At 42.9% G+C, this 72089-nt stretch overlaps 1 protein-coding gene across 2 annotated transcripts; it reads right to left on the bottom strand.

Annotated features, from left to right (window-relative positions):
* Positions 1–19026: 19026 nt before the first annotated feature.
* LOC112256081 (glutamine--fructose-6-phosphate aminotransferase [isomerizing] 2) lies at positions 19027–54928 on the bottom strand. 2 transcript variants are annotated; one of them, XM_042325852.1, is made up of 19 exons: positions 54772–54928; positions 48328–48435; positions 46882–46986; positions 46065–46190; positions 44180–44238; positions 41943–42077; positions 36274–36335; positions 31661–31740; positions 30994–31071; positions 28043–28169; positions 27790–27953; positions 25852–25947; positions 24000–24097; positions 23764–23884; positions 22476–22748; positions 22118–22245; positions 21720–21887; positions 21335–21496; positions 19027–19666 (listed from the first exon to the last, which is right to left on the bottom strand). In XM_042325852.1, the coding sequence occupies exons 1-19, from the start codon at positions 54776–54778 to the stop codon at positions 19622–19624; spliced, it is 2142 nt and encodes a 713-aa protein (XP_042181786.1). In that variant the 5' UTR covers positions 54779–54928; the 3' UTR covers positions 19027–19621. The 2 variants fall into 2 exon arrangements, with proteins under 2 accessions (XP_042181786.1, XP_042181787.1); XM_042325853.1 differs by lacking the exon at positions 30994–31071.
* Between the last annotated feature and the right edge of the window lie 17161 nt (positions 54929–72089).

Below are 72089 nucleotides of genomic sequence, written 5' to 3'. Positions count from 1 at the left end.
AGATGACCTGGAGCTAGTGGGTTTGGCGAAGAATATGAAGCGAGGGCCAGCCAGCGAGAGCATACAGGTCGCAGTGGTGGGTAGTGTCGTGTCTTTGGCTATGCTGGATCAAGTGATATGACATGCTATTCTATAAAATAATTTCTCCGTAATTAATATTATCTGATTGAGCTAATCATGTAAATGCATTTAACTAGAGAGTCTGGCACCATGAAATAATATTTATAGAGCTGTTATCTTCCAAATAAACTCTTAAAGACCTAGTAATATTTTACATCAATAGCAGTCAATATTAATCGTCAACTTAATTCAGTCTCATCTGAAAGTTGTAAATTCTTGGTTATCTGCACGAACCCTGGCTAACAACTTTAACCAGCAATACAAAATTCGGTTTAATTATTTATTTCCTAAATAATCACACGGAATTACACATACACATAATTAAATCATAACTTGATTACGAATTACGTCATAAAGGAAAACGTCCCTAGCAGGCGGAACAGATATGACAGCTTGTTACACAAAAGAAAAGGGGCTGGGTTTGAGTGAAAGAGCGGAAAGACTGCGGAACAAAGGGCGAAGCTGTGCTATCGTAAATACAGTATTTTATGCATTCTAAACTACCGCCCATTTGGAAAATGAAAATGCGGTAGGTTGGTGGTAGATGGAAGGCCGTGTTGCCCAATCGAGTCCTTCGTCCTTTGAAGAATGTCTCTGCTGGTAAATTGAATACATTGTAGTAAAGTCGTTGTGTGGTAGACGGGATACTCTGTCTGTTCCTTCCCAACCCTCGTTTGCAGCGGCTGTTGCTAACTCAATGGCTAGGAGGTATCACTTCTGTAGTGAATAAGAGTTCAAAGTTCATACCATTCGCAACCAAAGCTCACGCTGATGTTGGCTTCGTTCTGTAGTTATTATCTGAACCATTCTGACATCGGAACGTCGTCCTCACGTCCTCGGAACAGGAGGTTATATTGTCGTCAAGGGCTTATATAGGAAGGGAGAGGAGGGCGTGTTTGAAAAGTTTTATAGCCCATGTCCCTTCACAGGGGCGGGCCACTGATTTAACAGAGCCCGATCTTATGAAAACCCAAATCTCACATTTTAGAAGCTAAAATCACATTTCATCCCATCACGAATAATTTCATATTCAAACATTTAATTGAACAACAATTCCATGTGAATCCGATAACTCTGATGTGTAGGCTTTCCACTGTAGAGTTTATGTCATCTTATCATTGATGAGAATGTCTCAGATGACAACCGAACTGACATCATATTCATTAAGTACCACCGCATATGTTCAAGTGGTCGGATTAGCAGAATATAGTTTATTTCCCCCATCTTCTGATGTTCCCAGAATCTCTATGCTAACCAAAGGGTTTGCAAATGTAACATCAGTAGGGTAGAGAGAGGAAAAAGGGGGAAGAGGTATTTATGACTGTCATAAACCTACCCCAGGCCAACCTCATGACAGAAGTATATGGTGCTTTGGTGACAAAACGGATGGCACTGTGATAGATTGCATCCAATGTTTCTATTCAATACTCAGGTACTCTAATATGTAAATAAATGATAATATTTCAGACGGAAAGAACAGTGTTCAATAGGAAAGGAAAATAATGAAGAGCGCGCCCTCGTTCAAGCGAGCCAAAAGCCTACCTTTCCTGATGAGAACACTTTGGATAAACTACAACTACTCATTCATTTTTCAAGAAACACGACTGGAACCCTAGACTTTTGACATCTAGTGGAAGCCATATACAGATTGTGGTTGTTGTGGATGGCTGTTCACAAGTCTAAATGTGTATTTGAACCCAATAATGGTTGAATTTAAGAAGTTTAACCTGTCTATCAATCATTGTTTTTGAAACCAGTGGACAGCCAGTGAAAAATGCGCTCTTGCAACAACTGCAAACTGGGGATCCAAACCTATGGAATAAAAGTGGGGCTTTTTTTTCTTCAGTAGTACTCAATGCATGACATTCTATGAGTGCAGCATTTATTTTTCAACTTGAATCAATGAGCCCAATCAGTCCTCCATGACAGCAAAATCATAAACAACAGAGTAGGGCCGGACTAATAAGTGCTTAGTGTTCATGTTCAGGTAGAACAATAAAACAACAATCAAGTCCCCTTGAAGATCAAGGGCTATAACATTTATTGGAATTTACTGGAATTCTGATGGACTTTGGGTTTTAATGTAAATTTAATCATATTATTATGTGTAGTAGAAAGCAATGGGTTAGAAGAAGCCTACATAACCAACCCATAAAGGAAAATGTAACATCCATTGATGGCCAGCTATGTGAACTCTAACATTGATTTATCCTGCAATAGATGTTCAATTGGTAACATACATTTTTGTCTTATTCTAATGCCTCTTAAGGGGAAAGTCATCTAAAAGTAACCGAATGTAATCAGATTACGTTACCAAGTTTGGGTAATCCAAAGGTTACATTACTGATTACAATTTTGGATAGGTAACAAGTAACTGTAACAGATTACATTTAGAAAGTAGCCTACCCAATCATGGTAATCGATCATTCCATTCTCCCCAAAATCTTCTTGTAAGATCCCTCTCAAATGCCAGTTGGATTAGTTGAGCTTTCCTTGGGTGTAGCATGCTTCTTGACTGAAGACGTCTGTCAAAGTGGAAAATTAATTATTGCATGTAGCTGTGGACGCCCCAAAAGACAGTCCATGTTTCAGTGCAGTAAACACGGTCGGCATAGAGGAGAGAGGCCCAGAGAATTGTTGCAGGATATCAAGTGTGGTCCATTTGTCCTCATTGGGGCACGAGCTGACTATTTCAGTCTGCAAAAACTGGAGAGCGACACTAAACTCTGTTTCCACCAAAGCTTTTTTGCTTTAGATCCAGCAGTGATTTTCACATCTAGAAAGTAATGGTTCTCTGGGTCAAGAGCACACAAGGCCTCCACCATTTGGCTGTTTCACCAATGACAGCATCCAACGTGCTGAAGAACAGTCTTTTACACTCAGTCTCTTATCCACTGTCCTGCTGGCCCACTGTACTGTCCACCAGGTATTGTTGGAGATTTGTACCTACATAACGTTGCAGTTTGCTTGGAGCTGACGATGCCTCAGTGCCACTGCCACTGCGCCCAAATGGCTTCAAACTCGCTGTTGCCACTCAGCTTCTTGATGCACTCCAATGCACTGCAGACCACTTTGACTCCAGCGTAAAGATCTGTTGCTTTTGCCTGGAGTGATTTGTTTGGAGGATGGAGAAGACTGAGGATTCTGTGCACCATGGTGACTGTAAACTTAAAGCTGGGGTCCATCACCGCCCTCAGCAGCCCTGTAGCCTCCAGTCTTACTTCTGTGTTGTAGGAACGTGTGAGTTTTCCCCTGCTTTTTATGGGAACCTCAAAGGAGGCATACCTAACCACCCAATGGCTTTCCATAGCCCCCTACACACATCACGGTGCACCCTGTCCATTGTGCTGACACAGTGCAGCGGAGAGACAGATTTGTTTTGCGTCAACCTGTTACTCAATCATTTTCACCTTTTTGCTATTTTTATATAGGGACATACACATTTAACAGAGGGGGCTAAAGTTTGAACTGAGGGAGCCAAGCCATCTACCTCGTGGAGCCGAACATGAATACAGCACACAGGGACAATGATATCCGACTGTCTAATTCAGCGACCTTAACCCTAACCTAAATCCTTCATGGATACTCTCAAAGAGGTCTCAGTGGAGGTGTTGCCTCAGCACCTTTCCCCTTTCCATACCCTTTCACTTGTTGTGTTGTTATGTCTACAGATTCCCAATTTCTATATGCTTTGTGTCAAAGGAATGACCTTACTGATGGAATGGTTTTGAGTAGGAGCCCATGCATTTTGTCATCAATGAGCCATTTGACAAGGGCCTTTACTTGCATGAGCTAAACATGATCAGTGGTGTGCAAAAAAACATATACATACACAAATACATTTTTGTTGTACTCTCAAATGTAGAGGATAAAGATATGTGGATATACAGTGCCTTGCGAAAGTATTCGGCCCCCTTGAACTTTGCGACATTTTGCCACATTTCAGGCTTCAAACAAAGATATAAAACTGTATTTTTTTGTGAAGAATCAACAACAAGTGGGACACAATCATGAAGTGGAACGACATTTATTGGATATTTCAAACTTTTTTAACAACTCAAAAACTGAAAAATTGGGCGTGCAAAATTATTCAGCCCCTTAAGTTAATACTTTGTACCGCCACCTTTTGCTGCGATTACAGCTGTAAGTCGCTTGGGGTATGTCTCTATCAGTTTTGCACATCGAGAGACTGAATTTTTTTCCCATTCCTCCTTGCAAAACAGCTCGAGCTCAGTGAGGTTGGATGGAGAGCATTTGTGAACAGCAGTTTTCAGTTCTTTCCACCGATTCTCAATTGGATTCAGGTCTGGACTTTGACTTGGCCATTCTAACACCTGGATATGTTTATTTTTGAACCATTCCATTGTAGATTTTGCTTTATGTTTTGGATCATTGTCTTGTTGGAAGACAAATCTCCGTCCCAGTCTCAGGTCTTTTGCAGACTCCATCAGGTTTTCTTCCAGAATGGTCCTGTATTTGGCTCCATCCATCTTCCCATCAATTTTAACCATCTTCCCTGTCCCTGCTGAAGTAAAGCAGGCCCAAACCATGATGCTGCCACCACCATGTTTGACAGTGGGGATAGGGTGTTCAGGGTGATGAGCTGTGTTGCTTTTACGCCAAACATAACGTTTTGCATTGTTGCCAAAAAGTTCAATTTTGGTTTCATCTGACCAGAGCACCTTCTTCCACATGTTTGGTGTGTCTCCCAGGTGGCTTGTGGCAAACTTTAAACAACACTTTTTATGGATATCTTTAAGAAATGGCTTTCTTCTTGCCACTCTTCCATAAAGGCCAGATTTGTGCAATATACGACTGATTGTTGTCCTATGTACAGAGTCTCCCACCTCAGCTGTAGATCTCTGCAGGTCATCCAGAGTGATCATGGGCCTCTTGGCTGCATCTCTGATCAGTCTTCTCCTTGTATGAGCTGAAAGTTTAGAGGGACGGCCAGGTCTTGGTAGATTTGCAGTGGTCTGATACTCCTTCCATTTCAATATTATCGCTTGCACAGTGCTCCTTTGGACGTTTAAAGCTTGGGAAATATTTTTGTATCCAAATCCGGCTTTAAACTTCTTCACAACAGTATCTCGGACATGCCTGGTGTGTTCCTTGTTCTTCATGATGCTCTCTGCGCTTTTAACGGACCTCTGAGACTATCACAGTGCAAGTGCATTTATACGGAGACTTGATTACACACAGGTGGATTGTATTTATCATCATTAGTCATTTAGGTCAACATTGATTCATTCAGAGATCCTCACTGAACTTCTGGAGAGAGTTTGCTGCACTGAAAGTAAAGGGGCTGAATAATTTTGCACGCCCAATTTTTCAGTTTTTGATTTGTTAAAAAAGTTTGAAATATCCAATAAATGTCGTTCCACTTCATGATTGTGTCCCACTTGTTGTTGATTCTTCACAAAAAATACAGTTTTATATCTTTATGTTTGAAGCCTGAAATGTGGCAAAAGGTCGCAAAGTTCAAGGGGGGCGAATACTTTCGCAAGGCACTGTACATATTGCTAGTCAGTACCTTATGCCATAAGGTTTGTACTATAGGAAGATGCTTCTATTGATACATTGAATGTCTTACATTAACACATATGCTAGTTATGTACAGTTGAAGTCAGCATTTTACATACACCTTAGCCAAATACATTTAAACTCAGTTAGGTCAGTTAGGATCATCACTTAATTTTAAGAATGTGAAATGTCAGAATATTAGTAGAGAGAATTATTTATTTCAGCATTTCTTTCTTTCATCACATTCCCATTGGGTCAGAAGTTTACATACACTCAATTGGTATTTGGTAGCATTGCCGTTTAATTGTTTAACTTGGGTCAAACGTTTTGAATAGCCTTCCACAAGCTACCCACAATAAGTTGGGTGAATTTTGGCCCATTTCTCCTGACAGAGCTGGTGTAACTGAGTCAGGTTTGTAGGCCTCCTTAATTTCACATGCTTTTTCAGTTCTGCCCACAAATTATCTATGGTATTGAGGTCAGGGCTTTGTGATGGCCACTCCAATACTTTGACTTTGTTGTCCTTAAGCCATTTTGCCACAACTTTGGAAGTATGCTTGGGGTCATTGTCCATTTGAAAGACCCATTTGTGACGACAAAGTTTTAACTACCTGACTGATGTCTTGAGATGTTGCTTCAATATATCCACATAATTTTCCATCATAATGATGCCATCTATTTTGTGAAGTGCACCAGTCCCTGCTGCAGACAAAGCACCCCCACAACATGATGCTGCCACCCCTGTGCTTCACGGTCGGGATGGTATTCTTCAGCTTGCAAGCCTCCCCCTTTTTCCTCCAAACATAACAATTTTCTATTTTTGTTTCATCAGAGCAGAGAACATTTCTCCAAAAGGTACGATCTTTGTCCCCATGTGCAGTTGCAAACCATAGTCTGGCTTTTTTTATGGCGGCTTTGGAGCAGCGGCTTCTTCCTTGCTGAGCGGCCTTTCAGGTTATGTCGATATAGGACTCGTTTTACTGTGGATATAGATACTTTTGTACCCGTTTCCTCCAGCATCTTCACAAGGGCTTTTGCTGTTGTTCTGGGATTGATTTGCATTTTTTCGCACCAAAGTACGTTCACCTCTAGGAGACTCCTTCCTGAGCGGTGTGACAGCTGCGTGGTCCCATCGTGTTTATACTTGCATACTATTGTTTGTACAGATGAACTTGGTACCTTCAGGCATTTGGAAATTGCTCCCAATGATGAACCAGACTTGTGGAGGTCTTGGCTGATTTCTTTTGATTTTCCCATGATGTCAAGCAAAGAGGCACTGAGTTTGAAGGTAGGCCTTGAAATACATCCACAGTTACCCCTCCAGTTGACTCAAATGATGTCAATTAGCCAGAAGCTTCTAAACCATGACATAATTTTCTGGAATTTTCCAAGCTGTTTAAAGGCACAGTCAACTTAGAGTATATAAGCTTCTGTCCCACTGGAATTGTGATATAGTGAATTAGAAGTGAAATAGTCTGTCTGTAAACAATTGTTGGAAAAATGACTTGTGTCATGCACAAAGTAGATGTCCTAACCGAACTGCCAAAACTATAGCTTTTTATCAAGAAATTTGAGGAGTGGTAAAAAAATATGTTTTAATGACTCCAACTGTATGTTCATTAAAATAAAATAAAATCCAATTCTATTGGTCACATACACATATTTAGCAGATGTCATTGTGGGTGTAGGGAAATGCTTGTGTTCCTAGCTCCTACAGTGCAGTTGTACCTAACAATTCACAACAATACACACAAATCTAAAAGTAAAAGAATGTAATTAAGAAATATATAAATATTAGGACAAGCAATGTCAGAGTGGCATTGACTAAAATACAGTAGAATACAGTATATATATGAGATGAGTAAAGCAGTATGTAAACATTATTAAAGTGACTAGTGTTCCATTATTAAAGTGACCAGTGATTCCATGTCTATGTATATAGGGCAGCAGCCTCTAAGGTGCAGGGTTGAGTAACCGGGTGGTAGCCGGCTAGTGAGGGCTATTGAACAGTCTGATGGCCTTGAGATAGAAGCTGTTTTTCAGTCTCTCTGCCCCAGCTTTGATGCACCTGTACTGACCTGTACTGGATGATACCGGGGTGAACAGGCCGTGGCTCGGGTGTTTGATGTCCTTGATGATCTTTTTGGCCTTCCTGTGACATTGGGTGCTGTATAGGACAGACACATTTTCAGATCTTTACCATGAAACCTATTACATACCAGTACGTTTATAAGGACATAAAACTAACTCTGCAACCACAGACACCCCTGGAGGTCAGGTGGAGTAAAAGCTCAAATCCAAATCACGCAAGCCAATTAAAGTATCTATTTATCCTGTTACTGGTCACTATTACTCCTGTCTACATGTATATATTACCATTAGTATCTATGTATCCTGATACTGGTCACTATTACTCCTGTTTACATGTATATATTACCATTAGTTTCTATTTATCCTGCTACTGGTCACTATTACTCCTGTTTACATGTATATATTACCATTAGTATCTATTTATCCTGTTACTGGTCACTATTACTCCTGTCTACATGTATATATTACCATTAGTATATATTTATCCTGTTACTGGTCACTATTACTCCTGTTTACATGTATATATTACCATTAGTATCTATTTATCCTGATACTGGTCACTATTACTCCTGTTTACATGTATATATTACCATTAGTATCTATTTATCCTGTTACTGGTCACTATTACTCCTGTTTACATGTATATATTACCATTAGTATCTATTTATCCTGTTACTGGTCACTATTACTCCTGTTTACATGTATATATTACCATTAGTATCTATTTATCCTGCTACTGGTCACTATTACTCCTGTTTACATGTATATATTACCATTAGTATCTATTTATCCTGTTACTGGTCACTATTACTCCTGTTTACATGTATATATTACCATTAGTATCTATTTATCCTGCTACTGGTCACTATTACTCCTGTTTACATGTATATATTACCATTAGTATCTATTTATCCTGCTACTGGTCACTATTACTCCTGTTTACATGTATATATTACCATTAGTATCTATTTATCCTGATACTGGTCAATATTACTCCTGTTTATGTGTATATATTACCATTAGTATCTATTTATCCTGCTACTGGTCACTATTACTCCTGTTTACATGTATATATTACCATTAGTATCTATCTATTTATCCTGTTACTGGTCACTATTACTCCTGTCTACATGTATATATTACCATTAGTATATATTTATCCTGCTACAGGTCACAGAAACCTAGGTCCGGCTGGCCATATAGCGGTTCATGCTTGACCATAATGTTAGAATAAGCAATGTATTTTTTGAATCCTACTGTTTTAGTAGTCTAGTACATTTCTTAATGAAACAGTTTGAATTACTTAAGAAGACTATGAGGCTACCCCACAGTAATTGTGGTGCAACCAAATCATGGGCTGGTGCCACTAACTGAAATGTTTTGCATGGAGGCCTGTGACTCTGCTGTAACAATTAATAGATAGAACACTAGTCCCCAATTTGAAAATACTCAAATTACACTATTTTTTTAAAATATTAGTTTATCATTTTTAAACATTTTAAAAGATGTTGGAGTTAGAAGGGAAAGTAATCCAAAAGTAATTAGATTACGTTACTCATTTTGAGTAATCCAAAGGATTAGGTTACCGATTACTTAATTTGTCATTTAACTAATCTGTAACAATCCTGATACTCACATACCTTAACTACAAAACTGTGAAGAAAAGATTCTGGCAGACAGAGGGGAGAAAGTGTGCCAAACCCTTCCAAAAGGTGAAACAGTCAATATAAATGATAATCATCAGTGAGTCATCTGAACTGTTTTCACACGATCAGTGTAGACGTCTGACACACATCTGAACTGTTAAGGAAACACACATGAAGCCCAGACATCCACATGGATCTAATCTAACACTATGTCGAAGTATAAATATAGAGACAATGACAGAAACGAGTAAGATGGGATGAGAGGAAGAGCAAACGGGAGAGAGATGACTCATGGTACGGATGGTGAATGAAGGATACCTTCCGTGCCCTGGAAGGCAACACTGTCCTTCACCATTTCTCCCACGATGCACCCCACTGACCAGATGTCCACTGTGGACAGGAAGAAAACAAAAACAAACAAACATGAACATACGGTTGGGAATCTTATTTGTGAAACAAAATAAATCACATAACACAGATCATCAAAATCACAGATTGACAGATGGCACAGTGGTTAAAGATGAATAACATAATGAATAATACTTTCAGTTATGAAATGGTTAAAATGCAGGACTAGGAGGGGACAGGCTAACTAACAGCCTTCCAGGCTCCTCTTTCATGCTAAGGAGCACTGCTTATCAGTTTACACAACTGTCTCTGTGTGTGTGTGTGTGTGTGTGTGTGTGTGTGTGTGTGTGTGTGTGTGTGTGTGTGTGTGTGTGTGTGTGTGTGTGTGTGTGTGTGTGTGTGTGTGTGTGTGTGTGTGTGTATCCGGTACAGTATGATGTGATGAGGTCAGTGGGTGGGTCGTGTTTGCATTGGACTGTGTGCTTCCAACAGAATTCTCCTCAACTACTCCCACTTTCAACCCTATGATTATTTAAAGAGGTATTTTCTCTTAAAAGGTCAATGGGAAACTTTTGATGCACTGGAACAATTAGCCTTCACTTCCTACACAGGAAGTTAGGTTTAGCTATTCGTTAATCATATACACAACAAATATACAGTACATGGCATACCATTCACTATGTAACACTGCTACATAAACATTATCCTAATAAAGTGATGCTTCATAAGTGCATACACACACCCAAATACACATTCTCACCCCCACACCCAAATACACACACCCAAATACACATTCTCACCCCCCCCACACACACACACACACACCCACACCCAAATACACATACCCAAATACACACTCACCCCCCCCACACACACACACCACACACCCAAATACACATACCCAAATACACATTCTCACCCCCCACACACACACACACACACCCACACCCAAATACACATTTTTTTTTAATTTTTAATTTCACCTTTATTTAACCAGGTAGGCCAGTTGAGAACAAGTTCTCATTTGCAACTGCGACCTGGCCAAGATAAAGCATAGCAGTGTGAGCAGACAACACAGAGTTACACATGGAATAAACAATTAACAAGTCAATAACACAGTAGAAAACAAAGGGGGAGTCTATATACAATGTGTGCAAAGGCATGAGGAGGTAGGCGAATAATTACAATTTTGCAGATTAACACTGGAGTGATAAATGATCAGATGGTCATGTACAGGTAGAGATATTGGTGTGCAAAAGAGCAAGTAAATAAATAAAAACAGTATGGGGATGAGGTAGGTGAAAATGGGTGGGCTATTTACCAATAGACTATGTACAGCAGCAGCGATCGGTTAGCTGCTCAGATAGCTGATGTTTGAAGTTGGTGAGGGAGATAAAAGTCTCCAACTTCAGCGATTTTTGCAATTCGTTCCAGTCACAGGCAGCAGAGTACTGGAACGAAAGGCGGCCAAATGAGGTGTTGGCTTTAGGGATGATCAGTGAGATACACCTGCTGGAGCGCGTGCTACGGATGGGTGTTGCCATCGTGACCAGTGAACTGAGATAAGGCGGAGCTTTACCTAGCATGGACTTGTAGATGACCTGGAGCCAGTGGGTCTGGCGACGAATATGTAATGAGGGCCAGCCGACTAGAGCATACAGGTCGCAGTGGTGGGTGGTATAAGGTGCTTTAGTGACAAAACGGATGGCACTGTGATAGACTGCATCCAGTTTGCTGAGTAGAGTGTTGGAAGCCATTTTGTAGATGACATCGCCGAAGTCGAGGATCGGAAGGATAGTCAGTTTTACTAGGGTAAGCTTGGCGGCGTGAGTGAAGGAGGCTTTGTTGCGGAATAGAAAGCCGACTCTTGATTTGATTTTCGATTGGAGATGTTTGATATGAGTCTGGAAGGAGAGTTTGCAGTCTAGCCAGACACCTAGGTACTTATAGATGTCCACATATTCAAGGTCGGAACCATCCAGGGTGGTGATGCTAGTCGGGCATGCGGGTGCAGGCAGCGATCGGTTGAAAAGCATGCATTTGGTTTTACTAGCGTTTAAGAGCAGTTGGAGGCCACGGAAGGAGTGTTGTATGGCATTGAAGCTTGTTTGGAGGTTAGATAGCACAGTGTCCAATGACGGGCCGAAAGTATATAGAATGGTGTCGTCTGCGTAGAGGTGGATCAGGGAATCGCCCGCAGCAAGAGCAACATCATTGATATATACAGAGAAAAGAGTCGGCCCGAGAATTGAACCCTGTGGCACCCCCATAGAGACTGCCAGAGGACCGGACAGCATGCCCTCCGATTTGACACACTGAACTCTGTCTGCAAAGTAATTGGTGAACCAGGCAAGGCAGTCATCCGAAAAACCGAGGCTACTGAGTCTGCCGATAAGAATATGGTGATTGACAGAGTCGAAAGCCTTGGCAAGGTCAATGAAGACGGCTGCACAGTACTGTCTTTTATCGATGGCGGTTATGATATCGTTTAGTACCTTGAGTGTTGCTGAGGTGCACCCGTGACCGGCTCGGAAACCAGATTGCACAGCGGAGAAGGTACGGTGGGATTCGAGATGGTCAGTGACCTGTTTGTTGACTTGGCTTTCGAAGACCTTAGATAGGCAGGGCAGGATGGATATAGGTCTGTAACAGTTTGGGTCCAGGGTGTCTCCCCCTTTGAAGAGGGGGATGACTGCGGCAGCTTTCAATCCTTGGGGATCTCAGACGATATGAAAGAGAGGTTGAACAGGCTGGTAATAGGGGTTGCGACAATGGCGGCGGAAAGTTTCAGAAATAGGGGTCCAGATTGTCAAGCCCAGCTGATTTGTACGGGTCCAGGTTTTGCAGCTCTTTCAGAACATCTGCTATCTGGATTTGGGTAAAGGAGAACCTGGAGAGGCTTGGGCGAGGAGCTGCCGGGGGGCAGAGCTGTTGGCCGAGGTTGGAGTAGCCAGGCGGAAGGCATGGCCAGCCGTTGAGAAATGCTTATTGAAGTTTTCGATAATCATGGATTTATCGGTGGTGACCGTGTTACCTAGCCTCAGTGCAGTGGGCAGCTGGGAGGAGGTGCTCTTGTTCTCCATGGACTTCACAGTGTCCCAGAACTTTTTGGAGTTGGAGCTACAGGATGCAAACTTCTGCCTGAAGAAGCTGGCCTTAGCTTTCCTGACTGACTGCGTGTATTGGTTCCGGACTTCCCTGAACAGTTGCATATCCCGGGGACTATTCGATGCTATTGCAGTCCGCCACAGGATGTTTTTGTGCTGGTCGAGGGCAGTCAGGTCTGGGGTGAACCAAGGACTGTATCTGTTCTTAGTTCTGCATTTTTTGAATGGAGCATGCTTATCTAAAATGGTGAGGAAGTTACTTTTAAAGAATGACCAGGCATCCTCAACTGACGGGATGAGGTCAATGTCCTTCCAGGATACCCGGGCCAGGTCGATTAGAAAGGCCTGCTCACAGAAGTGTTTTAGGGAGCGTTTGACAGTGATGAGGGGTGGTCGTTTGACTGCGGCTCCGTAGCGGATACAGGCAATGAGGCAGTGATCGCTGAGATCCTGGTTGAAGACAGCGGAGGTGTATTTGGAGGGCCAGTTGGTCAGGATGACGTCTATGAGGGTGCCCTTGTTTACAGAGTTAGGGTTGTACCTGGTGGGTTCCTTGATGATTTGTGTGAGATTGAGGGCATCTAGCTTAGATTGTAGGACTGGCGGGGTGTTAAGCATATCCCAGTTGAGGTCACCTAACAGAACAAACTCTGAGGCTAGATGGGGGCGATCAATTCACAAATGGTGTCCAGGGCACAGCTGGGGGCTGAGGGGGTCGGTAGCAGGCGGCAACAGTGAGAGACTTATTTCTGGAGAGAGTAATTTTCAAAATTAGTAGTTCGAACTGTTTGGGTATGGACCTGGAAAGTATGACATTACTTTGCAGGCTATCTCTGCAGTAGACTGCAACTCCTCCCCCTTTAGCAGTTCTATCTTGACGGAAGATGTTATAGTTGGGTATGGAAATCTCTGAATTTTTGGTGGCCTTCCTGAGCCAGGATTCAGACACAGCAAGGACATCAGGGTTAGCAGAGTGTGCTAGAGCAGTGAGTAAAACAAACTTAGGGAGGAGGCTTCTGATGTTGACATGCATGAAACCAAGGCTTTTTCGATCACAGAAGTCAACAAATGAGGGTGCCTGGGGACATGCAGGGCCTGGGTTTACCTCCACATCACCCGCGGAACAGAGAAGGAGTAGTATGAGGGTGCAGCTAAAGGCTATCAAAACTGGTCGCCTAGAGCGTTGGGGACAGAGAATAAGAGGAGCAGGTTTCTGGGCATGGTAGAATATATTCAGGGCATAATGCGCAGACAGGGGTATGGTGCGGTGCGGGTACAGCGGGGGTAAGCCCAGGCACTGGGTGATGATGAGAGAGGTTGTGTCTCTGGACATGCTGGTTGTAATGGGTGAGGTCACCGCATGTGTGGGAGGTGGGACAAAGGAGTTATCAGGGGTATGAAGAGTAGAACTAGGGACTCCATTGTGAACTAGAACAATGATAACTAACCTGAGCAACAGTATACAAGGCATATTGACATTTGAGAGAGACATACAGCGAGGCATACAGTAATCACAGGTGTTGAATTGGGAAAGCTAGCTGAAACAGTAGGTGAGACAACAGCTAATCAGCTAGCACAACAACAGCAGGTAAAATGGCGTTGACTAGGCAACGGGGCTGACAGATAAAACATAAACAAGCAGAATGGAGTACCGTGATTAATGGACAGTCCAGAGTGCATCAGCTATGTAGCCAAGAGATCAGTGTCCAGGGGCAGCGGTGGATGGGGCAGGGAAGCTGGACTGGCGAGTGTTATCCAGGTTGAAAAAAAGTTAACAATGACTAAATAGCTTGTAGCTAGTTAGCTGGTTAGCTCCTGGAGGTTCTTGAGTGTGTTCTAGAAATTAAAAATAATAGCGATTCCGTATCACATTGGGTGAGGCAGGTTTCCGGAAAGGTATAAACAGATTAAAAATCAAGAAGAGATAGAAAGTAAATATGGGTCCGGTGAGTGTTTGGGACGCGGCGATTCAGACGGTTAGCAGGCCTGTGCTAACAAGCTAACAATTCGTAGGCCCGGGCTAGACAAGCTAGCAGTTAGCAGGCCTGTGCTAACAAGCTAACAGTTCGTAGGCCCGGGCTAGACAAGCTAGCAGTTAGCAGGCCTGTGCTAACAAGCTAACAGTTCGTAGGCCCGGGCTAAACAAGGTAGCAGTTAGCGGACCGGGGCTAGACAAGCTAGCAGTTAGCAGGCCGAGTTTAGCAAGCAGGGAGATAGCGAGGGCTAGAGAGTTGGCCTTTAGGGGACGTTGGGGTGAGTCTGTTTATTCCTCTTCATGCGGTGACATCGATAGACCGGTCGTGGGCCCGGGTATTGTAGCCCAGGAGTATGCTACGGTGGTAGTACAGGTGCGCTGGCCGGGCTAGCTTCACGCTAAGTGGGTGGAAGCGCTAGCCAGGAGTAATCATCCGGGGTTGCGGTTTAGCTAGATAGCTAGTTGTGAAGATCCAGCTGAAATGTTCCGTTTGCGGTGGGAGTCCTGGGATGAATCCGGGGATGAAAAATAAATAGGTCTGTTATGCTCTGGTTAGAGTCGCGTTGTTCGAGCTGGCGAGAGCTTTCCGAGCTAAAGGTTAGCTTAGCTGATGACCGGTTTGCTGAAGACCGCTAGCATAGCTGGTGGTTAGCCGGCTAGCTTCAGTTGAGGGTTCCGGTTCAAGTAAATATAAATACTTTAGGAAAAATAGCTACATTGGGTGAAGCGGGTTGCAGGAGAGTATTTGGAAGCTTAGGTTTAGCAAAATGTTTTTGAAGAAAAATATGTAAAAACCACACCCACACACACACACTCACACAACAATAAAGTATTTTCCAGAAAATAGGATTTTGTGTGCAATCATCTAAGCCATGAGGCAGCCAACAGACCACAGGTCCACTGCAGAGCAATACCATCAACATTCAACAGTTACCCTGTCCTTCCCATCCCATCTCAACTTGTCCCGCCCTACTCCTGCATTTGAACCATTTCATAACAGTGTGGTGCGGCCAACAGATCACAGGGCAATGCCATCAACATTCAACAACCATCATCAGTATTAACATGATTAATACATGGGATTGATGAACTTGATCAATTAGCATGTTCAATAATCATGATCATTAACTGTGATCAATAAAAATACTAATTGGGACAGATTGGAACTTCCTAGGGCCTCTGTCTCAACAACACTACAGTGCCTGCTCTCACCCAGTTACACAACAACACTACAGTGTCTGCTCTAACCCAGTTACACAACAACACTACAGTGCCTGCTCTAACCCAGTTACACAACAACACTACAGTGCCTGCTCTAATCCAGTTACACAACAACACCACAGTGTCTGCTCTAACCCAGTTACACAACAACACCACAGTGCCTGCTCTAACCCAGTTACACAACAACACTACAGTGCCTGCTCTAATCCAGTTACACAACAACACCACAGTGTCTGCTCTAACCCAGTTACACAACAACACCACAGTGTCTGCTCTAACCCAGTTACACAACAACACTACAGTGCCTGCTCTAACCCAGTTACACAACAACACTACAGTGCCTGCTCTAACCCAGTTACACAACAACACCACAGTGTCTGCTCTAACCCAGTTACACAACAACACTACAGTGCCTGCTCTCACCCAGTTACACAACAACACTACAGTGCCTGCTCTAACCCAGTGACACAACAACACTACAGTGTCTGGTCTAACCCAGTTACACAACAACACCACAGTGTCTGCTCTAACCCAGTTACACAACAACACTACAGTGTCTGCTCTAACCCAGTTACACAACAACACCACAGTGTCTGCTCTAACCCAGTTACACAACAACACTACAGTGTCTGCTCTCACCCAGTTTCACAACAACACTACAGTGCCTGCTCTCACCCAGTTACACAACAACACTACAGTGCCTGCTCTCACCCAGTTACACAACAACACTACAGTGCCTGCTCTCACCCAGTTACACAACAACACTACAGTGCCTGCTCTCACCCAGTTACACAACAACACTACAGTGCCTGCTCTCACCCAGTTACACATCAACATGTGACAAATAAGGTTTGATTTGATTTGGCTCCTCTGCTGCCTCCGGCAAGCACATGCACCCTGACACACACATGCAACATAAATGTACACACAAACACTGACACAACAGTTCATCTCCGTTGATTGAGATCCATGTTTTCCTGTGTGTGTGTGTGTGCATGAGTGTGTGTGTGTGTGTGCGTGTGTGCGTGCATGCGTGTGTGTAATAGCAGATTCCTATTACAGCTATTGGGTCTGTGTGAATGGTTCTCTATTTTTTAGCAGCTAAATTCATGAACACTTCCATTGTTTTAACACCTCCCTAATTTGAACTGCAAACAGCCCTCATGGTTTAACAACACCCACCACCTCTCCCCATTTGCCAGTTACCCACTGATACTGTATGTATGAAAGGGGTATTCCTGCAAGTACGTGGTCAACAAGGGGCTGTTTGAAAGGGGTCATATAAAGTTGTATTTTTTTCTGAAATGGGTCATAGAGGCACAGTAAAAGGTAAAGGTAAGCACACTTTCCATTTTTAAAGTTTCCTTTATTCATTAATGAATTAATAGAATATCTGGTTGCTAGAAAACCTACGGTATAAAATACAATCATAGTTAAAGCGATAAATCAGCATCACTTTTTTAAATCGTCATAAAATAACCTGATAAATACACCAACTGCAGTACAACATGTTTTACCCTATACAGTACATCTAACATGTTTTACCCTACACAGTACATCTAACATGTTTTACCCTACACAGTACATCTAACATGTTTTACCCTACACAGTACATCTAACATGTTTTACCCTACACAGTACATCTAACATGTTTTACCCTACACAGTACATCTAACATGTTTTACCCTACACAGTACATCTAACATGTTTTACCCTATACAGTACACGTAGTGAAACTGCCAAAACTACAATTCATATTATATCTTGCTCCTTTTCTTCTGCATATCACTCTTCCTATGAGATGTCAGGGTAGTGCCTCATGAAAACAATAGTTAGGTCAACACTGGCATTATGGGAGATGAAATACAATATAAAAGAAAGTGGGTATCATACATGGGATAAATAAGACAATGAAGCGCAGACAATCTTCAGAGAATGTGACAGATGTCCCCCACAATGCTGCATGACAGAAAATAGAATAAGATTGTGATGATGATGATGATGACCACCACACAACGACTCAACACAGAATAAGGATTCATGAAAGGGTAGTGAATTAAATTAAGAAGAATTATTATGGTGTCTTGAGAGACTAAACTGTGGCAGTATCATCCAGCCCTTTTCAACAGATTGGAGTGTAGATTAACAGTAATCCCCTCATGAGTAAAAGTTTCACTCGGAAGGATTAAAAAGGACTACAAGGCACAACGAATAGAGGCTGTATACAGTACATCAAAGCAAAGTGTTATGATGTACATACATTGTACATCAATAGCGCTTTCTGGAATAGTTCCTTACAATGTCCTAGCTATGGAGTACCACAGTATGAGTCATAATACCCATAAAACCTAGCGGTCAAACAAAGAAATGGTTCCAATTGTTTTTCCACCATTCATTTTGCCCATAGGGGATTTTAGAAAAAAATTAAAAATAAGGGCTGTGTTTCGTGTAGGCTTCCCTTGGCATTACATTTTGATAACCATGTAAATCTCTCTAGGACAAGGTGACTTTTATTAATATATTAGCCTGTATTTACCCCCACAAATGAAATGCTATTTAGCTGCTAATGTGGCTATTAAAAAAAATTACAAATACCATGATGATCTGGACGAGACTGCCGAATTGAAGCAAAGGTAAGAATCTCTGGATTAACTCTCCAAAGTTAGCTAAATTTAGTCATTAATAAATTGGCAACATTTCTTTAAAACTACAATTCTGTGAACTGTCTTGTGCAATACATTTTTTTCTTGATATAATACCTGTTAGTTGAGATGACATGCAGGAGCTTGCAGGGATTTGTAGTATACTTTAATGCTAATTAGCATTTTCGAATCTGAGAGTAAATAGAGCTGAATATATTGATAAAAGTCACCTTGTCCGAGAGAGATTTACATGGTTAACAAAACATCACACCAGGGTAAGCCTACACGAAACACAGACCTTATTTTAAGTGTTTCTAAAATCCCCTATGAGAAAAATGAATAGTGGAAAAACGATTGGAACCATTTCCCTGTTTGACCGCTAGGTTTTATGGATATTATGACACTTCCAATGTGGGGCTCTATAGGCTATTCTGTATAAAGGAATGCTATGGAATAGACTACACTTCCCAAGATACAAAGTGAAGATGATAGACTGCCACAGGACAGAGAGCCCAATACACATGAAGAGAATATTATCATAAACATTCACAATGTACTTTTTCACATATTGCAGAGTTATAAGCACTTCAATCTACCAAGTCAATGCATTATTCCTACATTTGGTGTTTTTGGCTCAACTGTTTGTGGACAAGGCACCAATTGGGTACAAGGCACAGTAGTGTATAGGTCTCTTGCTTTGGAAACATTATTGGTGATAATGCTGCTGATTGGACAGATGGTCAAACAGTCGTGAGATTTACAGATTTACACACACACACACACACACACACACACACACACACACACACACACACACACACACACACACACACACACACACACACACAATTGCACTTTTATGTGTAAGCCTCCACTCAGTGTCTCTCTTGAGCAGAGTGTTATGGTCTCTACTGCCTCCTGTCCTGTCTGCCTCCTGTCTGTCTGCTATTACTCTACAGTGACAGACTTGGCCAGGTTCCTGGGACAGTCCACCTGCAACCAGAGGAGAGAGACAGCCATTAAATCAGATCAATACTGATGAGTAAAGGAGACAAGAATACATAAACATACAGCATAGGTATATGGCAGTGGAGGCTCCTCATAAAAATAAAAATAGTGAAACATTAAAAAAAGTTATGATTTTGAGATAAAACTATACTAAATATATTCACGTCTTTTGCAATGAAGGTCTACAGTAGCCTCAACAGCACTCTGTAGGGTAACACCATGGTGTAGCCGAGGACATCTACAGTAGTTTCCGGCCTCCTCTGGGTACATTGACTTCAATACATAACCTAGGAGGCTCATGGTTCTCACCCCCTTCCATAGACTTATACAGTAATTATGACAACTTCTGGAGGACGTCCTCCAACATATCAGAGTTCTTGCATGAACTGACATGTTGTCCACCCAATCAAAGGATCAGAGAATGAATCTACTACTGAAAACATAAGCTACAGCTAGCTAGCACTGCAGTGCATAACATGTTGTCAGTAGTTCACTCAAAGAGAGGGAAAGACAATAGTTGAACAGTTTTTAACCAATTTCTTAAAAAATGAAGGAGAAGCAAGAGTGAGATAGAGAGAAAGAGCTAGCTATATTTAATTTTTTTTTCACTTTAACTTAGCTACCAAATGCAGCTAGCTAGTTTAGCATACTCAAACATATGTTAGCTAGCTGTCTATGGCTATCCAACATTGCATTTCTTCCAAGTCAAGGTAAGCTTTTGGTTTTATTCATTTATTGCCACCGGGGCCCGCCAGTGTATCTGCTAAACTGCTTGCTGTTGACTGTACACTGTACTGCATGATTATAGCGGGTTTACTAACATTTTAGTTCTAGTAGCTATGTTGTCTATGACATTAGCTAACATTAGCTAATAGCTAATAACGATGTAGGCTGTGTATAGCGGTTTGCGGTTATGATATGAAGGTTTGACTTGGTCACATACAGCTGATGTGTTGTGCACTGAAGTCCACAAGCGAATATATAAGGTGAGGGGAGAGCACGTAGATGCGAGAAGGAATTATACAATGATCACATGTGTCATGCTGTTTGTATGTGGCTGCTATGAAAGTGAACTGTGTTCGCATGTGTTCAGGGGTGTATTCATTCCACCGATTCTGTTGAAAAACGTTTCCTAAACGAAAGCATATGGAACAAAATGGGGTTAAACATACCTGAATTAGTCCAATAGAAACTCTCGTTTCTGATGGACTAATGATTACACCCTAGATCAGCTAGATGCAGGCAAAATTGTGCAAGGCGGTATTGAATGTGCAAATGGCTGTCACCTTGATTATTAAAATTTCTCTCGACCTGTGCACCTACGTTGTAAACTTTCATTCATAGGCTAGGTTGTAGCAACCTCATGATGGGTACAGGATGTGAGTATCATGTAGCAGCCTAAACCTATCAATGTTACATTGAGCTGGGGGACTGGAATATGAATGACAGTCATCCAATATGCAGTAATAGAAAACAAATAATGATCCTCCCTCATCTTAAACGGCACTGACCGCCACTGGTGTGTGGGTAGTTGATTTAGTGTGTACTTGTAACCGTTAATATTGATGCTTTTAGTAATGAAATTGAAATAAAACGTATTCAAATCTAGGTAATTAAAGTCCATAAGGAAAGAACAGGTAGTGGTAGACTCACGTCGTATCCCCGTAGCACGGCCAGGTGGAAGGACAGGAGCTGCAGAGGGATGACACTGAGGATGCCCTGGAGACAGTCCACTGTGTGAGGCAGCTCAATGGTCTTATACGCATTTTTAGACATCTCCTGGTCGTCCTGGCAGCACAGGATAATCGGCCGCCCCTGAACGGGAAGGAGAGAAAGACAGAGCGGTTTACAGAAGTATATCGATCAATTCATTTGAATTCATTATTCAAAGCTTTTGATAGTGAGGCTGTGTGTGTGATATTTGTTTTTTTGCCTGTGTACTGCGCGCGAGCCAGTTAAGTAATGGGTGTGCATACGAGGTGGGTATTTAGTTGTGTCTACGTGCATTTGAATATGTGATGTGAGGAATGTGACGTACCGATCTGGCTGTGACCTGCTGCAGTGCGTTCTGACACTTGGTGTAGCAGGCGTCTTTCATGATGATCATGATGACGGGCATGTGCTTGTCAATCAGAGCCAGAGGGCCGTGCTTCAGCTCCCCAGCCAGGATGCCCTCTGAATGCATGTACGTGATTTCCTTGATTTTCTGTTTGGGAAGAATCAATCAGTGACATAACATAATCAATAGTCTATAATTCATATAGATTAACAGGCATGTCAATATAAAGTGAGATGTTTAATGATATATAAAGGAGCGAAAGAGTAAAAGCAAAACATTGCCCCTAGAAACTGATTTAACGTCAGTTTGGCAAGTTAACTATAATGGTTTAGGGTCAGGATTTAGGGTGAGTAAGCTGATTGTAGATCTGTCCTCACCAGTGCCCCCTCCAGACAGGTGGCGTAGTTGAAGCCTCGTCCCATGACCAGCAGAGACTTCTGCTGATACAGCTCATCTGCTATGGACTTGATCTTATTATCCAGAGTCAGAACCTTCTTGATCATGTCTGAGAGAGGGAGAAGAGAGAGACAGAGAGGGCGAGGGAGAGCGAAAGGAGGAGGGAGAGAGGGTTTGGTTCACTCTCATTCGTCTATTTTGTTCACTCAATCCATTTTGTAACACCTGGCAATAATCTATTGGCTATAGTGTGTGATGGTTACAGATGCAGTTTTGTTTTACTGAGCTGGTTTATAGTGTTAATCTGTCATTCTACATGGCCTTCATATAGGAACTCACCTGGGAGAATCCTAAGTCCACTGATGATCTCCAGCCTCCTCGGCTGCAGGGAGATCCTGTCCTCACTCATCATCAGACCAAACATGATGAGAGCCACAAACTGGCTGGTGTAGGCCTTGGTGCTGGCCACACCGATCTCTGGACCGGCGTTGATGTGCACCCCGCAGTCTGTGTCTCTGGAGATGGAGGAGCCCACTGTGTTGGTGACCCCTACGGTCAGAGCTCCTCTATCCTTACAGTACCTCAGAGCCATCAGAGTGTCTGCTGTCTCACCTGAGTGGGGAAGGAGGGAGATAGCCAAGGCATGTCATCATTCATACCAGCAAAACACACTAGAATTCTCCCTTACTCAACAGATTACCCACAGTATCCATACCAGCCTTTTCTCTATTAGAACATCCAGTCTCCACCAGAGAGAAAGTTCTCTCTATTAGAACATCTAGTCTCCACCAGAGAGTTCTCTATATTATAACATCCAGTCTCCACCAGAGAGAGAGTTCTCTCTATTAGAACATCTAGTCTCCACCAGAGAGAGAGAGAGAGTTCTCTCAATTAGAACATCCAGTCTCCACCAGAGAGAGAGAGTTCTCTCAATTAGAACATCCAGTCTCTACCAGAGAGAGAGAGTGTTCTCTCTATTAGAACATCCAGTCTCCACCAGAGAGAGTTCTCTCTATTAGAGCATCTAGTCTCCATCAGAGAGTTCTCTCTATTAGAATATCTAGTCTCCACCAGAGAGTTCTCTATATTAGAACATCCAGTTTCCACCAGAGAGTTCTCTCTATTAGAACATCTAGTCTCCACCAGAGAGTTATCTCTATTAGAACATCTAGTCTCCACCAGAGAGTTCTCTCTATTAGAGTATCTAGTCTCCACCAGAGAGTTCTCTCTATTAGAACATCTAGTCTTCACCAGAGTTATCTCTATTAGAGCATCTAGTCTCCACCAGAGAGTTCTCTATATTAGAACATCCAGTTTCCACCAGAGAGTTCTCTCTATTAGAACATCTAGTCTACACCAGAGAGTTCTCTCTATTAGAACATCTAGTCTCAACCAGAGAGAGAGAGAGAGAGAGAGTTCTCTCTATTAGAACATCCAGTCTCCACCAGAGAGAGAGTTATCTCTATTAGAACATCTAGTCTCCACCAGAGAGTTCTCTCTATTAGAACATCTAGTCTCCACCAGAGAGTTCTCTCTATTAGAGCATCTAGTCTCCACCAGAGAGAGAGTTTTATGAAACACCAGCAATACAAAAATGTGTAGCAGATTAATCGCTCTGAGGAATTACCTGATTGGCTGATGTAGAAGCAGACGTCATCTCTGAAGACGGGTGTGTTGCGGTCCAGGAAGTCACTAGCCAGTTCCACCATGACAGGAAGCTCTGTCAGCTCCTCCAGAATCTGTCTGGTCTGGAGAGAGAGAGAGAGAGAGAGAGAGACTCATCCTTATCATAATCACAATGGTCATCATCATCTTTTCTTTCTCCTCCTCTTCCTCAATCACAGTTCTGGTTGGTTCACTTACAGCCACGGCAGCGTGGAAGCTGGTTCCACAGCCAATCAAGATGAGGCGTCTGCAGCGTTTGATCTCCTTCAGGTGGTCCTTCAGCCCTCCCAGGATCACTGAGAACAAGACAGGACAGGAGAGGGGAGACCATCAGCATTCATATTAAGTCCAAGGAGGTAAGAGGGGTAACTATGAGCCTCTTTACATCACACTACGTTGAGGACACAAAGTAAGTTCAGGAGATAAACAAGCATATCAAAGTTCCAGAGTGGGATCTCTGCTACTTTTAGAGTTATGATCCAATTTGTAAGTGTTACCAACAGAGTGAATGTGAAATTGGATTCAAAATGGTCACCCTCTGCTGGTAATTTGCAGGATGTGATACAAGTGAAAGGGGGACTGTGATTGGTTACATTGACAACGACGTTTGTCTATATAAAATGGGCCATAACTTTAACACAAGAAGAGATCCCACTCTGGAACGTTGATATGCCCATAGAGTATATTATGTTCAACAATATAGTGAAACAATTTGCCAATTCAATATTCATGTTTCACGGAGCTGGTTTATAGTGTTAATGTGTCATTCTATATGGCACACAAATTGGATGCAGTCTATCACAGTGCCATCCGTTTTGTCACCAAAGTCCCATATACTACCCACCACTGCGACCTGTATGATCTCGTTGGCTGACCCTCGCCTCATACTCATCGCCAAACCCACTGGCTCCAGGCCATCTACAAGACCCTGCTAGGTAAAGTCCTCCCTTATCTCAGCTCGCTGGTCACCGTAGCAGCACCCACCGGTAGCACGCGCTCCAGCAGGTAAATCTCACTGGTCACCCCCAAAACCAATTCTTCCTTTGGCAGCCTCTCCTTCCACTTCTCTGCTGCCAATTACTGGAACGAACTGCAAAAATCTCTGAAGCTAGAGACTCTTACCTCCCTCACTAGCTTTAAGCACCAGCTGTCAGAGCAGCTCACAGATCACTGCACCTGTACATACAGTAGATCATCTGTAAATAGCCCATCCAATCTACCTCATCCTCATACTGTAGTTATTTATTTATCTTGCTCCTTTGCACCCCAGTATCTCAACTTGCACATTTATCTTCAGCACATTCTACCATTCTAGTGTTTAATTGCTATATTGTAATAACTTTGCCACCACGGCCTATTTATTGCCTTGCCTCTCTTATCCTACCTCATTTGCACATGCTGTATATAGATCTTTCTACTGTATTATTGATTGTATGTTTGTTTTCCATGTGTAACTCTGTGCTGTTGTATGTGTCGAACTGCTTTGCTTTATCTTGGCCAGGTCGCAGTTGTAAATGAGAACTTGTTCTCAACTAGCCTACCTGGTTACATAAAGGTGAAATTAAAAAATTAAAAATGTTTATATTTTTCTGTATTCATAAATGAATGTAAAAAAAAACCTAACATTGGAAATGAAAATAGTAATCACATTACAGAGCAGGCAGTAAAGGCTCATATGACATAAATGTTTTCTTTGTGGCACTTACAGATGAAAAACTATGGAGTCTTAACGGAGGCCTGCAATAAATATGCTAACTTTGATGAATTATTACCCAATTATGCTTTAAAATACAAATGTCAAATATTCCTTCCTCCAAAGGACCCTTCTATGGATTACAATTTGTGAACACCCCCCCAAAATCTTACTATTCTTTTTGTCTGGGTTTCCTGAGGAATCACGCTATACATCCATGTAGTAACTGTTAATAACCTATGCTTGCCTCCGTGAGTTGCTGTGCTAATATTGATTGAAGATACGGCACAGTACCATCGACATCCTGGAACAACAGAGTGACATCAATCAGAATATGACATCACTATGGTAAGCTACCTTTGTTGGTGTGAAAACAGATCCGTCCCCTCATGGTGTTGAAGACAGACTCTGGCTGCTCAAAGATCTCCTTTTGCATAAATGCCTCAAAGTTACCTGCACAGAAAGAGAGAGAGATGAGGGACACGGAGCATGATGACCGTGTTTCAATCTCACAGCACAGTGGTGTAGGTTCTCCCTAACACCAACAGGGGGAGATCTTGCTCTCCTGTTCTTAGAGCTAGTGACTGCATTAAAGTATGGTTAACCATGGGCCTGTCTCTCTGTAAATTAGACTACGTTTCTCAGGTATGACACAATACCCTATCTTTGACCTCTGTGTGAATAGGAAGGTGTATTGGTATTGACCACTCCATGTATATGATTTCTGTGTGAATAGGACGGTGTATTGGTATTGACCACTCCATGTATATGATCTCTGTGTGAATAGGAAGGTGTATTGGTATTGACCACTCCAGGTGTATGATCTCTGTGTGAATAGGAAGGTGTATTGGTATTGACCACTCCAGGTATATGATTTCTGTGTGAATAGGAAGGTGTATTGGTATTGACCACTCCAGGTATATGATTTCTGCGTGAATAGGAAGGTGTATTGGTATTGACCACTCCAGGTATATGATTTCTGTGTGAATAGGAAGGTGTCTTGGTATTGACCACTCCAGATATATGATTTCTGCGTGAATAGGACGGTGTATTGGTATTGACCACTCCAGGTATATGATTTCTGTGTGAATAGGAAGGTGTATTGGTATTGACCACTCCAGGTATATGATTTCTGTGTGAATAGGAAGGTGTATTGGTATTGACCACTCCAGGTATATGATTTCTGCATGAATAGGACGGTGTATTGGTATTGACCACTCCAGGTATATGATTTCTGTGTCAATAGGAAGGTGTATTGGTATTGACCACTCCAGGTGTATGATTTCTGTGTCAATAGGAAGGTGTATTGGTATTGACCACTCCAGGTGTATGATTTCTGCATGAATAGGACGGTGTATTGGTATTGACCACTCCAGGTATATGATTTCTGTGTGAATAGGAAGGTGTCTTGGTATTGACCACTCCAGGTATATGATTTCTGTGTGAATAGGAAGGTGTATTGGTATTGACCACTCCAGGTGTATGATCTCTGTGTGAATAGGAAGGTGTATTGGTATTGACTACTTCAGGTATATGATCTCTGTGTGAATGGGAAGGTGTATTGGTATTGACCACTTCAGGTATATTATCTCTGTGTGAATGGGAAGGTGTATTGGTATTGACCACTCCAGGTATATGATCTCTGTGTGAATGGGAAGGTGTATTGGTATTGACCACTTCAGGTGTATGATCTCTGTGTGAATAGGAAGGTGTATTGGTATTGAACAATCCAGGTATATGATTTCTGCATGATTAGGAAGTTGTATTGGTATTGACCACTTCAGGTATATGATCTCTGTGTGAATAGGAAGGTGTATTGGTATTGACCACTTCAGGTGTATGATCCCTGTGTGAATAGGAAAGTGTATTGGTATTGACCACTCCAGGTATATGATTTATGTGTGAATAGGAAGATGTATTGGTATTGACCACTCCGGGTATATGATTTCTGTGTGAATAGGAAGGTGTATTGGTATTGACCACTTCAGGTATATGATCTCTGTGTGAATAGGAAGGTGTATTGGTATTGACCACTTCAGGTGTATGATCCCTGTGTGAATAGGAAAGTGTATTGGTATTGACCACTCCAGGTATATGATTTCTGTGTGAATAGGAAGGTGTATTGGTATTGACCACTTCAGGTATATGATCTCTGTGTGAATAGGAAGGTGTATTGGTATTGACCCCTTCAGGTATATGATCTCTGTGTGAATAGGAAGGTGTGATCTCTGTGTGAATAGGAAGGTGTATTGGTATAGGTTGCCACGGCGATGAGCCCCATGATTAACCTCTGACCTTTCATAATCTCCTGTAGTTCCATCTGGAGGGTCTGGATTGCCCGGACTGGATTCTCCCCTGCTAGGCTGTTCAGCCTATGGAGGGACAACTTGCCCCCGACCACTGCTGCAATGTCATCATCCTCCAGGTAGATCACCTTGTTGGTGTGCTCTATGATGGCACTGGGCAGGGACAGGTGGGAGCATAAGACAAGCACACAAGCATGCATGCACACACACACAAACACACACACCTAGGGCTTTCAGCTCACCTGGCGTCGGAGGCAAAGTAGTACTCTACAGCCTTGCCGTCTCCAGCTGAATTCACAGCAGTGGAGTTGTCTGGCTTGTCTGACCGGTTGTGGCTGTTCTTATCCTGGACCCCCTCCTTGAACAGACCTACATGACAGAGGGCAGGGGTCATGGTTCAGACTGGGTCAGGGTAATCAACACTTTACTTGAACTTTTCACCTAGACTGTTTAAGTAATTTGTAATTAACTAGTGACTGCTTGTGACATGCATATAACTGCTTATACTGTATGTCATGATCATGATGGTGGCTACTGGTGTGTTTGGTGTGTTAACAGACATATTCAATCAACCCTATCCCAGTCTGCTGTGCCCACATGCTTCAAGAGGGCCACCACTGTTCCTGTCCCCAAGAAAGCTAAGATAACTGAGCTAAATGACTACCGCCCCGTAGCACTCACTTCCGTCATCATGAAGTGCTTTGAGAGACGAGTCAAGGATCAAATCACCTCCACCCTACCTGACACCCTAGACCCACTCCAATTTGCCTACCGCCCCAATAGGTCCACAGACAACGCAATCGCAATCACACTGCACACTGCCCTATCCAATCTGGACAAGAGGAATACCTATGTAAGAATGCTATTCATTGACTACAGCTCAGCATTTAACACCATAGTACCCTACAAACTCGTCATCAAGCTCGAGACCCTGGGTCTCGACCCCGCCCTGTACAACTGGGTCCTGGACTCAACATCAACAAAACAATGGAGATGATCGTGGACTTCAGGAAACAGCAGAGGGAGCACCCCCTATCCACATCGACGGGACAGTAGTGGAGGAGATGGAAAGTTTTAAGTTCCTCGGCGTACACATCACGGACAAACTGAATTGGTCCACCCACACAGACAGCGTGGTGAAGAAGGCGGAACAGCGCCTCTTCAACCTCAGGAGGCTGAAGAAATTTGTCTTGTCACCGAAAACACTCACAAACTTCTACAGATGCACAATCGAGAGCATCCTGTCGGGCTGTATCACCGCCTGGTACGGCAACTGCTCCGCCCACAACCGCAAGACTCTCCAGAGGGTAGTGAGGTCTGCACAACGCATCACCGGCGGCAAACTACCTGCCCTCCAGGACACCTACACCACCCGATGTTACAGGAAAGCCAAAAGATCATCAAGGACAACAACCACCGGAGCCACTGCCTGTTCATCCCGCTATCATCCAGAAGGCGAGGTCAGTACAGGTGCATCAAAGCTGGGACCGAGAGACTGAAAAACAGCTTCTATCTCAAGGCCATCAGACAGTTAAACAGCCATCACTAACATTGAGTGGCTGCTGCCAACACACTGAATCAAATCTCTAGCCACTTTATTAATGAATAATTGGATGTAATACATGTATCACTAGTTACTTTAAACAATGGCACTTTTTTAATGTTTACATACCCTACATTACTCATCTCATATATACTGTACTCTATACCATCTACTGCATCTGGCCTATGCTGCACTGCTGTCGCCCATCCATGTATTTATATGTACATATTCTTATTCATTCCTTTACACTTGTGTGTATAAGGTAGTTGTTGTGAAATTGTTAGATTACTTGTTAGATTACTTGTTAGATATTACTGCACTGTCGGAACTAGAAGCACAAGCATTTCGCTCCACTCGCATTAACATCTGCTAACCATGTGTATGTGCCCAATACAATTTGATTTGTTTTGATTTGATACATAGCCTTCAAGGTGGAGGGTTCAAGTAAAGTGCTGTCAACTAACGGTTGCGAGTGTGAACAGTGAACAATGACAAACAGAGAGGGATTTAATCAACAACCCAATGATTTAAACCAAAACATGACAGGTGGGATGAGAGTTCATGATTGTGATTGACAGACAGAGGAGAGGAGTCAAGGGTCCTTTGACCACTAATAAACAAGCTAATCATATGTTTACATTGGTTCATCTCAGAAGATTCTGGAATCAATAACCAGTTGGATATGGTGGTTCAATTTGCAATCTGTATTGATTTGTCCGTGGTATTTATGAGGTGACTCACACACAGTGACCTTGGTCCTTTGTCACAGTTACAGTTACAGGAGTTTTAGTCCCTAATAGCGATAAGTGACATCTCCTTGTTTCCTTGTTTCTTTCCTTCATCTGCACTCGACAGGCGAAAAGACATTTCCCTCCACTATGTTGCTTTCACCTATCTTGTGTTTTTAGATGAGAGGAGATGAGGGAAAGGAGCAGAGAGGAGGAAGCCACTTTATAGCATTGAGATGCAACCCAGTGTCCTCCTACTCTTCCGGGTTCCTTTCTCATTGGGCCTCAGACTTTGGACTCCAACAGGATACATCACTATTAAAGTGGAGCTGGGCTAAGTTAACAGATAGCAGGGTGAAAGCAGTCAACACATCTACGGGCTATTCTCTAGATAGCTGACACACACAGAGAATGCAGAACTCTTATTAACTGGCCAATGAGTATGTAAGGAGCAGATTTTTTATAACATGCATATCAAGATCAATTTGAAATCTATCATTTGGTGAGGGCTGTCCTACTCCTCGTTTCTAGGTAATAGTTAGAGGATAAGGATTCAGCACTCTATTCATCAGAAGAAAGGGCGCTTTAGAGACAGAATGTCTTATTGTTATGTTATTAACCTGACACTACTTTCCACTGAGTGTGATCATGATGTTAACCTATAATAACCCATAGAGGTTCCACACAGTACTGGCAGCATTTCCACAAGAAGCAAGAGTCTCATTTCTCATAACCATCATTTTTGTGATTCTGCATCATTTTTGCACAAGTAGACAATCATTTAACAGTGGAATCATTGGAGACGTGTGTCTGATTAAAGGGATTCTGATTGTTGTTCGTCATGCAACTCTTATGAGGCGGTTCAATCCAATCAGAGGTCAGAACCCACAACACCCACGTGTTTATTTGGTAGTTAGCGCACCTATGGGCTCAGCAGCCCCCTGTCGCTCTGTAGACACTGGGGTGACTGCACAGTCCCTCAGGACAGAGTAGTATGGTGCTACGGATAGGACAGGGTTAGGGTTAGGATACTGTTAGGGTTAGGACAGATACAGATACTGCTCACAGTAAGTACTGCTACTGTTAGGGTTAGGACAGATACAGATACTGTTAGGGTTAGGACAGATACAGATACTGCTCACAGTAAGTACTGCTACCCGTTAAGGTTATAACAGATACAGATACTGCTCACAGTAAGTATTGCTACTGCTTTGGTTAGGACAGATATGGGTACTGCTCACAGTAAGTACTGCTACTGTTAGGGTTAGGACACAGTTACTTAATTGATTGATTAGGTTGGTTAGTTTGTTATGCAAGGGTGTACTCCTACTGACCTGAATCATGACTTGAGATACAGACATATAACCTCATTAATATCAATGCATGATGTATGTGTCAGTTCCAGTTACACACTCGTGTCTCAAGTTAGAGATCTGACCATGAATATTATGGAACAGAACGTGTTCAGATGCGTTAACTAACACAGTCAGGTTTCTGTGAGGACAGTGGGCAGACAGCGAGGTTGGAGAACACTGTGAAGTGAGAACATCAGCTGGAGAAGAGGCTTGGGAGAGAGGAACAGAGCTCACCACTGTTGTACTGGATCGGGATGTGCTCTGCGGAAAGCTCATACTTGCTCCGCACACCAATGAGAAGAGGACTTCCTCTCCTAAAGGAGAGAGAGAGAAAGGGGGATGATAGGGGATGATAGGGGGATGATAGGGGATGATAGGGGATGAAGGGGAAAGACAGAGGGGATAGAAGGGGAGAAATGGTTAGATTTCTATCTTGTGTGAGAGAACACAAACGAGCACACAGTGTAATGTCTTAAAAAATGTCTTGTGAGTGTAACATTTCCCTCAGCAGGGGAACATGAGCTGGGATTGGTCTCCACACCTGAACTCTTTCTCCCGAGTGTCGCTGTTGAATGACTCCCATTGTTCACTCCACGATAATGAAGTACCTGGAGCACTCCTCGCTCTCTCTCCTTTTTTCTCCTCTGTGTGTCTCTGTCATACTATCTCTTACTTTTACTCTCTGCCTGTCTGTCCCCTAATTCACCTCTCCCTCTCCTCCTCTTCCTCGTTCCCTCTGTCTCGCTCTTGTTTTCTAGCAGGTTCCTGCTCCTTGTCCTCCCTCTCCCCTACAGGTGGTTGAGTCAGTTCCTGCTCATGTTTCTAACTCATCAGCCATGCATTCTGTCCCCAGTACTCCATGTGTGCTTCTCTGATTGGCTGGTGTGTGTGTGTGTGTGTGTGTGTGTGTGTGTGTGTGTGTGTGTGTGTGTGTGCATAACAGGTGAGGAGAGAGGGCGTGGAAAACCTAACCTGTATATAGATCAAGTAGGACCTATGACAGAGTGCACTGTACACCAAGCACCTGATAAAAGTCCTTAACACTCCATCATAAATATCTACATCTCATCTCAAAGCATTGTCCTGTTTGACAGCTTACACCTGGCTGGGGTAAATTCCCACCTGAGGCTCAAAGAAAACAGCAACGTTTCTCAATTACACTCTTCTCATTCCCTCTGTTTCCTGTATCCTCGTCTTCTCTGTCAGCCCTGGACGTGGAGCTGGGAGCAGTGAACAAGGAGCTGTACACTTGGGCAGAGTGACGTCAGGCTGAAAGGCAGTATGCTGTGCTGTTCTTTTCAGATTCAGAGTGTTTAATAGTCACATGTACAGGGTTACAGGTGTGATGGCAGGGTACAGTGTTTAATAGACACATGTACAGGGTTACAGGTGTGATGGCAGGGTACAGTGTTTAATAGTCACATGTACAGGGTTACAGGTGTGATGGCAGGGTACAGTGTTTAATAGTCACATGTACAGGGTTACAGGTGTGATGGCAGGGTACAGTGTTTAATAGTCACATGTACAGGGTTACAGGTGTGATGGCAGGGTACAGTGTTTAATAGACACATGTACAGGGTTACAGGTGTGATGGCAGGGTACAGTGTTTAATAGACACATGTACAGGGTTACAGGTGTGATGGCAGGGTACAGTGTTTAATAGTCACATGTACAGGGTTACAGGTGTGATGGCAGGGTACAGTGTTTAATAGTCACATGTATGTTTAATATGGCAGGGTCACAGTGTTTACAGGGGTTACAGGTGTGATGGCAGGGTACAGTGTTTAATAGTCACATGTACAGGGTTACAGGTGTGATGGCAGGGTACAGTGTTTAATAGTCAGGGTTACAGGTGTGACAGGGTTACAGGGGTGTGATGGCAGGGTACAGTGTTTAATAGTCACATGTACAGGGTTACAGGTGTGATGGCAGGGTACAGTGTTTAATAGTCACATGTACAGGGTTACAGGTGTGATGGCAGGGTACAGTGTTTAATAGTCACATGTACAGGGTTACAGGTGTGATGGCAGGGTACAGTGTTTAATAGTCACATGTACAGGGTTACAGGTGTGATGGCAGGGTACAGTGTTTAATAGTCACATGTACAGGGTTACAGGTGTGATGGCAGGGTACAGTGTTTAATAGTCACATGTACAGGGTTACAGGTGTGATGGCAGGGTACAGTGTTTAATAGTCACATGTACAGGGTTGTACAGGGTGATTGTTTAATAGTCACATGGGTGTGATGGCAGGGTACAGTGTTTAATAGTCACATGTACAGGGTTACAGGTGTGATGGCAGGGTACAGTGTTTAATAGTCACAGTGGGTTTTAATAGTCACATGTACAGGGTTACAGGTGTGATGGCAGGGTACAGTGTTTAATAGTCACATGTACAGGGTTACAGGTGTGATGGCAGGGTACAGTGTTTAATAGTCACATGTACAGGGTTACAGGTGTGATGGCAGGGTACAGTGTTTAATAGTCACATGTACAGGGTTACAGGTGTGATGGCAGGGTACAGTGTTTAATAGTCACATGTACAGGGTTACAGGTGTGATGGCAGGGTACAGTGTTTAATAGTCACATGTACAGGGTTGCAGGTGTGATGGCAGGGTACAGTGTTTAATAGTCAGGGTGTTGAATACAGTGTTTAATAGTCACATGTACAGGGTTGCAGGTGTGATGGCAGGGTACAGTGTTTAATAGTCACATGTACAGGGTTGCAGGTGTGATGGCAGGGTACAGTGTTTAATAGTCACATGTACAGGGTTGCAGGTGTGATGGCAGGGTACAGTGTTTAATAGTCACATGTACAGGGTTGCAGGTGTGATGGCAGGGTACAGTGTTTAATAGTCACATGCACAGGGTTACAGGTGTGATGGCAGGGTACAGTGTTTAATAGACACATGTACAGGGTTACAGGTGTGATGGCAGGGTACAGTGTTTAATAGTCACATGTACAGGGTTGTAGGTGTGATGGCAGGGTACAGTGTTTAATAGTCACATGTACAGGGTTGTAGGTGTGATGGCAGGGTACAGTGTTTAATAGTCACATGTACAGGGTTGCAGGTGTGATGGCAGGGTACAGTGTTTAATAGTCACATGTACAGGGTTGTAGGTGTGATGGCAGGGTACAGTGTTTAATAGTCACATGTACAGGGTTGCAGGTGTGATGGCAGGGTACAGTGTTTAATAGTCACATGTACAGGGTTACAGGTGTGATGGCAGGGTACAGTGTTTAATAGTCACATGTACAGGGTTACAGGTGTGATGGCAGGGTACAGTGTTTAATAGTCACATGCACAGGGTTACAGGTGTGATGGCAGGGTACAGTGTTTAATAGTCACATGTACAGGGTTACAGGTGTGATGGCAGGGTACAGTGTTTAATAGACACGTACAGGGTTGCAGGTGTGATGGCAGGGTACAGTGTTTAATAGTCACATGTACAGGGTTACAGGTGTGATGGCAGGGTACAGTGTTTAATAGTCACATGTACAGGGTTGCAGGTGTGATGGCAGGGTACAGTGTTTAATAGTCACATGTACAGGGTTGCAGGTGTGATGGCAGGGTACAGAGAGAGAGAGAGAAAGAGAGAGATGTAGAGACAGTGATTCTCAGGCAAGCCTTGATGGAGGGCTGATAGTTCTGCCAAAAAGAGAGGGAGCAGTGGCTAGCATCACTGCTTAATCACTTCATCCCTCCATTTCTCCCTCTACCCTGGGAGACAGCGCTAACAATGCAAGACATTAACTGTCAGCTCAGTCCCTGGCTCTCAAGACAAGACTAAGCTAAAAACAGCAAGTAACTATCAGAGAAAATGAGAGAGAGAGACAGAGAGGGTAGGGAGGGAGAGAGAGAGAGAGACAGAGAGGGTAGGGAGGGAGAGAGAGAGAGAGAGAGAGAGAGAGAGAGAGAGAGACAGAGAGGGTAGGGAGAGAGAGAGAGAGAGGGTAGGGAGAGAGAGAGAGAGAGGGTAGGGAGAGAGAGAGAGACAGAGAGGGTAGGGTAGAGAGAGAGAGAGAGAGAGGTAGGGAGAGAGAGAGAGAGGGAGAGGGTAGGGAGAGAGAGAGAGGGTAGGGAGAGAGAGAGAGAGAGAGAGAGAGAGAGAGAAAGAGAGAGAGAGAGAGAGAAAGAGAGAGAGATATAGTATTCAGTGAAACCCACTGTATCCAGGTGGAGAAACAACAGGTGGACTAACTGAACCCTGGCAACAGCACCAACATCAACCAATCATCCTCTTTACTGTGTACTATAAACCATAGGTCAACAGCCCTCGCCCTCTTCTCTCAGTCTACCAACGAGGAAACAGAGAGAAATAATTGAAGAAATCAAGACGTCAGAGGTGATTGAGTGTAATAGGTGCTGGCCAGGGTTTTCTCCCTGAGAAGCAAGAGGAAACAGAGCAGAGCCTAATGAGTCACAGAGAGTAGAGTAGAGGAGAGCCAGGCAAGAGGCCAGCAGCCAGCTTTAGAGAGGCCCAGCAAGGAGTGACTGAACCTGGACCACACTCCCCTGTCTGGATCTAAAAGTCACACACACACACACACTCACACACTTAAAGAGCGATCCACCGCACACTTCCACCCCTTTCCTGTAAACCCTGACTGTTTCAACTTCCTGTCATCAAACGTGACCCATGGAATAGATGTAGGCAGAGACACAATCTGAAGACCAATATATGGCTAATCAGGTTTTATTGCTTTATTGTGGCAATAGATGATAAGTCAATGCCAATGGGTCTTGATCATTTTTTTGATCATGTTTCCATACGTTAGTGTGTGGAGGACTCACAGACAAGACCAGACGGAGAGAGACGTGTGAGGAAGTGGACATGTATACTGACCTGGTGGCTACAGCCTCTCCGGGGAAATAATGGCTTTTGAACACCAGGGCGAAGGCCCCCTCCTAAAACAGGATGACAAAGAGGAGAGAATATGTTAGTGTTCATGATGATGGTGAAGATGAAAAGGAGAAGGATGAAGATGAGAAGGAATTGTAAAAATGCTAAATACATGGGAGGAAAATGTAGACATCAGTTTCAGTCGAACAGACAAGCAGTGAGCAACATTGAAATTCCCTGTCTCTTTTTGGATAGACTTCTTAACCTGCATTGATCCTCGTGGGGGGTAGTAGTGGGGATGTGAGAGAGGGATGAGGGAGGTGTTTAGGGAATAAGACCCTTATTGCCTAAAACCAGTGGGGGGAGATAGAAGGGAGAGGTAAGGAAGGGAAGGAGAGGGGAGAAGGAGAGGAAGGGAAGGAGAGGGAGATGGAATATTTTTTTATTTTACCTTTATTTAACTAGGCAAGTCAGTTAAGAACAAATTCTTATTTTCAATGACGGCCTAGGAACAGTGGGTTAACTGCCTGTTCAAGGGCAGAACGACAGATTTGTACCTTGTCAGCTCGGGGGTTTAAACTTGCAACCTTCCGGTTACTAGTCCAACGCTCTAACCACTAGGCTACACTGCCGCTCCAAATAGAGAGGAGAAGAAGGAGGAGGAGGAGAGAGGAGAGGGGAGAGCAGAGGAGGGGGGAGTGAGTGGAGAGGACGGGGAAGAGGGGAAAGATTGAGAAGAGGGAAGGAGGAGGGTGGAGAGAGTAGGAGGAGGGATAGTAGAAGAAAGAGAGGCAGTAGTCTTTAGACTGTAAAGGGCCTGTTCTGGGGTCTGCTCTGGTCTGGTTTCTATTAGACCAAACCCTGTGAAGCTGTAAGATACTCTTGATCCTCTGTGATCTTCTCAGAGCTTTTACAGGGAGCCAGTGAGAGAGGAGATGGGGCTGAGATGAGCCAGTGAGAGAGGAGATGGGGCTGAGATGAGCCAGGGAGAGAGGAGATGGGGCTGAGATGAGATGGGGCTGAGATGAGATGGGGCTGGGATGAGCCAGGGAGAGGGAGATGGGGCTAAGATTAGCCAGGGAGAGAGAGATGGGGCTGAGATGAGATGGGGCTGGGATGAGCCAGGGAGAGAGGAGATGGGGCTGAGATGAGCCAGGGAGAGAGGAGATGGGGCTGAGATGAGATGGGGCTGGGATGAGCCAGGGAGAGAGGAGATGGGGCTGAGATGAGATGGGGCTGGGATGAGCCAGGGAGAGAGGAGATGGGGCTGAGATGAGCCAGGGAGAGAGGAGATGGGGCTGAGATGAGCCAGGGAGAGAGGAGATGGGGCTGAGATGAGCCAGGGAGAGAGGAGATGGGGCTGAGATGAGATGGGGCTGGGATGAGCCAGGGTGAGAGGAGATGGGGCTGAGATGAGATGGGGCTGAGATGAGATGGGGCTGGGATGAGCCAGGGAGAGGGGAGATGGGGCTGAGATGAGCCAGGGAGAGGAGATGGGGCTGAGATGAGCCAGGGAGAGAGGAGATGGGGCTGAGATGAGCCAGGGAGAGAGGAGATGGGGCTGAGATGAGCCAGGGAGAGAGGAGATGGGGCTGAGATGAGCCAGGGAGAGAGGAGATGGGGCTGAGATGAGCCAGGGAGAGAGGGAGATGGGGCTGAGATGAGCCAGGGAGAGAGGAGATGGGGCTGAGATGAGCCAGGGAGAGAGGAGATGGGGCTGAGATGAGCCAGGGAGAGAGGAGATGGGGCTGAGATGAGCCAGGGAGAGAGGAGATGGGGTTGAGATGAGCCAGGGAGAGGAGATGGGGCTGAGATGAGCCAGGGAGAGAGGAGATGGGGCTGAGATGAGCCAGGGAGAGAGGAGATGGGGCTGAGATGAGCCAGGGAGAGTGGAGATGGGGCTGAGATGAGATGGGGCTGACATGAGCCAGGGAGAGGGGAGATGGGGCTGAGATGAGATGGGGCTGAGATGAGATGGGGCTGAGATGAGCCAGGGAGAGTGGAAATGGGGCTGGGATGAGATGGGGAGATGGGGTTGAGATGAGCCAGTGAGAGGGGAGATGGGGCTGAGATGAGCCAAGGAGAGGGGAGATGGGGATGCAATGAGCCAAGGAGAGGGGAGATGGGGCTGAGATGAGCCAAGGAGAGGGGAGATGGGGCTGGGATGAGCCAGGGAGAGGGGAGATGGGGCTGGGATGAGCCAGGGAGAGAGGAGATGGGGCTGAGATGAGCCAAGGAGAGGGGAGATGGGGCTGGGATGAGCCAGGGAGAGGGGAGATGGGGCTGGGATGAGCCAGGGAGAGAGGAGATGGAGCTGAGTTGAGCCAGGGAGAGGGGAGATGGGGCTGGGATGATCCAGGGAGAGAGGAGATGGGGTTGAGATGAGATGGGGCTGAGATGAGCCAGGGAGAGGGGAGATGGGGCTGGGATGATCCAGGGAGAGAGGAGATGGGGTTGAGATGAGATGGGGCTGAGATGAGCCAGGGAGAGGGGAGATGGGGCTGGGATGAGCCAGGGAGAGTGGAGATGGGGTTGAGATTAGATGGAGCTGAGATGAGATGGGGCTGGGATGAGATGGGGCTGGGATGAGCCAGGGAGAGGGGAGATGGGGCTGAGATGAGATGGTGCTGAGATGAGCCAGGGAGAGTGGAGATGGGGCTGAGATGAGCCAGGGAGAGAGGAGATGGGGTTGAGATGAGATGGAGCTTAGATGAGATGGGGCTGGGATGAGATGGGGCTGGGATGAGCCAGGGAGAGTGGAGATGGGGCTGGGATGAGCCAGGGAGAGAGGAGATGGGGTTGAGATGAGATGGAGCTTAGATGAGATGGGGCTGGGATGAGATGGGGCTGAGATGAGCCAGGGAGAGGGGAGATGGGGCTGAGATGAGATGGGGCTGGGATGAGCCAGGGAGAGTGGAGATGGGGCTGAGATGAGCCAGGGAGAGGGGAGATGGGGCTGGGATGAGCCAGGGAGAGGGGAGATGGGCTGGGATGAGCCAGGGAGAGTGGAGATGGGGCTGGGATGAGCCAGGGAGATGGGAGATGGGGCTGAGATGAGATGGGGCTGGGATGAGCCAGGGAGAGTGGAGATGGGGCTGGGATGAGCCAGGGAGAGTGGAGATGGGGCTGAGATGAGCCAGGGAGAGGGGAGATGGGGCTGGGATGAGCCAGGGAGAGGGGAGATGGGGCTGGGATGAGCCAGGGAGAGTGGAGATGGGGCTGGGATGAGCCAGGAGAGTGGAGATGGGGTGAGATGAGATGGAGCTGAGATGAGATGGGCTGGGATGAGATGGGGCTGGGATGAGCCAGGGAGAGGGGAGATGGGGCTGAGATGAGCCAGGGAGAGGGGAGATGGGGCTGGGATGAGCCAGGGAGAGGGAGATGGGGCTGGGATGAGCCAGGGAGAAGGGAGATGGGGCTGGGATGAGCCAGGGAGAGTGGAGATGGGGCTGGGATGAGCCAGGGAGAGTGGAGATGGGGCTGGGATGAGCCAGGGAGAGTGGAGATGGGGCTGGGATGAGCCAGGGAGAGAGGAGATGGGGCTGGGATGAGCCAGGGAGAGGGGAGATGGGGCTGGGATGAGCCAGGGAGAGGGGAGATGGGGCTGAGATGGGACGGGCTCCAATAAGACAAAACGGAACAACATTAAACATTGTGTTTCGAACATTGTGTTTCGAACTGAGCGAGACTGAGAGAAAATGAGAGAAAATGACTGGAAAATCTAGTAAGTGAAAAAGTGATTAAGTACGTTAGTCTGTCTCGCTCCTGGTCCCCAGATACAGATGTGATGTCACTAAAGATGTTGTTAGGGCGGTTGCAATGATGACTGTTTTGGCGATGATGTAACACTATTAATGGGACGGAAAGTGAAGTAACGTCATACTGGGCTCAATGGGAGATAGATGGGAGGGGGGGGGCAGATTTTAGGCTAGATTGGACTCAATGACACCCTCTTTGACACAGAGCTACGGGACAGGGGTATGGAATGATGACGTCATCGAGAGGAACTGGGAGATATTGTTGCTCGGTTGTTGTTAAAAACAAACCCATTTTACAATGCTGTTTAATAACTGGCATTCATCATAGTGCCAGATGGAATCTGAGAGGGTTCTTGTTATTTTGTCAAGCAATTCATTTTTGTTTAGTAGCAGCAGCAGTAGTAATAGTAGTAGTAGCAGTAGTAGTATTAATAATAGTAATAGTAGTAGTGATAGTAGTAGTAGTAGCAGTAGTAATAGTAGTAGTGATAGTAGTAGTAGCAGCAGTAGCAGTAGTAATAGCAGTAGTGATAGTAGTAGTAGTAGCAGTAGTAGTAGTGATAGTAGTAGTAGTAGAAGTAGTAATAGTAGTAGTGATAGTAGTAGTAGCAGTAGTAATAGTAGTAGTGATAGTAGTAGTAGTAGCAGTAGTAATAGTAGTAGTGATAGTAGTAGTAGTAGCAGTAGTAGCAGCAGCAGTAGTAATAGTAGTAGTAGTAGTAGCAGTAGTAATAGTAGTAGTGATAGTAGTAGGAGTAGCAGTAGTAGCAGCAGCAGTAGTAATAGTAGTAGTGATAGTAGTAGTAGTAGCAGTAGTAGTAGTGATAGTAGTAGTAGTAGCAGTAGTAATAGTAGTAGTGATAGTAGTAGTAGCAGTAGTAATAGTAGTAGTGATAGTAGTAGTAGTAGCAGTAGTAGCAGCAGCAGTAGTAATAGTAGTAGTAGTAGTAGCAGTAGTAATAGTAGTAGTGATAGTAGTAGTAGTAGTAGCAGTAGTAGTGATAGTAGTAGTAGTAGTAGCAGTAGTAGTAGTGATAGTAGTAGTAGTAGCAGTAGTAATAGTAGTAGCAGCAGTAGTAATAGTAGTAGTGATAGTAGTAGTAGTAGCAGTAGTAATAGTAGTGATAGTAGTAGCAGTAGCAGTAGTAGTATCAGTAGCAGTAGCAGTAGTAGTAGCAGTAGTAATAATAGTAATCGTAGAAGTCAATGTAGTAATAGTAGTAGTAGTAATAATAGTAATAGTAGTAGTGATAGTAGTAGTAGAAGTCAATGTAGTAATAGTAGTAGTAATAGTAGTAGTGATAGTAGTAGTAGTAGTGATAGTAGTAGTAGAAGTCAATGTAGTAATAGTAGTAGTAGTAATAATAGTAATAGTAGTAGTGATAGTAGTAGTAGTAGTAGTAATAGTAGTAGTAGAAGTCAATGTAGTAGTAGTAGTAGTAGTAGTAGTAGTAATAATAGTAAGATTAGTAGTAGTAGTAGTAGTAGTAGTAGTAGTAGTAATAATAGCAGTAGTAGTAGTAGTAGTAGTAGTAATAGTAATAGTAGTAGTAATAGTAGTAGTAGTAGTAGTAGTAGTAGTAGTAGCAGTAGTAGTAGTAGCAGCAGTAGTAGTAGTAGTAATAATTGTAGCAGTAGCAGCAGTAGTAGTAGCAGCAGTAGTAGTAGTAGTAGTAGTAGTAATAGTAGTATTAGTAGCAGTAGTAGTAGTAGTAGTAGTAGTAGTAGTAGTAGTAGTAGTAGCAGAGTAATAATAGTAATAGTAGTAGTAATAGTAGTAGCAGTAGCAGTAACAGTAGCACCAGTAGTAGTAGTAGTAGTAGTAGTAGAGTAGCAATAGTAATAGAAGTACATGACTTAGTAGCACCATAGTAATTACATATTAGCACAGTGTTGAGGTGTCCCAGTACTCACCAGCTGTTGAATGACCCTCTCCACCAGCGTAGAGAAGGACAAGTCTTCTCTCTCACGGTTGTCGTAAACATATTTTATCAGTTTAGGGATGACCTCTGTGTCCGTCTCGGACTCAAACTCGTAGCCCTTGGAGTTCTTAAAGAGGGTGGGGATCAGAATGAATGTTACAAGCTTACTGAAGCAGCACTCCCAGATGTACCATTAACTAGACTAACAACTCCTCTAGCAGAACAACTCCTCTAGACTAACAACTCCTCTAGCATAACAACTCCTCTAGCATAACAACTCCTCTAGACTAACAACTCCTCTAGACTAACAACTCCTCTAGACTAACAACTCCTCTAGACTAACAACTCCTCTAGACTAACAACTCCTCTAGCATAACAACTCCTCTAGCATAACAACTCCTCTAGCAGAACAACTCCTCTAGCAGAACAACTCCTCTAGTAGAACAACTCCTCTAGACTAACAACTCCTCTAGACTAACAACTCCTCTAGACTAACAACTCCTCTAGACTAACAACTCCTCTAGACTAACAACTCCTCTAGACTAACAACTCCTCTAGACTAACAACTCCTCTAGACTAACAACTCCTCTAGCATAACAACACATCTAGCATAACAACACCTCTAGACTAACAACTCCTCTAGCATAACAACTCCTCTAGACTAACAACTCCTCTAGCAGAACAACTCCTCTAGCAGAACAACTCCTCTAGCATAACATCTCCTCTAGCAGAACAACTCCTCTAGACTAACAACTCCTCTAGACTAACAACTCCTATAGACTAACAACTCCTCTAGACTAACAACTCCTCTAGACTAACAACTCATCTGTTGGAAAACCCAGCAGTATTGCAGTTCTTGACCCAAACCGGTGCACCTGGCACCATCTACCATACCCTGCTCAAAGGCACGTAAATCGTTTGTTCTACCCATTCACCCTCTGAATGACACACATACACAATACATGTCTCAATTGTCTCAAGGCTTAAAAAGTATTCTTTAACCTGTCTCCTCCCCTTCATCTACACTGATTGAAGTGAATTTAACAAGTGACATCAATAAGGGATTATAGCTTTCACCTGGATTCACTTGGTCAGTCTATGTCATTGAAATAGTTGTTTTGCATACTCAGTGTATTTTAGTACGTATTGAGACTTCACCTGCCACAAGAAACCAGTGAGACAGAACACAGTGACAAAATGCATTTGTACATACCTTATTGACTTATTGTTATAGCATATCAACTGCTTTTGAAGAATGAATTGCTAGTAATTACTGATAAAATTGTTAATAACTGAGATCTGGTCAAATGGGGGAAAAGAACGGAGTAAAGAGTATCAGAGTATGTACTTGAGAAGAGTGTGGTTCAGAATTTGGCTTCTCCCTTTGTAGTTTACAGCATGTATAGTACAGTCATGACTAGGGCAGAAACAGGGCTACTTTCCCAGCAACGTTCGCTGGTGTATGTTTATTGTAAGTGTCATCAATAAGGGATCCTAGCTTTCACCTGGATTCACCTGGTCAGACTATATCATGGAAAGAGTTCTTAATGTTTTTTTATACTCAGTGTAGTTGCAATGGTATAGGTATCAACATTATATACCACAAAAATAAGGAGTGGCAACTAGTAATACCAGTAGCGGTAGCTATAAGTAACTATTCAGGATGGCCTGCTTGTGTGGCACTTGAAAGAGGTGTGGGTTAAAATGGAGGTGGGAGAGAGAGCTAGCCTGCTACAGCTGTAATTGGCAATCAACATAAATGTTCTATCACAGGGACCATATTATTTTTGGAGAGCCCAAGTGATTCTGAGTTCGTTCATATTGAAAACTATTTCGTAGATGCATACTTTCCGATTTTACAAACTCCCTTCCTTATATAAATCACTTGCGCTGCTCACGCTGTGAATGTAGAGGGGAGCTGAACAAACGCTTTAGGCTTTTCTACACAGCCTATGTACGACTTCTGCCTAAAGTAAACATTGCCCATTGCCACTTTTTCAATGCCATTTCAATTCACTTGAATTTGTGTGGAATAGTGCAACAGTCAAAAAGCCCTACACAAAGGACCCAGGCCTAAGATCGTCAAAGGCAAAGCTTCGCATGACAGAAGGCTTGAAACCCTATGACACTTTTGATCATATCTCGGACCATAACCAAGGGTTTGACCCAAAACAGCCTTGATACTGAAATAGTGAAACTACAGAAATACATACTGGGGAGTGGACTTACCAGGTACTTCTTTAACTCTTTGTAGTTGGTGATGATGCCATTGTGGATGACAACAAACGCTGGAGAAAAGAGAGAGAGAGAATACAGTGAAGATACTGTACAAAATATGTGTAATATGATAATGTGTTCCTGAGGAAGAACATGGCTATGGTCAACTGAAGTAGAACCTGTCTGTCGGTCTGTCTGGACTCTGTCGGTCTGGACTCTGTCGGTCTGGACTCTGTCGGACTGGACTCTGTCGGTCTGGACTCTGTCGGTCTGGACTCTGTCAGAGGCCAGACACCTCTGTGAGCTGTAACTGTAACTACACATTGACATCTCTGGACAATCGGTAAACAGAAAAAAAGCTCTCTCCCCTCCGTTCCAGAAATCTATGTGGCAGAGCCGTGGGTGGGTGTGTGTATGTATGTAAGTATGTAAGTAAGTATGTATGTAAGTATGCATGTATGTATGTTCAGTTGCAAGAATACGTTTGTGAACCCTGGATTTCTGCATTGATTACACATAAAAATGTGGTATGATCTTCGTCTAAGTTACAATAATAGACAGACACAATCTGACTAAACTAATAACACACAAACAGTTGTACTTGTCACATTTGTATTGAAGACTTTGAGTAATCCTTCACATGCAGGATGGAAAAAGTAAGTGAACCTCTGTGTTAACGACTTCTCCTAAAGCTATTTGAAGTCAGGTGTTTCAATTAAGGAGATGAAATGAGTGGGTTGCAGATGAGTGGGTTGCATGTGTGGGTTGCACATGTGCCCTGCCCTTTAAATAAAGCCACACAAAACCTGGTTACTGACCAATCTGTTCTTCTCCAGAATGATTGGTTAGTTTGAACCATGCCTCGATCCCAACAACTTTCAAAGTAACTTAGAAGACACATTATAGAGATGCACAAATCTAGAAAGGTTACATTAGCATTGCTAAAGACCTTGGTGTTCATCAATCCACAGTAAGACAAAATGTCTACAAATGGAGAAGATTCACGACTGTTGCTCCTCTCCCTAGGAGAGGGCGTCCAGCGAAGATCACTCCAAGAGCACAAAGGGCAATCCTGAAAGAGGTGAGAAAGAACCCAAGGGTAACAGCAAAAACCCTCCAGAAAACCTTTTGGGAAAAATGCACAACGCTGTGTGTGGAGGAACAAGGGCACTGCACACCAACACTAAAAACTCATCCCAAGTGTGAAGCATGGTGGAGGGAGCATCATGGTTTGTGGCTGCTTTGCTGCCTCAGGGCCTGGACGCCTTGCAATCATTGAGAGAACAATTCATTCAAAAGTGTATCAAGACATTTTACAGGAGAATGTCAGGGCAGCAGTCTATGACCTCAGGCTTAAGAGAGGTTGGGTGATGCAACAAGACAATGACCCAAAGCACACAAGTAAATCAACTAAAGAATGACTGAAAGGAAGAACATGTGTGTCTTGGAATGGCCAAGTCAGAGTCCTGACCTTAACCATGCTGTGGCTTGACCTGAATCAAGACAACCCAGAAATATTGATGAACTGAAACAGATTTGTAGGGAGGAATGGTTCAAAAATCTTCCTCCTCAACATTGTGCAAGTCTTATAAGCAGCTACAGGAAACGTTTGGTGGAGGTTGTTTCTGCTAAAGGAGGATCTACAAGTTACTACATTCAAGGGTTCACTTACTTTTTCCAGGCTGCACTATGAATGATTACTCAATGTCTTCAATAAACATGTGAAAAGTACATCTGTCTGTGTGTTATTAGTTTAGTCAGATTGTATTTGTCTATTATTGTGACACATTTTATGAGTAATCAATGCAGAAATCCAGGTAATTCCAAAGGGTTCACAAACGTATTCTTGCAACTGTATGTATGGCATGTGTGCGTATGTGTGTGTAGTGTGTGTTACCGTTGTTCTTGTCGGAGCGCTGGGGATGGCTGTTGAGGGCACTGGGTTCACCGTGTGTGGCCCAGCGTGTGTGAGCAATGCCAAAGTGTGTGTCCAACTCCACCTCCAGATCCATGCAGTCTTTCTCTGCTCACAAGACACATCAAGATCAATTCCATGAGCATGTCATTTTACATGTATGGCAATGTCTGCACAGTAACATGAAAGGGAGAATCATTACATCGGTCCATAAAGGTGCATTATAAAGCACTGTGATAAAGGGTGAAGCTGACAGAGGACTACGGAAGTGTAATTCAACCTTTTAGCATTACCTAACGTAGCAGGTGTAAAAGAAAGGCCTCTGAGACTAGAACCCCTTATATACTGGTCTTGACGAGAAGGGAAAAAAACTGTCGGGGGAGGTTCTCTTCTGCACTGTTCAACCAATCCAGTAAATGTGGAGGAGGAGTTAAGATGGAGTGTCGCCAGAGACAGTTATGTACGTAGGTTTAGAAACTCTGTTGTGTCGTCTTGTCAACGTCAAAAAATGGAAGTCGCGTCACACGCCCTCTTTTCATTTCCCCTGAAAACCTGAACATCCGGTTGTTGGGGACTCAGCAGAGGCTACCCTTACTGTAACCCTACACTGTCGCCTCTTTCATTAGACAGGTATTAGTTATGGCAAAGAAGGAGGGAAGTAAACTGGAAGGGTTCTGAGGCAGAAGGACAGAGGAGTTACCAAGAAGAGAGAGAGCTACAGACTAGAATACTTCATAAACACATAATACTGACACAGGACAACAGGAATGTGATGGATGCAGGTAGTCATGAGACCTACTGTAGAGCTCTTCATCCAGGGCCTTCACTTTGCCTTTCTTCTTGATGAGAACAATTTTGCTGTTGTCTTCTGTCGTTGTCTTCTTGTCACTGTCCACAGCGATGCCTGAAACCAGAGAGACAAGGCAAACTTATACCAATACCAACCTTAAGCCAATCATCATCAATGCAGGCTATATTAACTGGCTAGTAGGCTGTAGAGCCAGTCAATGAATCAGGTCAACTTTAACTGAGACAATAGTCATGACAATGTGAAAGCTTGTTTGAAAGACTTCAAATCCTAATCCAGTTGTTAATTTAGAGCAAAGAGCTGATTACTGTGGAACCCCTGTGAATATTAACCAGCTCACATAGAATGACAGGTAATGACTGTGTGTGTGTGTGTGTGTAGCATATGGGTTTTACCGGATATGAAAGGGGCTGTGTTCCAGGATAAACAAACATGGGGGGGTTTCATGCGTGTCTGTGTGCTCTGGAATATGCCATTGGAGGAATGCCAAAGCAATAGTAAATACCAGTGAGGCAGATATCATTGGTGCACGGTGAGGCTCAGAACAGAACTGAAGGCTATAGATGCTCTCCTCACGAGGGCTCTCTAAATCAAATCAAATCAAATCAAATCAAATTTTATTTGTCCCATACACATGGGCTGTTAATGCTCTGCTTGTGCTTCTAGTTCTGCAGTAATAACTAATCCTTTCTCTGTTATAAGTTCAACTCATCAGACTTATCTGAGCGTTGCTGACCTATTCCCTGTCCCAAATCAACCCCTAGCTGTAGCTATGAACAGATAGTGGAAGTAATAAGGTATTAAAGCTAGATGGAGTGCCCACACCAGTTTCAGATGGAGCATGTAATCAGCTGTCCACACCCCACCTCATCTTACCTGTCCTACCTGTGTGTCAACATAGCCCTGCTTCCTGGACCTAGATCTACAATGCACTCATCAGGATGATCTATAACTGACAGGAACTGGCAGCTTTTAGCTGCCTTGTAAGTGATTCGATACCATACCCTCAGTATGACCACACAGAGCATGTACAAATACTGTCTAACCGGCCCGAAGCACACAGGGCAGAAATCAGTTGTCCTTAGGGATTTATGATGTAATAGTGCTTTACTATGAGTTGAGTTGTGCTATAAGCCTTAAACTGTCTGTACAGTTACACAGTAAGGCTGGATACATTAATAGTGTGTATGTATGTATGTATGTATGTATGTATGTATGTATGTATGTATGTATGTATGTATGTATGTATGTATGTATGTATGTGTGTTCAGGGTGACACCCAAGCCGACAAGGTGAAAGATCTGTTGATGTGCCCTTGAACAAGGCACTTAACCCCAATTGCTTTAGGGGTGCTGTACTACTATGGCTGAGCCTGTAAAACAACAAATTTCACTGCAAAAGTGTAACTGCGAAAATAAAACATATTCATTTATTTACCTGCTGAATCATAGCCTCTGTACTCCAGCCTCCGCAGTCCCTTCACCAGCGTCTCAAATATCTCCTTTCTGGTGCGAGGCACACAGTAATTCAGGTAGGCAAAGATCCCTACAGTGTGAGAGAGTGAGAGAGAGAGAGAGAGAAAGAGAGAGAGATACAGAGATACAAAGACATAGAGGCAGAGGCATAGAGACAGAGACATATAGACAGAGACATAGACATCGAGACAGAGACATAGAGACATAGAGATAGAGACATAGAGAAAGAGACATGGCGATAGACATAGAGATAGAGACATAGAGATAGAGACGTATAGACATCGAGACAGAGACATTTAGACATCGAGACAGAGACATAGAGACAGAGACATAGAGATAGTGACATAGAGATAGAGACATGGAGATGGAGATAGAGACATACAGTCATATATAGAGAGACAAAGACAGAGAGAGAGATATAGAGATAGAGACATAAATATAGAGACAGAGAGACAGAAACATAAAAATAGAGACAAAGATATAGACATAGAGACAAAAAAATAGAGACATAGAGACAGAGACATAGAGACAGAGACATAGAGACATCGAGACAGAGACAGAGACATGCAGACATAGATATAGAGATAGAGACATAGAGACACAAAGATAGAGACATAGAGACAGAGACATAGAGACATAAATAAAGAGACAGAGAGACATGGAGATAGAGACATACAGACATAGATATAGAGATAGAGACAGAGACAGAGACATAGAGACATAGAGATATAGAGATATAGAGATAGAGAAATAGAGACAGAGATATAGAGACAGAGACATACAGTTAGAGACAATGGAGACAGAGACATATAGACAGAGATATAGAGACAGAGACATAGAGATAGACATAGAGACAGAGATATAGAGACATAGATATAGAGATAGAGACATAAAGATATAGATATAGAGATAGAGACATACAGATAGAGACATAAAGACAGAGATAGAGACAGAGACAAAGATAGACATAGAGACAGAGAAATAGAGACATAAAGATAGAGACATAGAGACAGAGACATAAATATAGAGACATAGAGACATAGATACAGAGACATAGAGACATGGAGCCAGAGACATAGAGATATAGAGACGTAGAGACATAAAGATAGAGACACAGAGACATTGAGACAGAGACATATAGACAGAGACATAAAGATAGAGACAGAGACAGAGACATAAAGATAGAGACATAGAGACGGAGATATAGAGACAGAAACATAGAGATAGAGACATACAGTTAGAGACAATGGAGACAGAGACATATAGACAGAGATATAGAGACAGAGACATAGAGATAGACATAGAGACAGAGATATAGAGACATAGATATAGAGATAGAGACATAAAGATATAGATATAGAGATAGAGACATACAGATAGAGACATAAAGACATAGAGATAGAGACAGAGACAAAGATAGACATAGAGACAGAGACAGAGATACAGAGACATAGAGCCAGAGACATAGAGATATAGAGATAGAGACATAAAAATAGAGACATAGAGACATAGAGCCAGAGACATAGAGACATAGAGCCAGAGACATAGAGATATAGAGACATAAAGATAGAGACACAGAGACATCGAGACAGAGACATAGAGATAGACAGAGTTATAGATACATACAGATAGAGACATAAAGACATAGAGATAGAGACAGAGACAAAGATAGACATAAAGACAGAGAAATAGAGACATAAAGATAGAGACATAGAGACAGAGACATAAATATAGAGACAGAGGCATAGATACAGAGACATAGAGACATAGAGCCAGAGACATAGAGATATAGAGATAGAGACATAGAGACATGGAGCCAGAGACATAGAGATATAGAGACGTAGAGACATAAAGATAGAGACACAGAGACATCGAGACAGAGACATATAGACAGAGACATAAAGATAGAGACAGAGACATAAAGATAGAGACATAGAGACGGAGATATAGAGACAGAGACATAGAGATAGAGACATAGAGACAGAGAGATAGAGACAAAGTGAAATAAAGATAGAGACATAGAGACAGAGATATAGAGACAGAGACATAGAGACATAGAGCCAGAGATATAGAGATAGAGACATAGAGACATAAAGATAGAGACATAGAGACAGAGACATATAGACAGAGACATGAAGATAAAGACATAGAGACAGAGACATAGACAAAGATATGGAGACAGAGACATAGAGATAGAGACATAAAAACAGAGAGATAGAGACAAAGTGACATAAAGACAGAGACATAGAGACAGAGATTTAGAGACAGAGACATAGAGACAGAGATATAGAGACAGAGAGATAGAGACAAAGTGACAAAGATAGAGACATAGAGACAGAGACATAGAGACATAAAGATGTAGAGACATAAAGATAGAGACACAGAGACATCGAGACAGAGACATATAGACAGAGACATAAAGATAGAGACAGAGACATAAAGATAGAGACATAGAGACAAAGATATAGAGACAGAGACATAGAGATAGAGACATAGAGACAGAGAGATAGAGACAAAGTGAAATAAAGATAGAGACATAGAGACAGAGATATAGAGACAGAGACATAGAGACATAGAGCCAGAGATATAGAGATAGAGACATAGAGACATAAAGATAGAGACATAGAGACAGAGACATATAGACAGAGACATGAAGATAAAGACATAGAGACAGAGACATAGACAAAGATATGGAGACAGAGACATAGAGATAGAGACATAAAAACAGAGAGATAGAGACAAAGTGACATAAAGACAGAGACATAGAGACAGAGATTTAGAGACAGAGACATAGAGACAGAGATATAGAGACAGAGAGATAGAGACAAAGTGACAAAGATAGAGACATAGAGACAGAGACATAGAGACATAAAGATAGAGACAGAGATATAGAGACAGAGACATAGAGATAGAGACATAGAGACATAAAGATAGAGACATCGAGACATAAAGATAGAGACAGAGACATAGAGACATAAAGATAGAGACAGAGAGATAGAGACAAAGTGACATAATGATAGAGACAGAGACATAGAGACATAGACACATAGAGAGAGAGACATAGAGACAGAGACATAGAGACATAGACACATAAAGATAGAGACATAGAGACAGAGATAGAGACAGAGACATAGACACAAAGATAGAGACAGAGATATAAACATAGAGACATAGAGATAGAGACATAGAGACAGAGACATAGAGACAGACATAGACACATAAAGATAGAGACAGAGATAGAAACATAGAGACATAGACACATAAAGATAGAGACATAGAGATAGAGACATAGACACATACAGATAGAGACAGAGACATAGAGACATAGACACAAAGATAGAGACAGAGATAGAAACATAGAGACATAGACACATAAAGATAGAGACAGAGACATAGACACATAAAGATAGAGACATAGAGACAGAGATATACAGCCAGAGACATAGAGACGTAAAGATAGAGACGTAAAAATAGAGACATAGAGATAGAAACATAGAGACATAAAGATAGAGACATTGAGATAGAGACATAGAGACGTAAAGATAGAGACATAGAGATAGAGACAGAGATAGAAACATAGAGACATAAAGATAGAGACATAGAGACAGCGAGATAGAGGCATAGAGACAGAGATAGAAACAGAGACAAAGATAGAGACAGAGACAGCGAGATAGAGGCATAGAGAGAGAGATAGAAACATAGAGACATAAAGATAGAGACATAGAGACAGCGAGATAGAGGCATAGAGACAGAGATAGAAACAGAGACAAAGATAGAGACAGAGACAGCGAGATAGAGGCATAGAGACAGAGATAGAAACAGAGACAAAGATAGAGACAGAGACAGCGAGATAGAGGTATAGAGACAGAGATAGAAACATAGAGACAAAGATAGAGACAGAGATAGAAACATAGAGACATAAAGATAGAGACAGAGACAGCGAGATAGAGGCATAGAGACAGAGATAGAAACATAGAGACAAAGATAGAGACAGAGATAGAAACATAGAGACATAAAGATAGAGACAGAGACAGCGAGATAGAGGCATAGAGACAAAGATAGAGACAGAGATATAGAGACAGAGACATAGATCAGCTCTGTGGTCTTTTCACTGCTTTTTTTACCCTCCCTTTCCTTCTTCAATCTTCATATTCAACAGTGTGTAGGTATAATGTAGATTGTACATTCAGTACTGGGTTGTTGAGTTAGGGATAGGGGGCTGCCATTTCCCATAGTCGTGTTACAATTTGTCCTATATTCTGTTAGCACAGGGGGTAAATCCTATTCTGTTGCTATGGTGCAGCAAACAGTTGATGAGATGAGTCTTGTACTATACATGTTTTACAGTGTATTCATTCAAATATAGAATAAAACTCTCAGCAAAGTAGCGTAAGAATTTGAGAGCAGAGACGGATAAAGTGTCACTCAGTAACCCAACAGTTGTTTGATGTATTTCACAATCCTCTCTTCCTGTGTTTGGAAAAATCCTCCTCTATAATATACTGTAAACATGGAACATGGCCTATGCAGATGGGTTATTGACATGGCCAACTGGGACAAATAAGTGAAATTAAATCATAATATTTATATATATATATATATACATTTTTTTAAGTGATATCAATGAATTAGTCTCTATCCAACTGGGGAAATAATGGTAGCATTTACAGAATATTTGCTGCTGTCTGAATATTTTATTGTGGTTCCTTAATAATTTGTTATATTTATATATATTTTTTAATTAAACTGCATTGTTGGTTAAGGGCTTGTAAGTAAGCATTTCACTGTATTCGGTGCATGCGATAAATACAATTTGATTTGATTTTGATTTAATTTAAAGGGCCTGTCTCAATTAGCAAACCTCCATTACAGTGACTACAGTGGGTCCCAACAAGGGGTACTAGGAAGTGAAAGGGGATGGGAACCACTGGTGCACTATACTGCCGGGGTTCTGATAAAAACACAACACTCTTTATGCTCTGGAGAGCACCTCAAAGGGGATCCGTGATGTGCGAAATTAAACTTCCCAGTCTGTGCGCTGTGCAATGGAGGGAGGTTGGTTTAAGGTGGCCATTGAGCGGAGCGCAATGTTCGCCTCAACCAAGGCTTAGAAAAAAGGGTTCCAAAAGGGTTCTTCTGCTGTCCACATTGGAGAAGCCTTTCTGGTTCCAGGTAGAACCATTTTTGGTTTCAGGTGGAACGTAGAACCCTCACTTTCTGTGGAAAGGGTTCTCCATGTAACCCAAAATAGTTCTACCTGGAACAAAACAGGGATAATTATTCAAAGGGTTCTCCTATGGGGACAGCCAAAGAAACCTTTTAGGTTCTAGATTGCATTTTTTTTTCTAAGAGTGGCTGAGAAAAGCAAACTGGCCGACATAGATATAGTGTCTGCTGTAACACATTGCTTAGATTTCTCACCTAGGGGCAAAATAGTTACTATTAAACTAAAAGTATTTAATAGTATTTATAAACTTGTTCATTCAAGCCCTGAATGGTGATTGGCTGACAGCCGTGGTATATCAGATCATATATCACGGGTATGACAAAACATGCATTTTTACAGCTCTAATTACGTTGGTAACCAGTTTATAATAGCAATAAGGCACCTCGGGGTTTGTGATATATGGCCAATATACCACCGCTAAGGGCTGTGTCCAGGCACTCCGAGATGCGTCATACATAAGAACAGCCCTCAGCCGTGGTATATTGGTCATATACCACACCCCTCATTCCTTATTGCTTAAACAATCCTACATTTTCATGATAATGCATAATCACATTTCAGCAACATAAATGTGCGTAGGCCTGGAATCCAACGACTCTGGTGACAACTACATCTTCAAGCATAGGCTACGTTTCGTTTTACCAAAAGTTGGACATTTGAGAATGAAGCTCCATGGGCCGATAGTATTTGATGTGTATCATCAGAACCTGCTCACAATACAATGCTGAGCTGTCATTGACAGGCCTACCCCGAGGAGGTAAATTGACACGTAGCAACTCAACGTCCTATTCAGGATGCATGGAAGAGGGATGTTATCTACGGCGGGAGGATCAGAGTCCCACCAATATATTGTACTGAGGACCGCAGCTGAACTCTACATTTAATCGAGGTTTATATTTAGATATAAAAAGTGCCTGCACTGACATGTAAATTGCCTACAAGGATGGCACTTCATTCAGCATTCAGTGACGCACATACACAAACTGTCTGAACGGACTGGTTTAAAATAGCCTAGAATAACTACATACATAATAATTTTGTCAGATTCCAATAATAGTAATAGCCTAAACTAACCTACCGTCATGTTTTTGCATAATGCGTAATCTGTCTCCTGATTAGGCACTCCAGATTGCCAGTTCCATGATGCACAGTAAAAGATGTAGCTCTATCTGACCTTACCACACATGGTTCTGATTGTCTTGTCCAAATGGATACTGTTCAAGGCGATGGCCGGTTCGTGGTAGTTTACGCCGTTACTAGCGTCAATAGTTCCTGAGTAGAATCCAAATGAAACTGTGTAAAACTTCTCACTCCCAGCACTTATTTAAAGCCTGTTTCCGCGAGCGCGGGCTCCACCCCCGGCCTCGTCTCCAAGGCAACTAGGGTAACCACCCTTTCACTGTAACATACACCAACTTTATACTGCAATGTGGACTACTTCCTAGAACTCAAGTTTTACTGTAAACCAGTCCTTACATATTCCAGAGACTTCCCATCATACTATAATTGAGACATCATGTGCACAGAACTGAACTAATACCTGACACAGTTGCATCATCAAAAAGAGACCAAGGCATTCTTAACAAACTTCCATGGAGGTAAAGCTTCCTGGAAGCACATTTTCTATCATCAGTTATGGTTATGAAGAACCTGGGAATGTAACTTGTGATGAGTTATGAAAGGAATTTTATATGAAAAGTCTGTTAACATCCTCATCATCATCCTCATTATCTTCCTCTTCCCCCTCATCATCACCATCTTCCTCCTTCCCCTCATCATCATCCTCATCATCAATATTATTAGATGTTCTTGCATATAGGCTGGTCTAGTTGTTGTGGTCACTTTGTTTGGCGACTCTAGCAGTCTGGACTTACCACCTGGCAGTCAAACCTGGGTTGTACACCTTAAGACCATGCTATTCCACAGAGATAAAGCTTGGGCTCGGGTCTTCAGGTCTCACACAAGATCCCTCATCATGCGAGCATAGTTCACTGAACCACTTCCACTCCACTTGCACGCAGAGCTACAGATAGTAAGAGCAACTAGGTCAAGCATATTCAATCTTTCCTGCCAATGGAGTCTATAGTTCAATCCAGTCTTTATCAAACTATTACTGTGAGTGGGGCAGTGATATCGTCCCAATCCCTGTAATTTTACAATCGTGACATGGAGGTTTATAACTTTGTAGGGTTGGCCAAGGGAGGACCTTGAGAGTAATTACTCACAATCATTTAGCAACAAATAAAGGGCGATAGAAGGAAACATCCACTGAGGGATGGCCCACCTTAAATTAATGGCAGTGAATACTGAGGGATTTTTTAGGCATGGGTTGATTGTGCACACAGTAACTGAGCTTTATTGCACTTATTAAATGTATATGGTTCTATAACATAGGAACTGTAGTCATAAACCTTCTATATAAACTGTTGTTAATGTAACAGTATAGCTTCCGTCCCTCTCCACGCCCCTACCTGGGCTTGAACCAGGGACCCTCTGCACACATCAACAACTGCCTCCCACGAAGCATCGTTACCCATCGTTCCACAAAAGTCACGGCTCTTGCAGAGCAAGGGGAAAAACTACTTCAAGGACTGGAGTGAAGTCACCGCTTTGAAACGCTATTAGCGAGCACCCCGCTAACTAGCTAGAAATTTCACATCATTTACATTAATGTGATGCAAAGTGATGTTTGTCCACAGTGTTGTTTGATTGACAGTTTCTTAAGAGAGAGTCGAGGGTAGAGACAGTCAGAACAGAGAGACAGAGGGGAGAATACACACAAAGAAAATGGTTCTGTATTAGTGCCAAATTAGGGTTCTTTGGCTTGTAACCATTGCAGATCCCTTTTTGGTGCTATATAGAACCTTTTTTAAGGTTAAATAAAGAACCATGCTCATAAGGTTCTAAATGGAACCTGTATGGTGCTATAAAGAACCCTTTCCTAAGATTATTTAAGATTACTCAGTACAAGTTGATTCATACTCAGTAGAAGTTGAGTCAGTAGAAGTTGCGTTAACCTCAGTAGAAGATTAGTCATTCTTATTAGAAGTTGAGTCAGTCTCTGTAAGAGTTGAGTCATTCTTGGTAGGAGTTGAGTCAGTCTCAGTAGAAGTTGAGTCAGTCTCTGTAAATTTTGAGTCATTCTTGGTAGGAGTTGAGTCAGTCTCAGTAGAAGTTGAGTCAGTCTTGGTTGAAGTTGAGTTAATCTCATTTGAAGTTGAGTCAGTCTCAGTAGAAGTTGAGTCAGTCTCCGTAGAAGTTTAGTCAGTCTCAGTAGAAGTTGAGTCAGTCTCATTAGAAGTTGAGTCAGTCAGTCTCAGTAGAATTTGAGTCAGTCTCAGTAGAATTTGAGTCAGTCTCAGTAAAAGTTGAGTCATTCTCAGTAAGAGTTGAGTCATTCTCAGTAGGAGTTTAGTCAGTAGAAGTTGAGTCAGTCTGATAAAAACTTGACTGGACTATAGACTCCATTGGCAGGGCAAATTTGCTTAGTTGGTATAGTTTCTCTGATTATCTGTCGCTCTGCGTACAAGTGGAGCGGAGGTGGTTCAGTGAGCTATGCGTGCATAATGAGTGATCTCGTCTGAGACCTGGAGACCCGAGCCTAGGCTATAGATAAGTGTACTGACATGGTCTTGAGGTGTGCTGACAACCCAGGTTTGACTGCCAAACAAAACTGCCACAAGAACTAGACTATATGCAACGACATTGAATAATATTGATGATGAGGATGGTGAGGGGAAGGAGGAAGATGATGATGATGATGAGGAGAGGGAGGAGGAAGATGATGAGGAGGATGCTGAGGAGAGGAGGAAGATGATGCTGAGAGGAAGGAGGAAGATGATAATGATGATGAGGATGAGGGGAAGGAGGAAGCTGATGATGATGATGAATAAGAGGAGAAGGAGGATGATAAGGGGAAGGAGGAAGTTGATGATGAGGGGAAGAAGGAAGATGATGATGAGGATGATGAGGAGGAGGAGGATGATGATGAGGATGTTTAAAGACTTTCCATATAAAATTCCTTTAACAACCCATCACAAGTTACACTCACTGTGCTTCCAGGACATTTCACCTCCATGGAAGTGTGTTAATTGTGGCTTTGCCTCCTTTTAATTATGCAAAGTGTCAGGTATACATTTACTTCAGTGGACATGATGTCTCAATTATAGTATGATGGGAAGTCTCTGGATTGTGTGTCAACTCTTACGGAGACTGTGTGCAAATAGAGTGTGCAAATATAAACACTGTACAGATAAACAGCACAAAAAATAAAGATTGAGAGAGAGTTGAGAGTTTTATTTTTTACTTATTGTAACCTTGATTTTACCAGGCAGGTCCATTAATTTTAAAAAATCGTATTGACAATGACAGAAAGACAGTGGGCAGAAAGTGTAAGAACGAGAGAGACAGAGAGAGAGAGAGACAGAAAGAGAGAGAGACAGAAAGAGAGACAGAGAGAAATGCAGAAACAGAGAGAAAGAGAGGAGAGTGAGATCTGCAGTAGTACGGTTCTGTCTGACCACATCATCCCCTCTGACTCTGTTTGAGGAATTTGTGCGAGTCCAGCCAAGTCACACGCCTTTCTGCGCTATGTCCGACCCAGGCCATAACCCTAACCCAGCCAGACGATAGTCTCTCACACTACAGGAATCAGGCCTCATTTTACAGGTGGCCTACCCTGTCATAAAAATAAAACCTAATGCCATCTCAGGAAGGCCCAGAAATGATCCAGTGAGAGAGAGATCTGAGCAAATGAGGGTACCTGTCTTCAGTGCTGTAGTGTACAGTACGAGAGCCCCATCCTTCAGTCAATGGAAAGTAACCCTCATCCACAGAGACCTTCTCACAAAACATTATCACACTCCACCAAGTTCAGCTGGTTATGTATTCACAGTTATACAAGAGCCAGAGTCGATCAGGTGATGGGCATATTTTGTGGATAAGGATTTCCTATATGCAGGCACGTGCTTGCAGTGAGTGCGTTCTGTGTAAGGGTATACAGTTGGATTCGGAAGTTTACATACACCTTAGCCAAATACATTTAAACTCAGTTTTTCACAATTCCTGACATTTAATCAGAGTAAAAATTCCCTGTTTTAGGTCAGGTAGGATCACCACTTTGTATTAGGAATGTGAAATGTCAGAATAATAGTAGAGAGAATGATTTATTTCAGCTTTAATTTCTTTCATCACATTCCCAGTGGGTCAGAAGTTTACATACACTCAATTAGTATTTGGTAGCATGGCCTTTAAATTGTTTAACTTGGGTCAAATGTTTCTGGTAACCTTCTACAAGCTTCCCACAATAAATTGGGTGAATTTTGACCCATTTCTCCTGATAGAGCTGGTGTAACAGAGTCAGGTTTGTAGGCCTCCTTGCTCGCACATGCTTTTTCAGTTCTGCCCACAAATTTTCTATATGATTAAGGTCAGGGATTTGTGATGGCCACTCCAAACCCTTGACTTTGTTGTCCTTAAGCCATTTTGCCACAACTTTGGAAGTATGCTTGGGGTCAGTGTCCATTTGGAAGACCCATTTGTGACCAAGCTTTAACTTCCTGACTGATGTCTTGAGATTTTGCTTCAATATATCCACATTATTTTCTCTCCTCATGATGCCATCTATTTTGTGAAGTGCACCAGTCCCTCCTGCAACAAAGCACCCCCACAACATGATGCTGCCACCCCCGTGCTTCACGGTTGGGATGGTGTTCTTCAGTTGGCAAGCCTCCCCCTTTTTAACAATGGTCATTATGGCCAAACACTTTTTTTGTTTCATCAGACCAGAGAACATTTCTCCAAAAAGTATGATCTTTGTCCCCATGTACAGTTGCAAACGATAGTCTGGCTTTTTTATGGCGGTTTTGGAGTAGTGGCTTTTTCCTTGCTGAGCGGCCTTTCAGATTATATGGATATAGGACTCATTTTACTGTGGATGTGGATACTTTTATACCTGTTTCCTCCAGCATCTTCACAAGGTCCTTTGCTGTTGTTCTGGGATTGATTTGCACTTTTCGCACAAAAGTACGTTCATCTCTAGGAGACAGAACGAGTCTCCTTCCTGAGCGGTATGACGGCTGCATGGTCCCATGGTGTACATACTTGCGTACTATTGTTTGCACAGATGAACTTGGTACCTTCAGGCGTTTGTTAATTACTCCCATGGATGAACCAGACTTGTGGTCTACACATTGTTTTCTGAGGTCTTGGATGATATATTTTGATTTTCCCATGATGTCAAGCAAAGAGGCACTGAGTTTGAAGGTAGGCCTTGAAATACATCCACAGGTACACCTCCAATTGACTCAAATGATATCAATTAACCTATCAGAAGCTTCTAAAGCCATGGTGTCATCTTCTGGAATTTTCCAATTTATTTAAAGGCACAGTCAACTTAGTGTATGTAAACTTCTGACCCCCTGGAATTGTGATACAGTGAATTATAAATTAAATAATCTGTCTGTAAACAATTGTTGGGAAAATTACTTGAGTCGTGCACAAAGTAGATGTCCTAACCGACTTGCCAAAACTATAGTTTGTTAACAAGACATTTGTGGAGTGGTAGAAAAACAAGTTTAATGACTCCAACCTAAGTGTATGTAAACTTATGACTTCAACTGTATGTGCTATGTTAGTGTAATGTAGTGTAGTGTATGTGTAGTGTATGTGTGTGTGTGTGTGTGTGTGTGTGTGTGTGTGTGTGTGTGTGTGTGTGTGTGTGTGTGTGTGTGTGTGTGTGTGTGTGTGTGTGTGTGTGTGTGTCTGTGTGTCAATCAATCAATAACATTTTATTTATCCCAAGTCACAAGTTACCATTAAATGCTTATTTATAAGCCCTTTCCCAACAATGCAGAGTTTAATAGGAAAATATTTCTTAAAGAAAATAGAAACACCATAAATAGTAATAACGAGGCTGTATTTAAGGAGTACCGGTACCAAGTCAATGTGCAGGGGTACAAGGTTGTAATGAGACTATATACAAGGACTACTGGTATGGAGTCAATGTGCAGGGGTACGAGGTTGTAATGAGACTATATACAAGGACTACTGGTATGGAGTCAATGTGCAGGGGTATGAGGTAGTAATGAGACTATATACAAGGACTACCGGTATGGAGTCAATGTGCAGGGGTACGAGGTAGTAATGAGACTATATACAAGGACTACTGGTATGGAGTCAATGTGCAGGGGTACGAGGTAGTAATGAGACTATGTACAAGGACTACTGGTATGGAGTCAACGTGCAGGGGTACGAGGTAGTAATGAGACTATATACAAGGACTACTGGTATGGAGTCAACGTGCAGGGGTACGAGGTTGTAATGAGACTATATACAAGGACTACTGGTATGGAGTCAACGTGCAGGGGTACGAGGTAGTAATGAGACTATGTACAAGGACTACTGGTATGGAGTCAACGTGCAGGGGTACGAGGTTGTAATGAGACTATATACAAGGACTACTGGTATGGAGTCAACGTGCAGGGGTACGAGGTAGTAATGAGACTATGTACAAGGACTACTGGTATGGAGTCAACGTGCAGGGGTACGAGGTTGTAATGAGACTATATGCAAGGACTACTGGTATGGAGTCAACGTGCAGGGGTACGAGGTTGTAATGAGACTATATACAAGGACTACTGGTATGGAGTCAACGTGCAGGGGTACGAGGTTGTAATGAGACTATATACAAGGACTACTGGTATGGAGTCAACGTGCAGGGGTACGAGGTAGTAATGAGACTATGTACAAGGACTACTGGTATGGAGTCAACGTGCAGGGGTACGAGGTTGTAATGAGACTATATACAAGGACTACTGGTATGGAGTCAACGTGCAGGGGTACGAGGTAGTAATGAGACTATGTACAAGGACTACTGGTATGGAGTCAACGTGCAGGGGTACGAGGTAGTAATGAGACTATATACAAGGACTACTGGTATGGAGTCAACGTGCAGGGGTATTAGGTAGCTGAGATAATGTACATGTACAGCGCCTTCAGAAAGTATGCACACCCTTTGACTTTTTCCACCATTAGTTTTGTTCCAAAACGGGTTAAAAATGGATTTAATCGCCATTTTTTTGTGATTTGTTAAGCAAATGTTTTACTCCTGAACTAATTGAAAAACATAACTCTACTTTGACATTATGGGGTATTGTGTGTAGGCCAGAGACAAAAAAATCTACATTGAATAAAAGTTTTTTAGGAAATGACTGTTTTCGTCTTTTGAGCTTCTGGTCATGAAATCTATGTAGTCTACTCAATTACTTTTTACAGCCACAGTTTACAAGCCTCCTGGTCTGTATACAGCGTTCCTCACTGAGTTCCCTGAATTCCTATTGGAACTTATAGTCATGGCAGGTAATATTCACATTTTTTGTGACTATTATTCACATGGAAAAGTCCAAAGACCCACTTCAAAAGGCTTTCAGAGTCATCATCGAGTGAGGTTTTGTCCAACATTTCTCCGGACCTACTCATTGCCACAGTCATACCCTGGATCTAGTTATGTCCCGTGTAATAATTATTGTGGATCTTAATGTTTTTCCTCATAATCCAGGACTATCAGACCACCATTTTATTAATTTGCAATCGCAACAAATGATCTGCTCAGACCCCAACCAAGGATCATCTAAAGCTCTGCTATAAATTCTCGGACAACCCAAAGATACTTAGATTCCCTTCTAGACTCCCCCCACCTACTCAAGGACGTCAGAGTACAAAAATTGGTTAACCACCTAACTGAGGATCTAAATATAACCCTAGATGCAGTCGCACCCCTAAAAGAAAGCATTTGTCACAAGAAATTTGCTCCCTGGTATACAGAAAATACCCGAGCCCTGAAGCAAGCTTCCAGAAAATTGGAACGGAAATGGCACTCCACCAAACTGGAAGTCTTCCGACTAGCTTTGAAATACACTACCATGCAATATCGAAGAGCCCTCACTGCTGCTTGGTCATTCTATTTTTCCAACCTAATTGAGGAGAATAAGAACAATCCAAAATGTATTTTTTATACTGTCACAAAGCTAACTTAAAAGCAACACTCAACAAGAGAGGATGGCTTTCACTACAGCAGTGATGAATTCATTAACTCCTTTGATGAACATATCATGATCATTAGAAAGCAAGTCATTAGAAAGCAAAGCTTAGTTGTCCTGAGTCTGTACAGGACTGCCAAGACCGAGGATCAATGGAGACACTAAAGTTTTTTAGTCCTGTATCTCTTGACATATTCATGCAAATAGTCATGGCCTCTAAACCTTCAAGCTGCATAATGAACTTTATTCCAACTAAACTACTGAAAGAGCTACATAATAAATGGCTCCCTATCTACCGGATGTGTACCAAACTCACTAAAAGTGGCAGTCATAAAGCCTCTCTTGAAAAAGCCAAACCTTGACCCTGAAAACGTAAAAAACTATCAGCCTGTATCAAATTTCCCATTCCTCAAAAAAAAATGAAAAGGCTGTTGCACAGCAACTCACTGCTTTCCTGAAGATAAATGACGTATACGAAATGCTTCAGTCTGGTTTTAGACCACTTCATAGCATTGAGACTGCACTTGTGAATATGGTAAATTACCTTTTAATGGCGTCAGACCACGGCTCTGCATCTGTCCTGATGCTCGTAGACCTTTGCTGCCTTCGACACCATCAATCACCACATTCTTTTAGAGAGATTAGAAGCCCTAATTGGTCTTGCCTGGTTTAGATCTTATAAGTCGGAAAGGTATCAGTTAGTCTCTGTGGATGGTTTTTCCTCTGGCAAATCAATTGTAAGTTTTGGCGTTCCTCAAGGTTCTGTTTTAGGACCACTATTGTTTTCCCTTTAGATTCTACGTCTTGGTGATGTCATTCAGAAACACAATGTCAACATTCACTGCTGTGCGGACGACACAGAGCTGTGCATTTGATGAAACATGGTGAAGCCCCAAAATTGCCTACCCTGGAAGCCTGTGTTTCCACGTTTCAGACGTGGATAGCGGCACATTTTTAACTTTTAAACTCGGACAAATCAGAGTTGCCAGTTCTAGGTCCCAAGAAACAAAGTGATCTGCTGTTGGATCTGACTAACCACCCTTGCTGTCTCTGCCTGGCCAGCTCCCCTCTCTCCACTGTGATTTTCTGCCTCTGACCCTATTACGGGGGCTGAGTCACTGGCTTACTAGTGCTTTTCCATACCGTCCCTAGGAGGGGTACATCACTTGAGTGGGTTGAGTCACAGACTTGATGTTCCTGTCTGGTTTTGCGCCACCTCGGGCTTGTGCAGTGGGCTAAACTCAGCCTTGTCTAAGAGTAGTAAGTTGGTTGCCTGTTGATATCCCTCTAGTGGTGTGGGGGCTGTGCTTTGGCAAAGTGGGTGGGGTTATTTCCTGCCTGGTTGGGCTGGTCCGAGGGTAGCGTCGGATGGGACCACAGTGTCCCCCGTCTCCGCCTGTCTCAGCCTCCAGTATCTATGGTGCAATAGTCTATGTTGCGGGGGCTTGGGTCAGTCTGTTATATCTGGTGTAATTCCGCTGTCTTATCTGGTGTCCTGTATTAATTTATGTACGCTCCCTCTAATTCTATCTTTCTGTCTCAGTAGTCTTTCTATCTCCCACATCCAGAGGATCTGAGCCCTAGGACCTCAGGACTAACTAGCCTGATGACTCCTGGCTGCCCCCAGTCCACCTGGTCGTGCTGCTGCTCCAGTTTAAACTGTTCTGCCTGCGGCTATGAAACCCTGACCTGTTAACCGGATGTGCTACCTTGTCTCGGACATGCTGTTTTCGACTCTCTCTCTCTCTACCGCACCTGCTGTCTCGACCTCTGAATGCTCGGCTATGAAAAGCCAACTGACATTTACTCCTGAAGTACTGACCTGTTGCACCCTCTACAACCTCTGCACCCTCTACAACCACCTTATTATTTTACCCTGCTAGTCATCTATGAACGTTTGAACATATTGAACAACAATCTGGCCTTAATGCCCATGTACTCTTATAATCTCCTTCCGGCACAGCCAGAAGAGTACTGGCTCAGGACTGACTCAGAGCCTGGTTCCTCTCTAGGTTTATTCCAATTTCTGCCTTTCTAGTGAGTTTTTCCTAGCCACCGTGCTTCTACATCTGCATTGCTTGCTGTTTGGGGTTTTAGTCTGGGTTTCTGTATAGCACTTTGTGACATCAGCTGATGTAAAAATGGGCTCTATAAATACATTTGATTGATTGATTGATTTAATTCAGGCTGTAACCAAGGGTGAAAGTAGAATATATTTATTCCCGGTACGATTCCTCCTATGTGTGCATGCACCAAAGAAATATATTGGCCATATCATAGAATTACATATAGAAACCCTATTAATTCAATATGATCTATGTGGGCCTTGTCTTAAACATTTGTCGTTTAACTTGGACCTTTTATTGTGGCATAAACACAACCAGTCATGATGTTTTCATCTGATTGTCAAACTCACTTTAAAGGGCTCCTTTACTAGGCTACCTGCGCACCTTCATCCACTTGCAACATATTTCCAGCCTCCAAACACTGGTGACTGGAAAGAGACATCTGTACATGTCTCTCTATACATTTTATAATGAATTATACATCTTATTTATTGTCCTATCATGGTGGAACTGCATTTAAAAAATAATTTATATATCTCATATATTTTCTTATGGTCTTATATTGACGGGACGGTCCACAACCCTATACCCTAGATACCCACCTGAACGACCCAGATACTAATGAGTAGTCCCTATCTATTTTATGGGCTGCTGTAAGAGGCCTGTCCGCAGCCAAAATGCGGTCTGGGACCTTCTAGAGCAGCACCACCCCCTCAAGATTCTGAGCCTGTTTCAGGGTTGGTCCTGCAGGGTTGGTCCTGCAAAGCCAGAGCCCCCTGATGAAGAGCTTAATAGACAAGGAAATTCTCAAAGCTGCTAATGAGAACCTTGATGACCTTGTACCTAGCCAGTGGGGATTCCGGTGGGGTGTCCCCAACCAGGCAGTGGCAATGCTGACAACACTAGCTGCAGGGAGGGGGTCACACTCTGACATTCAGAGAAGGGGCATATTATTGTGGCCCTGGTGGCACAAAATCAAAGATCTGACTGCACAGAGATGCTTGGGAATATGGTCACATTGGGGGACAGTGTGGGTGTTTCAGGGGAAGGGGCTATATCTGACCTCCATTACCTAGGATGTGACAATGGTTAAATAAATCTCCCCATTTCTGCCCTTTTTTTGCTTCGTTTTGCAGGTCTTCTCATACAGCTGCAGCTGTATATGCATTCGTAAATCAAGACCTTTCTTGAGTTGGGCTCAGGGATGGTGCAACTGTTGAGAATCTGAGTCTATGGTTGTTATGTGTGTGTGTGCGTGTGTGTGTGTGTGTGTGTGTGTGTGTGTGCGTGCGTGCGTGCGTGCGTGCGTGCGTGCGTGCGTGCGTGTGTGTGTGTGTGTGTGTGTGTGTGTGTGTGTGTGTGTGTGTGTGTGTGTGTGCGTGCGTGCGTGTGTATCCAACAACTGTTGCGAGGGAGTAAAAGATGTTAGGAACAATGTAGGTGTCACACCCTGACCTTAGTATTCTTTGTTTTCTTTGTTATTTTGGTTAGGTCAGGGTGTGACAAGGGTGATGTATGTGTTTTGGTCTTGTCTAGGAGTTTTGTATGTTTATGGGGGTGTTTTCTATCTCTAGGTGTTTTTGTAAGTCTATGGTTGGCTAGATTGGTTCTATCGTTGTCTCTGATTGGGAACCATATTTAGGCAGCCATATTCTTTGGGTATTTTGTGGGTGATTGTTCCTGTTACCAGTGTTCCTATGTGTTAGTGTTCACGTTACAGGACTGTTTCATCATTGTTGGTTTATTGTTTTGTTCGTTGTTTAAGTATCCCATTAAAATATGGATTATCATCACGCTGCATTTTGGTCCTCCTCTCTTTCACCCGAAGACAGTCGTTACAGTAGGATGAATCATAATAATTGTTTGCCATAATGTATTTTGGTAATGGCGATACTGGCGAGAGGTAAAAATCCTTTGCATAAACTGCCTACATTATTACAAATATAAATTGCTAATATTAATTGAAAATAAGATAAACAGGATTTTTCATATATAGGTATATATTTTAATGGAAGTAAGGATGGTGGAAATGCATTTAGCGGCTGATCTGCTTCTGTTCTGATGGTGACACTTTGTGCTCTTTTCGAATGAAACTCGGGATGAGGAGGGGTTTTAGCAGGTGTGGACCAATTGGAGGTTTACTTTGTAGCAATGCAAATATCATGGTATAGCTATATAGACATTCGATCATCACGTTACTTTTTAATGGTACGTTTACAAACATACATTATGATAAATAGAATTAAAACATGTTTCTCATTATGGTAATTGGTGAAATAAGTATAGCCAGTTATAATTGTAATAGCACATAGTAAAAAAAGATGATCAGTATTTACCTGGCTAAAGAGAAGGAATATAATATCTATTGTTGACAGGAAACTGATTCAACAATTTTAGATGAAGTTTTGAGGAAAAAGGACAGGGGGCGAAATGTGTTTCTCCCATGGGCAAAGAAATTCAAAAGGGGTAATGATATTAATTAACAGTCATTTTGATCCAAATGTGCAAATTGTCCAAATAGATCCTCAAGGCAGATGGATGATTTTAAATATGTTATTGGACCATAACCAGATATGGCTTATTAACCTATATGGTCCAAAGCTTCTTTGAAAATATATATTAGAATTGATCAACTCTACAAGCAACACTATACTCTATTATTATGGTGGGAGATTTTAATATGGTTTAAAATACCTCTATTGACCATAAAGGAAATCACACTACAGCATATCACCCTCAGGCACTTAAGGAAATCATGAATGTCATGGATATATTGGAATTAGTGGATATATGGAGGCTTAAATACCCTGACCTAGTGAGATATACATGGCAGAGGCTTAATCAAGCTAGTCATCTTGATTACTTTCTTATGTCATTCTCTCTGGCACCAAAAGTCACATAATTGGCACATAATTTATATTACTCTTACAGAATTTCCACGTGGGTGAGGATATTGGAAATGTAATCAAAGCCTACTGGATGATAACTTGTTTTTAACTAGGACAGAAGAATTTATAACTGACTTTTTCTGACATAACATAGGTACAGCAGATCCCCTTATTGTATGGGACACTTTTAAATGTGCCTTTAGAGGCCATGCAATTCAGTTCTCATCTATAAAACAAAGGAAATTGAAGTACAGTTAGTACAGTACAGATAGCTAGCAATAAAAACTGTACCATAGAGGCTCAGAGTAAGTTAGAGGAAAAACAAAAAGAAAGATCCAAGTTCTCCCACTTAAAAAGATGAGAGAGGCCTGTAATTTTCATCATAGGTACACTTCAACTATGACAGACAAAATTAGAAAAAAAATCCAGAAAATCACATTGTGGGATTTTTTTTCTCATTTTGTCTGTCATAGTTGAAGTGTACCTATGATGAAAATTACAGGCCTCTCTCATCTTTTTAAGTGGGAGAACTTGCACAATTGGTGGCTGACTAAATACTTGTTTGCCCCACTGTAGATGGGAGCTGAAGGGTGGGGCTAACAACAATAAGAGAACAAATGTAAACATACGGGGTCTGTAAAATATATATAGGTTCAGAACTTTTGTGAAATAGCACAGTTACAAATAGAAATTAAACTGGATGGACATCAGAAATAGAGGAAGGCCAGAACTAAAAACAAACAAAAGATAACTATTGTAAAACAGATTGTGTCTGTAAAATGTGTATAGTATGTATACACTGAAGGTAGAAGCCTAAGTGTTATTGTTTATTAGTTTACTCCAATTGGGGGAAGGGTGGTAGGGTTTACAGGGAATAATAAAGGTATGTTCTAAAAAATGTAAAAGATTAAAAAGACATTTTGGTGGTTGTCATTGGGTCAGAATTTATGCCTCCACTGCTGTCCTCGCACATCTCGGTATCGGCCAATCATCTCTGCCTCGCCAAAATATCAGTTGGGGGTAAAAGCTGTTCAGGTGCCTTTTGGTCCCAGACTTGGCGCTACGGTATCGCTTGCCATGAGGTACCAGAGTGAACAGTCTATGGTTTGGGTGGCTGGTATAGAGGTCCTGGATGGCAGGGAGCTCGGCCCCAGTGATGTACTGGGCCACTACCCTCTGTAGCGCCTTGTGATCGAGGCGCGGTGCAATTGTCAAACCAAGCGGTGATACAGCCAGTCAAGATGCTCTCAATGGTGCAGCTGTAGAACTTTTTGAGGATGTGAGGGGCCATGCCAAATATTTTTAACCTCCTGAGTAGGAAGAGGTGTAGTCGTGCATGTGTTTTGTGTGCAAGGTGTATGTGCAGATGTGTGTGCGTGCCTGTGAGCACTGTGTTCTTACGATGTGTTCACCATCCCTCCTCCTCATCCTATCAATTCCACCCCAGAGATCAAAGGTTCCCTAATCGCTATGGTGATGTCAAAGGATGGGCATCCATTCAGCACTCAGCCATATAAATGAGACAGGGATGGTTTGCTTCAACATTCCGACCTCATCATAATTTTTAAGCCTTTTGTCGAGAAAATACTTGGCTTTTACATTAGGGATGGTTTGGGTGGGTTGTATTTGTGTGTATGGATGAGGCATCAACTTGAACTTTATTTTACAGTTCCTCTAACATTGATAACACCATGTTAACCTTGTGAATTTACAAGTTATTAATCAGGGTGAGATAGATTCCAGGTGAGGTGAGAGAGAAAGCAGACAACAATTACTCCTTGGCAGGCAGCAATAAGAGGAAGACTGACAGTTTATTACCTGTTTTACCCTCCTTTCAGAGGGACAGTTTAATCCCTGATACCCTCCTTTCAGAGGGACAGTTTAATACCTGTGATACCCTACTTTAATTGCTTAACTCATTATCAGGTAGCTGCAGTATTTATTTTATTTAAATTGTATTTTATTTCACCTTTATTTAACCAGGTAGGCCAGTTGAGAACAAGTTCTCATTTACAACTGCGACCTGGCCAAGATAAAGCAAAGCAGTGCGACACAAACAACAACACAGAGTTACAGTAGGAGTTATTATTCATACCCATGTGAGAGACGCAGACTCGGTCTAAACCTTTAAGTCTTTACTGAAGACTCATCTCTTCAGTGGGTCATATGATTGAGTGTAGTCTGTCCCAGGAGTGTGAAGGTGAACGTAAAGGCTCTGGAGCAACGAACCTCCCTTGCTGTCTCTGCCTGGCCGGTTCCTCTCTTTCCACTGGGATTCTTTGCCTCTAACCCTATTACAGGGGCTGAGTCACTGGCTTACTGGTGCTCTTTCATGCCGTCCTTATGAGGGGTGCGTCACTTGAGTGGGTTGAGTCACTGACGTGATCTTCCTGTCTGGGTTGGCGCCACCCCTTGGGTTGTGCCGTGGCCGAGATCTTTGTGGGCTATACTCGGCCTTGTCTCAGGATGGTAAGCTGGTAGTTGTAGATATCCCTCTAGTGGTGTGGGGGCTGTGCTTTGGTAAAGGGGGTGGGGTTATATCGTTCCTGATTGACCTGTCCGGGGGTATCATCGGATGGGGCCTCAGTGTCTCCTGACCCCTCCTGTCTCAGCCTCCAGTATTTATGCTGCAGTAGTTTATGTGTCGGGGGGCTAAGGTCAGTTTGAATTTTAAGTGTGCTCTCTCTAATCCTCTCTTTCTCTCTTTCTTTCTCTCTCTCGGAGGACCTGAGCCCTAGGACCATGCCTCAGGACTACCTGGCATGACGACTCCTTGCTGTCCCCAGTCCACCTGGCCGTGCTGCTGCTCCAGTTTCAGCTGTTCTGCCTGCGGCTATGGAACCCTGACCTGTTCACCGGATGTGCTACCTGTCCCAGACCTGCTGTTTTCAACTCTTTAGAGACAGCAGGAACGGTAGAGATACTCTTAATGATCGGCTATGAAAGGCCAACTGACATTTACTCCTGAGGTGCTGACTTGCTGCACCCTCGACAACTACTGTGATTATTATTATTTGACCATGCTGGTCATTTAAAATCATATCAAATCAAATTTTATGAACATTTGAACATCTTGGCCAAGTTCTGTTATAATCTCCACCCGGCACAGCCAGAAGAGGACTGGCCCCCCCTCATAGCCTGGTTCCTCTCTAGGTTTCTTCCTAGGTTTTGGCCTTTCTAGGGAGTTTTTCCTAGCCACCATGCTTCTACACCTGCATTGCTTGCTGTTTGGGGTTTTAGGTTGGGTTTCTGCACAGCACTTTGAGATATCAGCTGATGTAAGAAGGGCTATATAAATACATTTGATTTGATTTGATTAGAAACAGGGTAGTTTGGGTCCTGGATGCTTATTGGCTTACAGCCTTGGTCTATCAGATTATATACCACAGGTATGATGCAAACTACAGTGGCTTTCGAAAGTATTCACCCTGGTTGGCATTTTCCCTATTTTGTTGCCTTACAATCTGGAATTAAAAATGTATCATATCATTTGATTTACAAACATGCCTACCACTTTGAAGATGCAAAATATTTTTTATTGTGAAACAAACAAGAAATTAGACAACAAAACTGAAAACTTGAGCGTGCATAACTATTCACCCCTCCAAAGTTAATACTTTGTAGAGCCACCTCTAGCAAGTACAGCTAAAAGTCTCTTGTGATATGTCTCTATAAGCTTGGCACATCTAGCCACTGGGATTTTTGCCCATTCTTCAAGGCAAACTGCTCCAGCTCCTTCAAGTTGGATAGGTTCTGCAATGGATACCAATCTTTAAGTTATACCACAGATTCTCAATTGGATTGAGGTCTGGGCTTTGACTAGGCCATTCCAAGACATTTAAATGTTTCCCCTTAAACCACTTGAGTGTTGCTTTAGCAGTATGCTAGGGTCATTGTCCTGCTGAAAGGTGAACCTTCGTCCTAGTCTTAAATCTCTGGAAGACTGAAACAGGTTTCCCTCAAGGATTTCCCTGTATTTAGCGCCACCCATTATTTCTTCAATTCTGACCAGATTCCCAGTCCCTGCTGATGAAAAACATCCCCACAGCATGATGCTGCCACCACCATGCTTCTCTGTGGGGATGGTGTTCTTGGGGTGATGAGAGGTTTTGGGTTTGAACCAGACAAAATGTTTTTCTTGATGACCAAAAAGCTACATTTTAGTCCCATCTGACCGGAGTACCTTCTTCCATATGTTTGGGGAGTCTCCCACGTACCTTTTGGGGAACACCAAATGTGTTTGCTTATTTTTTTCTTTAAGCAATGCTTTTTTTCTGGCCACTCTTCTGTAAAGCCCAGCTCTGTGGAGGGTACAGCTTAAAGGGGTCCTATGGACAGATACTCCAATCTCTGCTGTGGAGCTTTGCAGCTCCTTCAGGGTTATCTTTGGTCTCTTTGCTGCCTCTCTGATTAATGCTCTCCTTGCCTGGTCCGTGAGTTTTGGTGGGCGGCCCTCTCTTGGTAGGTTTGTTGTGGTGCCATATTCTTAAAACATTTTAATAATG

The sequence above is a fragment of the Oncorhynchus tshawytscha genome, linkage group LG08 (assembly GCF_018296145.1).
Source record: "Oncorhynchus tshawytscha isolate Ot180627B linkage group LG08, Otsh_v2.0, whole genome shotgun sequence".
Taxonomy (NCBI): domain Eukaryota; kingdom Metazoa; phylum Chordata; class Actinopteri; order Salmoniformes; family Salmonidae; genus Oncorhynchus; species Oncorhynchus tshawytscha.
This window is presented reverse-complemented; position numbering and strand designations above follow the sequence as displayed.

What these genes read in the sequence shown, in the direction of transcription:
- LOC112256081 (XM_042325852.1), bottom strand. An exon ending in CCTGGATGAAGAGCTCTACA is followed by an intron (nt 46,191 to 46,881) that starts GTAGGTCTCATG and finishes TCTTGTGAGCAG; the next exon opens with AGAAAGACTGCATGGATCTG. An exon ending in GGGGGCTGCTGAGCCCATAG is followed by an intron (nt 28,170 to 30,993) that starts GTGCGCTAACTA and finishes TCTGTCATGTAG; the next exon opens with GTCTGTTCAAGGAGGGGGTC.